Source organism: Vigna unguiculata, chromosome 3 (genome assembly GCF_037176805.1).
Source record: "Vigna unguiculata cultivar grain cowpea cultivar isolate G323 ecotype 2 chromosome 3, ASM3717680v1, whole genome shotgun sequence".
Classification (NCBI taxonomy): Eukaryota; Viridiplantae; Streptophyta; class Magnoliopsida; order Fabales; family Fabaceae; genus Vigna; species Vigna unguiculata.
The window spans coordinates 58,542,140-58,614,228 of NC_140794.1; the positions used below are offsets into that span (position 1 = coordinate 58,542,140).

The 72,089-nt window shown below is 27.9% G+C and overlaps 5 protein-coding genes and 1 pseudogene across 7 annotated transcripts; 4 read left to right on the plus strand and 2 right to left on the minus strand.

Moving 5' to 3' along the window:
• Positions 1-15,163: 15,163 nt before the first annotated feature.
• LOC114176478 (NAP1-related protein 2-like) lies at positions 15,164-18,980 on the minus strand. 2 transcript variants are annotated; one of them, XM_028061526.2, is made up of 10 exons: positions 18,727-18,980; positions 18,327-18,452; positions 18,193-18,243; positions 17,920-17,991; positions 17,609-17,722; positions 17,468-17,526; positions 16,666-16,726; positions 16,501-16,557; positions 16,336-16,377; positions 15,164-15,540 (listed from the first exon to the last, which is right to left on the minus strand). In XM_028061526.2, exons 1-10 carry the CDS (start codon positions 18,841-18,843, stop codon positions 15,481-15,483), a joined length of 759 nt encoding a protein of 252 aa, XP_027917327.1. In that variant the 5' UTR covers positions 18,844-18,980; the 3' UTR covers positions 15,164-15,480. The 2 variants fall into 2 exon arrangements, with proteins under 2 accessions (XP_027917327.1, XP_085526789.1); XM_085670663.1 differs by lacking the exons at positions 15,164-15,540; positions 16,336-16,377; positions 16,501-16,557; positions 16,666-16,726 and adding an exon at positions 17,104-17,337.
• Positions 18,981-23,051: 4,071 nt separating this feature from the next.
• LOC114179946 (transcription regulator/ zinc ion binding protein) lies at positions 23,052-25,605 on the minus strand. The gene is made up of 4 exons (XM_028066460.2): positions 25,323-25,605; positions 24,338-25,015; positions 24,137-24,235; positions 23,052-23,756 (listed from the first exon to the last, which is right to left on the minus strand). Exons 1-4 carry the CDS (start codon positions 25,476-25,478, stop codon positions 23,397-23,399), a joined length of 1,293 nt encoding a protein of 430 aa, XP_027922261.1. The 5' UTR covers positions 25,479-25,605; the 3' UTR covers positions 23,052-23,396.
• A 710-nt stretch (positions 25,606-26,315) lies between these two features.
• Positions 26,316-29,678, plus strand: LOC114175983 (Tetratricopeptide repeat (TPR)-like superfamily protein). Its single transcript, XM_085671197.1, has 2 exons — positions 26,316-28,986; positions 29,456-29,678. The coding sequence occupies exon 1, from the start codon at positions 26,356-26,358 to the stop codon at positions 28,294-28,296; it is 1,941 nt and encodes a 646-aa protein (XP_085527323.1). The 5' UTR covers positions 26,316-26,355; the 3' UTR covers positions 28,297-28,986; positions 29,456-29,678.
• A 3,207-nt stretch (positions 29,679-32,885) lies between these two features.
• Positions 32,886-37,176, plus strand: LOC114175987 (alpha/beta-Hydrolases superfamily protein). The gene is made up of 4 exons (XM_028060860.2): positions 32,886-33,224; positions 33,696-34,011; positions 34,998-35,157; positions 36,405-37,176. Exons 1-4 carry the CDS (start codon positions 33,048-33,050, stop codon positions 36,871-36,873), a joined length of 1,122 nt encoding a protein of 373 aa, XP_027916661.1. The 5' UTR covers positions 32,886-33,047; the 3' UTR covers positions 36,874-37,176.
• Positions 37,177-44,536: 7,360 nt separating this feature from the next.
• Positions 44,537-46,441, plus strand: LOC114175988 (myb-related protein 306-like). The gene is made up of 3 exons (XM_028060861.2): positions 44,537-44,929; positions 45,008-45,137; positions 45,420-46,441. The coding sequence occupies exons 1-3, from the start codon at positions 44,791-44,793 to the stop codon at positions 46,075-46,077; spliced, it is 927 nt and encodes a 308-aa protein (XP_027916662.1). The 5' UTR covers positions 44,537-44,790; the 3' UTR covers positions 46,078-46,441.
• A 23,692-nt stretch (positions 46,442-70,133) lies between these two features.
• Positions 70,134-71,499, plus strand: LOC114175990 (mini zinc finger protein 3 pseudogene; annotated as a pseudogene). Its single transcript, XR_014993833.1, has 2 exons — positions 70,134-71,037; positions 71,362-71,499. The product of XR_014993833.1 is annotated as a mini zinc finger protein 3 pseudogene (transcript).
• The last annotated feature ends 590 nt before the right edge of the window (positions 71,500-72,089 follow it).

Here is a 72,089-nt window from a genome sequence, read left to right on the forward strand (position 1 = left end):
TTATTTACAATTTCAATTCTGATGAAAAAACTTTGATTTGATTCAAGAAATTCAACAAAAAATGACAAAATTGTATCATTTTTTCAACAATCGAAACTAAAAAACACGGAAAGACCATCTTGATATTTTTGAATGAAAATAAGAATCGAAAAAGTAATTCCAATTTTTTTATACAAACCAGTAAAAACATTGTATCTAATTTTTTTTAATAATAAAAAAATAAAACTATAATTCTTGTTATTATTATATTATAAAATTAAATATAAATAATTTTTACAGTTTATAATAATTAATTTTCATTTATAATAATTATTTAAAAAATAATAATCAAATAAAAATAGTTAAATTACAAAAATATCACTAAAAATAATTACTTTTATTTTATAAAAAATTTAAAAGGTAAAATTGAAAATTAAATATAGACAAAAAAAGTATTTATATAGATATAAATATTTAAATTTTGTAAAATATTAAATATATAAAATATATTAAAAATATTTAACTTTTAAAAAATATATTTAAAATTATATAGCATGAGTATAACATTGTCATAATTCCCTGAGTCATTACTATGTTCCGTCATTGACTATAGAGTATAACATTACTGGCGTGCCCTTGCTTTCTTTATTCTGTTCTGCAAATGCATGGACAATTGAAGCTAATCCACATGTTTCTTTATATTTAATAACGACAAATTAATTAATAATATTATATATTTTTAATTCAATATATATTTAAAACTATATTTTGTATTAATTTTAACTAAAAAAATTTATTTTCTATTCATTTTAATTACAAAGCCAAAATAATAATTTTGAATTTTATCTATCAATTAATTTTTTTAATACATCGCATTCATAAAATAATTAAAAAATTTATATAATATTTTTTTGAAATTTCTTCATCTATCTCTTCAAACAAACAACGCTATAATCTCCTATTCATCTTTCAAATTCATCTACTCCTCTTCCTTAGATTATTTTCTCAATCCAAACACATCCTAAAAAAAATTATAGGTTGCCGCCACAAATTCCATCCCCAAAAACCATATTTGGATTGTGCATCAACTATATCAACTGTACTTAAACTGTTAGATAATCCTAGTCGGTGATGACATTACTGTTACCATCTCTATTACAGAACCGTACATGAGATTTTCATCTCATACGGCTCCTTTAAAGCCTTAAAAAAATATAAGAACCCGGCCGATTATTTCTCCCTTGATATATCCCTAAGATAGATAAGATTCTATTTTCTCGGACGGTTCTGAATTAGACCCATGGAATTCTGTCTTTTTAGGACACGCATCAATCTGCTTTCTTCATGACATTTTCCTTCTTATCTCAAATCATACGCAAAGATATCTCCAAACTAAAGTTATTTTGTGATGATATAATCCTAAACCATAAAAAGGAAAATTCTATCAAACTTTTGTGGCTTCACTACGCATACTCGTAAATTACAAATAACATGTACAACTTTTTGCATACAAAGAAATTACTCACGCATACATTCTAATTATAAACTACAATAGAACATCGTCTTAATATCGAAAAAATAAAATAAAAATCCTCTAATATAAACTAAAACCAAATTTTTTATAATTTTAATTAAAAACATCTTAAAAGAATTGAAACGTAAAAATTCTTAAAATAATTCCCCTTGAATTTTCACACCCCCTCCCAATTTAAATAAATTTCCTGAAAAAAAAAAGACATTTGTTTGAACAAAAATTAAAATTGACCTATTTGTATATATTTTTTGTATTTGAAAAATACTTAAGATTATTTTTATATACACATTGGATTTTAAGATGAGGAGTGGGTAGTGAAGTGAAATCACATCACTCTTTATTAGCATTTTGCCTGCCGCTATTGGGCACTTTCATGAAAAGTAGCGCCCAGTGAATCCAATAAAAACAAGGGGCAAATTAGTAAATAAGTTCATATAGTATTTCATAGCATTAAGCCACGTGGCATGCACTCTCATATTATTATTAAGGTATATCCTCCGCATGCTACTCAAAAATTCGTTACAAATAATTTGGATGTCAATCTCATTTCATTTTTCACTCAATCACTCCTCACCCTACCTCCACTATCTTTTTTTTTTTTTTTATCTATATATTTTTAATAAAACTAATTCAATTTTCTTCTTAAATAATATATTTCAAAAGAAAACTGTTTAATTAAATTCTGTCCACTTTATTTACCAAAATTGTCTTCTTTACTTTTTGTCTATTTTCTTAATATTTCTTGTGAAGTTTTATGATATTAAGATCGTGTTCGTTTGCATAGATGATAATGTAGATAAGGATTTGTGAAGACGGATTTTAAAAAATCTCATAGTATGATTTGAAAGGATAAGCGAGTAACGATTTGTGGTTAATCTCTAAAAATTCATTCCTTTATTTTGCAAAGATCTGAGAAGATTAAAAGTCATTTTACTAATATATCTTCTTTAAATTTTATACAAAAAGACATCTATTAATATAATTATTAATTACACTATACTATTATTATAATTTATTTACAATTAATATTTTATTATATATATTAGTAATTATTAATAATTTCAATTATTTATTTATTATTATTATTTTATTAATTATTATAAATATATATATATATATATATATATATATATTATTTATTATTATAATTTATTTTATATATACATATGTAACCGTTACATAACATATATATTACATATATATTACATATATATTGTATAATGTAACCGGTTATATATATATATATATATATATATATATAATAAATTATAATAATAAATAATATATATTTGTATATATATATATATATATATATATATTTAATTAATAATTATTAATAAATAAAACATTATTTAAAATATAATATGTAAGGTCTTATTTTTCTTATGCCTTTAACAAGAAGGGTTGTCCCAAAATCTGATGGGTCTAAGAGCTGGCCCAAAGTATAAGCTAAATCCTAGTTTATCCTAACATTTCTACTTTCACTCTTTTAGAAAAATCAGTTGTCATCTTACCCCTCTCTCACGGGACGCTCTGCTAGGATTTTGCTCTAAGTCTTCTTCGAGCTAATTCACATCAATTCCTACTCCACATAAGTGCCCCTTTTTAGGTTGTGTGGTTTCCATTGATCTTCTTCGTATTTGACAGTTAGGATTTCGTAATAATCTGCCCCTTTGTTCTGTTTACCTTCTGTTTTCAGCTCATTAGCCCGCTCCTAGAGCTGCAGTGCTTGTTGTCGTGCCGCCAAGGCTTCTTTTAACCCCTTCTTCCAGGTACGGGAAGTTAGAGTTCGAGTTTAAGTTGTTTTTTTGCCTGTTCTTGAGCTTGCTAAATGTTCGTATGGATTAATCATTGTTCTTGGTGCGTGGAATGTTTTGTGTGATTGGTTGGGTTGAAAAATACATCTGCTGCAGGTGAGATCAGGGCGAGAACTGATAATCTCGCCTAAGCGAGTCTGGCGGAGGCTCGCACAGACCTTTTGAGCGAGTTGTCGCTTAAGCGGGTGGCCTTGATTTTTGAGCGAGCCACTGCCTCGCTCAAGCAAGGTGAGCTTGCCTAAGCGAGTTGGCGCGTTGGTTTCTGCCAGTGTTATCGCACTCTCGCCTAGGCGAAGGAGAACTCGCTTGAGCGAGACCCCTTGGCCTGAGCGACGAGTTTGGGCGAGGGTACGTGCTGGTTGGGTGTTTACTTCTCTACTCTTTTACGTTTGATGTGCAATTGATGGGGCTATTGTATGATGGTATGTGGGGTATAATATGAATGTGTGAGAGGGTGTATGAGTTTATGAATGACAAACTTGAATAAATCCTTGGCATGAAATGAGCATGATATGGTTGGTATTAAAGAGGCATGATAACGAGATGAGTTGGAAATCCTTTATGCATGGATGGTTTATGATGAGTTGAAATGAGTTGGACCTGGAACATGAAAGGCATTGGTTTTAAAGGTTGGTGTGACGAACGTATACATGCATGGTGAATGTTATTTGGCTGTGTGATTATGTTTGGTTTGTGTCAGTGCGTAATTCCTCGGAGTCTCTAGGTGAGACTTTCAAGGTCGCGCTTCAATGGTCGGGACGTAATTTCATGGCCCCTGTTAGTGAGTTTCCATGGTGGTGCCCCATCGGTATAAGTAGGTAAGGATTCCAGGTAAGGTTGCATCCTGACACTCTAAGGAGTCAGTTAGTCTCACCTAGAGCGGACTGACTCCTGTGGTGAGAGTAACAGGAAGCCTGAAATTCATTAAGGGCTAACCTTGTGGTTAGGGAAATTGATTCATTGTAACACTGGTAACACATAGCTCGGGGGTGAGCAGAGGTATCCACCACAAGTGCAAGCATCCGCTGAATCCGACCACGTTATACGTATCCGAATGAGTCGAGTCGTGTCGTAGTGTATTGCCTGAAAAGTCATAACATGTTTGGTTGATTTGGGTGTATGATTTTGTGAAATTATATATGATTTGATGGATGAAATCCTTTTTACTCTAGCTTACCCTACTTTTATTATTGTGTGTTCTGCTGTGTGGTACTCTCTTTTGCGATGATCATCAACTTGTTGATGTGAGCAGATGCGAGAACACCCACGGGCAACAGGGAGGTGATGGTTCTGCTGCATAATCTGCATGGGCTGGTTTTTAGTTTCGTTATTGGGCTTTTCTTTAGGGCTAAGGCCCATGTACTTATTTGTCCTTGGATCTACATGCTTTCTTTGTAAACTTTTTATCCAGTTTTCTTTTGGTGCCTTGGATTGTAAGGAGTTGAGTTTTAAACTCCACAAATGCGCTATTATGTTATCTCTTTGTAACGCTTCCTTTAATTTCGTATTTTAACTTAAATGGGGTGTTACATAATATTTAATATATTAATATATAATAATTAATAATATATATATATATATAATGATTATTATTAATTAATAAAAGTATACAATAATTAATAATATTTGTAATATTGTTAAAAATTAATAATATATGTAGTTATTATTATTAATTTTAATATATATATATATATATATAATATTAAAATATAATTAAAATATTTTTAAATTTTAATTTTTTTAACTTATTCAATTTTAATTTTATTAATTCTTTATTATGAAGGGTATTTTAGTAAATTTCAGATTTTATCTATTATTACTTTCTTTTAATCTATCATGTGAATCAAATCTTTCACTAACTTTCATAAAAATTATCTCTAAATCCACTCATTTAATCCTCTAAATCCACTAAAAAAAACACAAATATCCATCCACACAAATCTACACAAATCTATATTCACACTCTCCCTCATATCCATCATTACAAAAGGAACACACCGTAAGTGCATTGGTTCACATATATTTTAGGACGGTAAAACGTGCTACCTTCGAGAATAAGCACGAGTCAACTTAAAAATGTTAATTCGTCTCTGTTCTGATTGGAACTGTTTAATATGTCAATTTGATACGAATTAATATGGTTTGATTCGTTGGCCAAATTTTTTAAATTTAAAATTAAAATAAAAATAATGAAAACATTAATTTTTTATAGTATGGTTAGAGGTCTATATCGACTAGAAATAAAACAATTTCATAATATATAAGTGAGGTACAAATCTCATTTTACAAGTCAGTTTTGTAAAGTTGAATTAAACTTAAACTCCACTTCTAATATGGTATTAGAATCATTTTATAATTTAACATATAAATATAATAATTATTTTAATTTATCTAATTACAAAATTAATCAATTAATTAAAAGTTTATAAAATATTTTATATAATTAAATATGTTTTTGATATTCATTTATATTAAATATATAAACAATTTTTATAATTAAAAAATTTAAAAATAAATTAAAAAAAAAGTGATAATCAGCCAAACCTGACACATTAGTCTCTACAAGATGAATTATTATTATTGGTCTATTTTAATTTGATGAACTTTACAAAAATATATCAGTCTTGTCAAATCTATTTTGTCACTCCGTTCATTAATGAATATTTAGAAAATATAACTAATGACATAATTTAAATATATATATATATATATATATATATATATATATATATATATATAACAGAATTAATATGATCCTTCTTTCAAAATTTGTGTTGATATATATAGTTGCATGTATGTGAAATTAATCATTGACATTTGTATTTTTTATTAACATAGTTTATTTTATGTAATTAATGTGTTTTATTGTCTACGACTTTTTTTAGTAGTATTTCGACAAATGCTAGTAGTTTCCGGAAAACATGTAACCAAACACGAGAGGATGGATATCCAAAATTATGGTTTTATAATTATATATCTTCTGAAATCAAGATTGAATAGTTATGATATTGTTTGAGTTTGTTACTTATGAAAACGATTATAGTATAATATTTCTTATCTTTTGGTAATGGTAATGAGCCATAAAATGTTTTATTTTAACTTTAATCATATATGACTTGAATTAAGAAATTTTGACAACTAATTGTAACAATTAATAATTACTACATTAATTGTAAAAGTACCAAAAGTTTATTTTTTTTCTTCTAGAACGAAAATAAATGAATTATAACAAATAATAGGATAAACCTGGGCCATCTTGATTTGATGAAATACAAACAAAAAAGAAATGAAATGAAGATGTGGGTGGCGTCATAAAAACAATAAATCTATTGACAGCACTTGAGTTGTAGTGATGTGCTTCTCAATAATCTTATATTAGTTGTTATTACTTGATTGTTTGTTTGAAAGTAACAAAGGGAAAATAATTCACTGTTTATTTTATTTTATATATGTTAAGAAATTAATAAACTTGCCTATAAAAAAAAGGAATATAATAACTTTTAAGTAGGAATAATAAATGAATATATATGATTATTGTCTAAACTTGTTTGTGAATATTTTTTAATCTATCTCAAAGAGAAAAATTATATATGATTTTTTTAAAAAAAATATTTAATTAATATTTAAAATAGTAAAAATTAAATATGGACGTGAGGAAGAATATCCTCATTTCCTACCAAGACACTAAGATTTTATATTGATCAAATATAAAAATAAGGATAAAAACAATTTTTTAATCTAATAATAAAGATGAGATAATCAAACTCACTTCAGTTCAGTTATTATCCTTACTTTCATAGGAAAAAAAACATATATTTTTTAAATATAAAAAAATTCGAAAAAACTAAACCCAATCTGAAGAACCAACATAACTTTTGACAGATTATATATATATATATATATATATATATATATATATATATATATAAGAAAATTATGAATTATTAGTTATGAATTATTAATTATCCATTGATTTGATACAAATACGCATATAATTGATATACTTATGATTTATTATTCTTTTTGTAATATTTTGTATTAATTATTTGATCTATTATTTATCTCTTTTCTGATTATCATGTTGTATCTATAAATCATATTTTTCCTACTAGTAATAAGAGATAGAAAAATGGTTCCTATTATCTCATTTTCTATTGTTTCTTTTATTTTCTATTATTTTTTTTATTATTCACTTTATTTTATAACAAAGATGTAATAATTATGTCACAAACACGGTTAAAATATTTTATATATTAATAAAATATTTACATATATTTGATTATACTTTTAATATCATTAATTACATCATAAATATTTTCTCATATATTTGCATATATAATTAATTACATTACAAGAGATAATCAGTTATATTTACACAAATATAATAAAATAGTTATATTTTTCTTAAACAGATGATTAAGCAGTTTAATTATTATCCTTACTTCCATAGAAAAAAAACATTTTTTTAAAATATGAAAAATAAAACCCAAACCGAGCAAAACCAGCGTCACTTTGAACATGATTTTCCAAATATATCTAAAAAGAAGTAAAGACATAATAATTATGTCATAAATACTATTAAAATATTTCAAATATTAATGAAATATTGACTATATACTTGATTATTCTTTTAATATCATTAATTATATCATAAATATCTTCTCATATATTTGCATATATAATTAGTTACGTTGCAAGATAATCAGTTATATTTACATAAATATAATAAAATATTTATATTTTTCTTAAACTAATAGATGATTCAAATAAAAGTATTATAATATTAAATAAAATAATTTAATTTAATTTAATTTAAATTTAAGTACTTTATAAATTTGATTATTTTAATATTTAGTAAATAATGTTATGAGAATTTTTAAATTAATAAATAAAGAAGTATACATAATTTATTATTAACTATTTAAACACATTAACTTTTAAATTGTAATTAATTTTACAATATTTAAAATTTTTCAAAATAATTATTTTATAATTAATTATTAATTGTAATTAGATAATTTATACTTAATTATTTAAACAAATTAAATTTTAAAATTTAACTAATTTTTACAATAAATTTTACAAAATAATTATTTTATAATTAATTATTAATTTTAATTCATACTCCTTCTTATTAAAATTTAGTTAAAGATATTATGATAATTTATTATATTACTCAATTAATTTAATTTGTTTTTCTATAATATCAATCAAATAAACTACTAATTTTCCTTCACTTTCTACATTTTTCTCTCAATGTAAAGAACCTTATTTTTTACTTTTTTTCTTTTATTATTTCCTTTTTCACTCTCTCATCTATACAAAATATTAAAGAAAAAAAAAGAAAATAAGTAAAAGCATATATTTTTTATACTATTGATTGATAGATTAGAGCCTTTAATTAGTAACTTGTGCATGAATATTATTGAATACCTGTTTTTTTTTTTTTTTTTTTTTATATATACAACTGAACGATTCAATCCAAGTTTTAGTTTAACACTTTCATAACTTATTCAAATAGAATAAAATTAGTTATTTAAATATTATCATATTCTTATATGAAAGATGAGTGTGCAAGAGAATAACTTAAAAGTATTTTGTGATATAAATAGGTAAACACGCAGGTTATGAGTAACACAATGTTTAACATTCATTTTAAATCTTAAACTCAACTTCAATGTAAAATTAAAATTTATTTTTGTTTCAAATTTTCAGAGTTTAATTTTAAAATTTTAAAATAGATCAAGATAACTTTTCTAATTCAATTGCGTAAAATTTTTTGAAATGTTAAACAATATTTTAGACAAATATTTAAATTATTTATATAATTTGATACATTATAACTCAAATGTTAACATAAAACATAGTTTAACGTATAAAAAAAAAGTTAACATTATTAATTAAAAGGACAATATCTATTTATTTTTTAAATTTAAAGATAAAAATATATCAAAATTTAAAATAAAAATAAATTCTAAAGATTAAAAATATATTTAATCCTATTAAATAAACTCTAACGATTAAACAAACTATCTTTTCAAAGTGTGTTTATATATCAAGGAATAAAACTCTATTTAGTTTCTTCCTGGTTTATATATATATATATATATATATATATATATATATATATATATATAATTTTGGTCCAAGTTACGTCTCTTATGTATTTGGCTATGAAGTGCATTGGAATAAGAATAAGAATACTAATAAAAGAAACTTTGACTTGAAAGTCAATTATGAGTTATTTATAATAAACATAAATAATATCTAAAATGCTGTTGCAAGTAATTGTTGTTTTACTTCATAAAAGAAGTATAAATTTAGTTGTCGTAGTGGATTGATCGCTTTACTCAACAAGATATTGTTCTAAAACAAGATAAATAATAAATTATTAGACTAATTATCTCTCACCCTTTTAGAAATAATAAATAAGTTAGTATATATTTATAATAAATAATAATAATAATAATAATTATTATTAATGAATATTTTATATCTATTAGAGATAAATTAAATTTAAAGTATATATAAGTGAATGTAAACCTCATTTTAGTCGATAGTATAATATTTGAGATATTGCCTACAACATCTTGTAGTTTAGACCACACTAAATTAGACAACGACTAAATAAATGTGACCTAAATGTATAATAAACCATATTTTTATAAATGTTGTATAAATATCATGAAAACTCATGATTATATAATTGTTGCTTTAAACTATGTGGACAAAACCAATAAAAATGTAGTCTAAAATTATAGGTGAGGTTTAAAATCAACTTGAAAAATTGTTGTCTAATGTAAAGATTTTAAACAACAGTTTTAAAAGTATTGTCGTACTAAAAACCGTTGTTTATTACTTATAGTTACCCTATCTATACCATCCCTCAAAAATTATGGTCTAATCTTTAGACACAATTTTATATTATTGTCTAAAGTAATTTTTGTTTTAATACAGAATAATTTATTTCTATTTATTTCAAGTCATTGGAAAACTGCAATACAGCGCTTTTATTGAAGGTAGCTTTATATTTCTAATGATCAATTCATGTTATAATTGCTTATAAATTTGTAGATGTATAAAATAATGCCACATATTAATAATTGATTTAAAGTCAACTTATAAATAATTATTTGCTTTGGATGATTCTTTCACACACAACTTCGAACAATCATACTACTTTGAATCCTTCTGTAGAAGGTAAATTGTTTTGGTATCCATCCAACATTTGATATTTAATGACAATTTATTTATAACTTCTATGAAAAAAAAATCTATTGAATGATAACTACTTCTTTCATTACCATATATCATATATGTTTAATTTTGACGAGGCGAAATAATAAAATTTTCTTATTCTTATCTAATTAAAAGAAAATAACATAATTGGTGAGATTTTCCTTCGACATCCCTCAAACTTAAAAACAATAGTTCTTATACACTTTTTAAGTTGTTAAAGATTATAAAATTAGAGAGAACAATTATTAAATTTCCAAAACCCCATGTAATATCACAGGAAGCTCACTAAAATGGAACCAAATAAACTCCATAATGATGAACTGTTTGGAAATGCTAATTAAAGGACGAGAGTGTCCATATCTATGTTCATCGAATCATATCTTAGAGAATTAATGAGATTAAGATTGTTTACGCTATAATCCAAATGATTGAGATGAGTGATTAAAGTAGAAATCAATGCTTTAGAAATATAAAACGTTGTTTCATGCGAAAAAAAATATATAATATTAAAATGAGTGTTAGTATGAGATGGCATGCTAAATTGACTGGTGGACAGTAACATGATATAACATGCAAAGGAAGTGATTGTAGTTTTGGTAAAATAGGAAGAGTAACATAGTATTTATTCCACCGAGAGTGGAAAAAAAAGATTCATGAAAATCTGTGCTTTCTACGTGCCACTTTTTCAGTGCACAAATATGGGATTTTGTCATGGCTTGTCACTTTATTCTCCAAAAAGATGAATTCTGAATTGACCTTTTACTGTTTGTGTTACAGAATAATTTTCAGCACAGCATAGGGCAAAAGGAAAATGATATTTTAACTTACTTTTTTTTATTCATTTTTAACCCATTGTTTTAATCATCATTAGATCATCTTTTTTTATTTTTAGTGATGTGATGTGATGTGATGATCTAATGATAATTAAAGTGGTGGATTAAAAGTGAGTCAAAAAAGATGGGTTAAAGTATCATTCTCCTAAAACCCTAATCTCTCTCTGTAATTTTTTAATCAGAAAACAATTATGTGTGGTTTTTCATATTATAATAGTTTTGCTGTCTCCAACAATAATTTGAAGATGCCATGCATGTTGTGTCCTCTCGTGTGCCACAAAATTAAATGCCAAAACCCTCTGTTACTATTTTGTTTGTGCTGTCTGAAAAAGCTGCATCAGTTTCTAAATCCTCAAGGCTGAAAATAACACGTCATTCAAAATATTTCTCTCTTTTCTGGACAACAATGCTTGAGAGATTCATCATTGATTCATCCACCTACAGAGGGAACTCAAACACATGCTACAAATTTTGTAGGGTCGTGTGGATATTAGAACTGCAGAGAGAGAGAGAGAAGAATGAAACCAGTGGATGGCTATTAGCCTCACAAATATCTCATTGTCTTTGCTGAGATTTTATTTTAGAACATTGTGAAAGTATAGATATTACATATGTTATAAATGTTATGTGAGATTATAATGCATGTGCATCATTGTTGTGATTACTTTATACACAATTATTGGATTTTGGCTCAAGTGTCATCATCATCCAGTGAAATTTTCATACTAGCATGTTTCTTCACAGTTTCAATCACATTTTACATATATATCTGCAGCTCAAAAACAGATATTTTTCTTGGGCAGAAGAAGAAAGTCATGAAGAGTAGTTGTAAATTATAATATCTACATTAAATCAATGCCAGCCATATAAAAAGTGAGGAATTTCTATAGATATGATATGTTTTAAAATATGGAGCATTGAAGTAATCTCCTTTTTATATATGTAGATAAGTATCTTCTGAAAAAGGCTATGCAGTTTCAATTTTATTTAATTCAGTTTGATTAAATCTTTTGACTTTAATTTTCAGTAAAATGGACTCATTTTCTGAAAAGGAAACAAAAAAGGCTAGACTATTTTTTCTTTCTGTTTCATAAATGAACATTTGAACAGGTCATACTTTTTTGTCTCATTATCTCACCAGATGAAATCAAAACATAACTATAACAGTGGATGGTGTATTAATGAAACCTGGATCTAGCACAAGTGGCAAAGATTCAAATTTTGGCTCGCAAGATTTTATATTTAATGTCCAACAGTATATCATCATTTTTTGTACAACAAATTCGCAGAACTGTGAAGTTATTTTTTTTTTCTCTTCAACAAAGGAAAAGACATAGGAATGAAATGGAATAGGAATAGTTACTGAATCAGGGAAGAACAAAAATAAATAAATAAATAAATAATTGTGGCAAAGTTGGCAACACTGATGTTGACTTGAAGTTTAACCCATTATATACTTTTACCTTGCATACAAGGTCGTGGTCAATTCTTAAATGACACCAACAAAACTCCACGATTTGATTTGATGTGTGGAGGTTTGTGGTCCATGTTAGAAAGCCAGCAAAAAACACGTGGGTCTTCAATGTTCCAATCCTCTGAATCATGTCTTTCCATGCTTCAATGTGTCTCTGTGATGATATCTAGAATGAAAGTGAAGCAATTTTACTGGAAGCAACATTGCTGGGTATCAGACTGAAGAGGAGCGAATATCTGATCTTGTTCCAGTGGGCATTGCATCATGAATACCAAACATTCTTCTAAAGCACCCACCAACAAAAAAGGTTAAAAGTCCTTTGATTATTGTGTTATGGTGTGCAGTACAATTGAGGTGGTGACTTCACTCACTACTCCATTCATCAACCTTGTGAAACAATTGGTAACCAAGTACAGTGTCTAAATCTGGGGCCACTAAGTCAATCTTCTCACTTTGTCATCACATAACCACACACATCTCTTCTTCTTTATTATGTTCATAATAACACCTACCTCAACATTTTCATCTTACATTGGATCAAGTTAAACAACATATATCTGCAATTCACATTCAAACTAAAACTAATTTTAAGACCGAACACGTGTGTCTCCGAATTCATTGTTTCTATTGTCAAGTTGCAACTTGAGGTTAGAGTTGAGAGAATGTTTTGTAGTTTGGTCCAAGATATAAGTGGGGCTTTGTCACAGCATGGTTCAGCCCAATTAGATGTTCTGTTTGGACCAAAATTTTTGTATAGGGTGCAGAGAGTTGGACCAAAATCTGTATTACTTTAATAAACATTAAATTACTATCAATCCAAAAAGAGAGCAGTTATGGTACGCGTGCAAGATTTGATGAATAGAATCTAAACAAAATGTGAGAAACTAAAACAAAATTAAAGAACTGATTTAAAAAAAAAAAAAAAGATGAGAAGTTAAAATAGTTAAGCCAAAAAACAGAGAATACGGTAAAATTCTCCTTGTAAATTAATAAAAATGATTTTTCTTGCATGTATATTTAAAATTATGTTAAGTTTGTTGTTTACCTCAGTTTTCCTCCTTAATTTAAATCAAAGCAACAAAAACAAATTAGGATATATTTAATATTTTATAAATTTTAACCAAAATGATACTTGGTTTACCTAAAAAGTAGTTGAACTTCTTAGATATAAAAGCAACGTGTTCCGTTGTGAACAATGTTTAGGTTCCATCATTTCGGTTTATTTTTCATTTCTTACCTTCGGTGACAATGATCATTAGATTTGTATACTTTGGGTCAACATCTCCAGGTGCTTCCATTCAGCATGGAGTAATTTAAAAATTTTAAAGGTGTAAAATTTGAACTGTTTTGAATTAATTTTTAATTTATAAATATTGTTTGGATTTTAAATTTCATTAGAATAATTTATTTTTCACTTATAAAAAAAAACTAAATATATAATTAAAGTTCAAATTATCAATATTAAGTTTTTTGAAGATAATATAAATAATGTTATTTTGAAGTTAGTAAAGAGAAGAGAAAAAAAAGAAGAAAATGGATGCTGACAAATAGAAAATAGAGAGAAAATAAGAAGAGTGAGATTAACAAAAAATGAAAAAAATAATAATAATAAAAAGATAAAAATATGAGATAATAAAAAGGTTAAAATAATAAGATAGAAAAACAAATAGAAGTAAAGTAGAGAGAAGAGATGGTGTAGACAAAGAGAGAAAATGAGATGAAAGGGAGAGAGGGACAAAAGCATAGGAAGGAAAGGGACAGAGTATGGATACAAAGGAGAGGAACAGATATAAGAAACAAAAAAATACAGAGGAAAGAGAAAAAAAAAAGCAAATACAAAAGAAAATAAAATAAAAGAGAGATAAAAAAACCGACTAGAAGGAAAGTTATTTAAATTATTACTTTTCATAACAAAATTTTATAATTTTAACTAATCAAAATATTTCCATAATATTTTGTAATTTCAATTTTTTAAGATGTGTCACTCAAATAATACACTACTTCAAAAAATTGTAATAAAAGCAAATTACTCTTTTAAAAGTTTTCATTGTTTATTTAGAAATCCTTCTCCAGCCTTATTATAACACATTGAGTTGTTATATACATGTTCGGTTGTGAGAAAGGTATTAATGTGAATTTCATATTGATATGATCAGTTATAACAGTAAATTGTGTGGGTTGATAATAATTGGTTAATAACATATTATCAATAAATAAATAGAAAAGGAAAAGAAAGACCAAACCAACTTGGAAAAACAGATGGCAAACCATTTGAAATGGTGGAATATCTTGGCAAGATTCCTGAATAGTAATTTTATGATAACAGATCCAAATATACAATAAATACTGTAACTTTACTATGTAATTCCACAACAAAGAACAGTTGAGAGAACTAGTATACCAGTAGTAACAACCCAAAAAAAGTGCCGGCAAAACAACTTCACAGAATAATTAATAAATTATGGTCAGAGAACTACTAACTTTCTAGATAGTTCCACCTGTTAAAAACCTTGAAAAAATGGCAATGGCCACCATGCCCAAAAACCTACATACTCAACCAGAGAAAAATAAATACGAAAAATAAACACCACCATAAGGCATTTTTCAAATGTCATTGCTTTCCTCCTCATCATCATCATCCTCTTGGTCATCCTCATCCTTTTCCTGTCAATGATAATTATACTTTCTAAGAAAATATTTCTATCCACTATATTTTGGAAGTCCTAATGACATTTAGAATTTAAAACACATCTTAAAATGCTATTATTAAGTAAAGTAGCAATAACTTGTATCAAACATCTTAAAATGCATTCATATTTTTTGTTGTTTACAGATCATGAATGATTACAACTTTCAGGATTTTGATGTATCTTCACAAAAACCGTTTTTGTTATTGTTGAATTGAAATCATACACCTCCAGATATATTAAGGAGTAATAAAGAAAAAAGAAGATGAAACACTGAATTGATATTAACTTAGATGTATACAAAAGTATTGACATATTCATAAAACCTGTGGTACTAACCCATCTTTATAATCTAATCCTAACTAACTCAGGAACTAAAGCCTGATAAAATAAATCCCAATGAATAAGAAAAATAAACTAACCCTCAAGAAATTATGATATGATAAAATATTTTTCCATATATTCAATTATTAAATAGAATTCACATCACATTGGTGTTTCTTGTATTCGTTTTCTTTATGTTAACATCTATATAACCAAAAATTAAAGCATTCAGTTAAACCTGAGTTCAAAATACGACTGCTATAAGTGACTTGTACATGTTCAGCATTAAACTTTGAGTCAATTCTGATTTAGGTTTAGTATCCATTGACTGAATTTGGGACGAATTAAAGCACGGACCCAGCAAGATTCCACAAAACATAAACAACAATACTCCAATCATATTTGTCAATTATCTATTCTTTTCTAAGTAAATTCGAACTTCAATTACCTCATCATCACCTTCATCATCAAAATCCTCTTCGTCAAACTCCTGTTCCCAAGTCAATTACCATTAGAAACACCATGGGAGAAATTAGCAAAGTAGGATGAGTAATTAAGTGTGAGTTTTGAAAATACAATACACAGAAGACAAAAAGGTTAAAATTTAACTTACATTGTTGAAATAAGTAAGTGGATTTGGCCATAAATCTTCTTTGATCAATTCTGCAACCTGCATTTAGTGTGATTAATGTTTTGGGACCAAAGTGAAAAACAAAACAGAAAATCACTAAAGAACTTCCATCTGGAAAGAATCTTATAAGGCTAGACAAAAATATACCTCATCATGAATTTCATCCGCATCTTCTTTCTGTTCAGAGTCACTAAACCAAGTAAAGAAACTGCATTTATTGACACAAGAAAATTTAAATACTGGCCATTGAGTCCATCATGGCAGGAGATTTATTAACATTTCCTTCAAATATATTAACTAACAATGATTAACACCAAAAGCTTTTGTTGACACATGGGAAAGAAGTTTTATTAAAATTACCCAGTTATTCTGACTTGCTTAAAATTATCCAGTTAAAACATTTGGTCAGGGCATCAAATATTTGCATGCTATCATCCTTGTTCCGATTTCAAAACAAAACTGGAGATTTCCAACTAGTACGAATAGATTATTTCTACCAACTCTGCATAGGTCAATGCTCTTCACACTTTAAATAGTTATTCTAGTGTAGAAAAGTATACTACTACATAGAAAGTGCCACTAATATTTCAAATAGTTATTCTTGTATAGAAAAGTATAATACAACATAGAAAAAGTGTCACAGGGAAACACATTGAAAAATACAGCCATGTCTTCTGAATCAAAGTGGAATATGACATAACGAAAGCAAACATCACAAACTAGGTATATTTTCTTGATCTGTCAATTGATCAATTTGAATGCCAGAAAACTGCAGCCTCCAACAGTAGTTTCTCTTTTTCTTTTTCCAAAAGAAAAGGCCTGGCCAAGAAAACGAGAGGTCTAGTTTCCAAAAACGACAATGGGTGCATAACCATGGCTATCTTTGTTTATAATATTACTGTGCTCAGAAACTAAAAAAGAGCATAAAAATAAAAGTTTAGGTATCAACCTGATATCAATACGACCCCGCTTCCCATTCTTGTCAAGATTGACTCCGTTGGGTAATCCCTATATAATCAAGGATTATGTTTCAAAGTAAAAACTGTAGGTGCTGATGGGATGGTGAGAATAAATGAATTCATGGCCTTACCTTGCCTTCTTTCCATTTAATGGGGGTAGCAGTTATCTTTGTTGATCCTTCTTCAAAGAAGGTAAAAGTCTTTGTAAGCTTTGTATTCTCAAAATATGGATTGGGATTGAAATTCTGGAAAAAAAGAATTAAAAACTAGTCAATTTTTGTCTGTAGAGAATTAACATCTGGCTAGCCTTAAAGGTGATTATCAACTGGTCCTTGTATGTAGACACTTTTAAATCACTGCTATAAAGGATAGCACCACTTAAGTAAATACAAGGTGTTTTTCTGGGCGTGAGAGAGTGCGAAAAAGAGCAAGAATAACTTACAAAGGTGATTGAGTAACCAGATTTGACATCTTTATTATCTTCAACCTCGAGAGAACCCAAATACTTAAATATCTACAAACAAAGGGTACGGAAAATGATTCAAACTTCATCAACAGGTTTATCAATAATCAACGGAACAAAGCATTGAAAGCACTCTCATGTAAACCTCACAAAGTGGCAAAACACCCCAAGTAAATAAATAGATTGAATCGATCACGAAGGACAATTAACATAATTGCAAAACTTCACCACGTATGAGGATAGAAGTCAAACCTTTTGATCCTCTAAATTCAGAAGTTCACAAAGGGCAGGGTGACTCATAAACTGCACAAGCCAAACAAATCGAACAAAATATTTCAAATTCGTATCCATCAGAACAATAATCAAATCAACAAAATGAAACTCACAGCAGTAAACCAGAAATCAGGAATAGATTTGACGATGATCTCATTTCGCTTATCGTAAACTGGCTTCCTTATCTCGTTAAACTTCTGCTCTACTTCGAGGACCTTATCACTCGCCTCCTCATTGATCTACAACGACATCAAAATAGAAATTCAAATTCAAATTGAAATTCAAAATCAATGCACAATAGCAAAATTTTTTAATTCATCGTCAATGCACTAATAGCATAAATAACATTCACAATTCATAAAATCCAATTTAGTTACGTTAATTAAAGGAATCCTAGAAATTTGGGACAGTTTAAAACGGAGAATGAAAACCTAAAAACCTGAAAAATATGAATTCAATCTATGAGTGAGAATTTAGCGTAGAAAGATGAGGTGGAATGGGAAACGATGAAACCTTGTCGAGTTCATCTTGGACCTCTTGCAACTTCTCAATGGAGAGGATGAGTTTTTCGTCGATGGTATCTTCCAAATTCTCAGCAATTTTCAACTTCTTCGTCTTGTCGCCAACCATCTTCGCCTGAAACGCGCGTTTTCAAAAGCGAGGGGTTTGTTTGGTGTGGCAGAGGAAGCCAAGTGAAAAGTGTGGGAAATATGGTTAGGGTTTTGCGGGTTTAGGCTCGAAATTCTCGCTGACTAATATAAATAGACTATCCCAGGACAAGTGTACATCGAATGTGTTATTGACATTTTGCCTAAGGAGGTGACGTGGATACATGAATCATCAACATTCAACTATAAATGGATAATTAGAGTTCCCTTCTCATAAAAGGAAAAGTTAGGATACACAAATTCTATATTAATGTTTAAAATTTGATATAGATATTTATCTCATTCCGTTTTTATATGTTAAAACATATTATAATATTTTTAATTTATTAGATAATTTAAAAAATCTTATGAATATTTGTTTGAATCTTTACATTAGTAACTTAATATATATTTTTTAATAGTTAAATATAATCTTGTATTATAATATAATTATTTTTTATCATAAATCTATATTCAGTATTAGTTTTAAATATAATGCAATTTAGATATTTAAAAATATTTATGTAGTATAAATGTTAGTTACGTAACTGTTTAATAAATATCTAACGTATGCATTGTTGTTCAGGCTACTATACTACTCCCACACTACAAATTCATATCATTCCTTCGTTTCTTCATAGAAATTGAAATTTAATATACTAACAGTAATGATGAGTTTTAATTCAAATTAATATATTAACATAACTTCCTCTCATATATAAAATTCCATGCATCTAATTTACATTTATCTAAAGTAAAATATTTAGTACTAACAATGCAAGTATTTTATTGTTTTTAAATTTTCATTTATAATTTTCATTTGAATTAAAAAAATCGAACAATGCAAAATTTTTCTTAGTTTATATTTTCAAATTTAATTTTCGTGTATTGTAATTTTTTTTTATTTTTTTAATATATTTGTAGTATTATTTCAATATTAAAAACACAACTAATTACTATTAAAATAATATTTTTAATAGGATTATGTTTAATGTTACAAAAGTTTAATTTCACTAACTATTTATTTTTTAACATTTTAACAAATAGTTAATTATGTTTAATTTTATTAATATTTTATATTTTTTATTATTTGTAATCTTATTTTAATAAATAATATATTTTTAATATTGAAAACACAATTAATTGTTATAATATTTTTAATATTTATTGGAACATGTTTAACATTATAAAAGTTAATTTCAATAACTATTTTATATTGGATTATGTTTAACTTTTATTATTATTGTTTTATATTTTAATATATGTTGTACTTGTAAGGTCTCCTTTTTCTATTTTAAACTCTATCCTAAAGAGGAATTGAGTCTAGCCTTTTCAAAGGTCCAAGTTCAACACACTTTAGACCCCAAAACTTCCTCACAATCACTTACTTCTCATCCTGCCACTTCTTACAGAAAACAGTTTTTCCCTTGTAGTGTTGCAAGAGCTCTACTACCAGCTTTTGCCCCTTGAGCTAGTGAATTGTCCTTTTTCGAAGCTGCCTGAGCTCATATCACCTTGTAAGTTACATTAAAACCCCGTTTTCTTTCCACTTGTCTTTGTTCCTAAACTATGGTCTCACGTAGTCTTTGTCAATGTCTCATTTTCATACTTGTACGTCCTCTTATTCAGCTTCTTATACTACTGTTGAGTTGTAGTGAGCCTTGTTAGAGCTTTCTTACACTACAGTCCTCTTATTCCAGATAAGGGAAGTTAGATAAAGGAAATGTCTAGATAAAGGAATGTATCCTGAACTCTAATAATCGTTCACGCTCACATAGAGCATAATTATTTATGTGGTGAGAGTGACAGGAGGTTCCTGTCTTGGAACATATTGGGCCCAAGACATTAGAGGATTAACTCTGTGTGTGGTTGGGTGATAACTACTTGTCTCTAGACTTTGCAGAGTTTAGAAACCAACATAGACACATACTTCCTTTAGAATTCTATATCAAGAATATAATACAGTAATTGAGTCATAGGGTCCTGCATTTGTTTGCTATCACATGAATTGGGTACTTATTGCTTTGTATGTTTATAACCTGATTTAACATTTACTTGCTTAATAACATGTTGAAAATTATTTTTACTTTAGCTTACCCCTTTCTTTTTGTGTTTGTTCTCTTCTTTGACTTTTCCTTTTTGTAATGATCACCCATTTTCCTTTTTACGATGATCACCAAATCTTTGGTGTGAGCAGATATGAAAACTCTTGGTGGTCGTGATGTTAGCAAGGAGGTTGCGATGTAATTAGGCTTCCTAACATTGTGTGTCTTTGAGTTTCCATTCTAGTATAACTTAGGATAATTGAAAAAGGTTAATTCTAAATATACTTTATGTTGGTGCCCTATTTTATACTATAAACATGCAGCTTTCTATTTATTTGAATTATTCAACTAAATTGGGACGTTACAATACTATTTGTAATCTTATTTTAATAAATAATATATTTTTAATATATCACTTATTTAATATTAAAAACATAATTAATTACTATAATACTTTTGATAGTTGTTAGTGTTTTATATTTTAACAAATATTGAATTACGTTCAACTTTTGTTATTACTTTATATATCAAATGAGTTAATATAGTCAAACAATATATATTAGACAAATATAATAATATACATTTGATGAGTCTATTCATAAACTAAAGTTTATTCCTACACTAGTTAGGCAAGTTTAGCCATATAAATTAAATGAATTTTTCCATGCACATGTAAGACGATTCTATTAATATACACTAAACGAATATGTCTATAAAGGTTAAACGAGTATATTAATACACATTAGACGAATTTGTCTATTCACTAATTAAAATAGTCTAACCATATATATTAGATGAGTATGTTTATACACATGTTAGATGAGTCTATTAATACATATTAGATGATGTCCTTTCACTTATTGGATGAGTCTAGCAACATATATTAGTAAAATCTATTCATACACTGATTTGATGAGCCTAACAATATATTTTAGACAAGTTTGCTGATACATGAATTAAATGAGTATATTAATACACATTAGATAAGTATGTTCATTGACTAATTAGATGAGTTTTACAATATACATTAGATAAATTTGTTCATACACATATTAGACGAGTCTATTAATACATATTAGACAAACTTATTCGTTTATTGATTAAACGAGTTTTGCAATATATATTACACAAGTTTGTCAATACATTGATTAGATGAGTTTAATAATATGTTTTAAACGAATTTGTCCATATACATATTAGATGAGTTTAATAATATGTTTTAAACGAATTTGTCCATATACATATTAGATGAGTCTATCAATACATATTAGATATCTATTTCCATTAACTAATTAGTCGAATATAACAAAAACCATTATAGGAATCATTCCACATATTAATTAAATGAGTTTAAAAATATACATTATACAACTTTCTCCATCCAATTATTAGATGAGTCTAATAATATATATTAGACAACATTGTTCGTACATTGACCAAACAATCCTAACAATGTATATTAGATGAGTTTGTCATATGCTGATTAGACGAATCTAACAATATATATTTGACAAGTCTATCCATATACAGGTTAGACAAGCCTATTAATATACACTATCTAAATTTGTCTATACACAGGTTACATAAGTCTATTAATACACATCAAATGATTTTGTCCATTGCCTTATTAGACTAATCTAATAATATATATTAGACAAGTCTATTTATACATTGATTAAAGGTGTCTAACAATATATTTTAGAGAATCTATCTATACACAAATTATATGACCGTATTAATACACATTAAACGAAAATGTCCATTGATTGCTTAAATAAATTTTGCAATACACATTAGTCGAGTTTGTTCATATACAAATTAGACGAGTTTATTAATATAATTAGACAAGTCTATTCATTTATTGATTAGACAAAAACTAAAGAAGATTGGTTTAATTCAAAAGTTCTTCATCACTAAAGGATACTATTATCAGACTTTGACATTTCTTCATTTTGGAATATCTTTTTCTAAATATAAAGAGATGTTTTAGTAAATGATTAGTTGCCAAGTCTTTGTAACCAGGATACAATTATCAGACTTTGACATTTCTTCATTTTGGAATATCTTTCTCTAAATATAAAGAGATGTATTAATAAATGATTAGTTGCCAAGTCTTTGTGACCACTTATGCCTAAAAAATGACGTGTTTGTAACCAAATGATCATTTGCTGGGTCCAATCTCAGTGATTATAATGGTTGTCTCCAACAAGGCATCTCTAAAGAATTAGACACCATCCCTTTATCAATAGTTCGTTATAGGGAGGTAATGTCTAGCCGGTCAAGGGGAAACATGAAGATACACTAAGACAGTCACCGTAACACATAATATCTGAACATTGTACAAATAAAAATAACGTTGCCTAAAATTCTTCTTTCTGAAAAAAGGTGATTGGGACCATTAATTTCATGGCTTATACGAGCAAATAAAAAACAAAATGGAAGAAAACAGATGAAAGTGTACCTATAATCAGTAAAAGCTGGACAAGGCACTTTATTTACCATAGTTCTGTAAACATTCACCATCATCTTCCATGTGCAGTCCATTTCCCGAAGATACATGCCAAACATTTTCATTTGAAGCTGTTGCCAATTGGTTTTCCATCACAAAATACTTATGGTCATTACTATCATGCTGCACTCTTCCAGTGATCTCTAAGCACAAGCCCTTGCTTATACCTTTATGTGATTGCTTATCTTTAGCAGACTTCCTACTAAAGCCCAGGTCCACAAAAACCGGTTGAAACTTAAGAGTTGGGTTTGGTTTGATACGGTTGGCTTCCCTATCATCCCGTGGACGTAATATTCTATTTTCAGACTGTAATTCTGAAACTTCGTCTTTATTCACAAGGACCTGCAAGACATAATTCAGGGTCAAAAATGGAAAACAGGCGCTCTGCAGAATAGAAGGATTAAAAAGCATACAAAGGCTATTTATTATACATACAAGCAACAACAACGGGAAAAAAGGTGAAGGCATGTAAGACAATGGATAGTATATCACTGAAAGGACTTTCGCTTGACACATTCAAGATTTCCATTCTATACAAACCGAAACATGCAATATGCAATACCATCAAAATAATGAATGGAAGCATGATAACTTGATATACATCTGTAGATACCAGGAAATAATCACACAAGAAAAAGACGTTTGTTTCAAATTCTACACATTCATGGTGCAGCAAATCCAACTAGTAACTTTAGGTAAAACCACATGGTTAAAATATAAACCTTGCGGCCAACAAGATCAAAAGTCACTACAACTCTATTCCGTTTGGCTCGTTCAGCTTCTTCCATCTCCTCTTGCTTCTTCTTCAATAGTTCTTTTTCCTAAAGAAGGAAGACAAAAAAGAAATTCTCAAATGCATCATAACTCATTATACAACTATCACATGTGAGCAACAATTACAAGTGGTAATCAGAGTAGAATACCTCCTTTGACAACCAACTGTTTCCATCAATCTCATAGTAGTCACTTTGGTCATCAATAACTGTTGTACGCGCTGCAGAGTTCCTATCATATTCCACAAGCCTTTTTGCATAAGCTTCAGCAGCAGCCTCAGCATCTGACAAGGGAGGCAAACCTTCTTCCAGACCGGCATAGGAGCTTCCCTCTCTCAACACAAGTGCACCACAAAAATGACAAGGCCCTTCTCCTTCTTGTTCACAAACTATTTTGCCACAGGACAAGCAATTGCTGACCAGCCTGTGTCGACGTGCTTGACAAGAGCATGGCCTTCCCTGCTGGAACACAATTGACCCTTTGGCAGCCTCAGCAAGGGAAACAACTTTCCCAGCTTTCTTCTTTTTGGAATTCACTTGGTTTCCCTTTTGTGACGTTCTCGATTCACTTCCACCAGTTGGAGTCTGATTTTCCTGATTGCTGCTAATCACATTCTTGCTGGGTTCTGCTTGATGGCTGCGGCCTGAACCTTTTGATGCTCTAACTGATTTCTTAGTTCCACCAGCTGATGTCTCAACAGATGGCGGTTTGACATACGCATGTAATTTGGTAGTTGGAACATCTGAGTTGGCACTGAACTCTGAATAACCTCTTCGCCGTAAATACTCTGCAATCACGGTTTTCCCTGCTTCCTGACCAATTATATTCTGCAAAGCAAAATAAGATAAAGATAAACCTAATCAGAAATAAAAATGAATGCATTGTAAGGATATTCAAAACGATTAATCCTTAAACTTCAATTATAAGTGATTAATTTAATAATAATTACAATCCGAGCACATTGAACCCTAATATCCTAAATTTCCAGAGAGTGAAAAGATCTGTGATTTGGATCACTTGCAGAACAAGTTTTAAAATAACAAATAAAATAATTACGGATTCGAAGCAATAGGAACCAAAATTTCATAAAATAAAATAAAAATGGTTATCCTTGGCAAAGTAGAATAAAATTACGTCAAGGTACTCTTTGGCATCTTGTGGCTGGGCAAGGTCGCAATAAGAAACGAGGCCTTTGATGATCTCTTCATCCAAACCTAAACCTAAACCAGTTTCAATCTTGGAGCACAACTCCACCAGCGCCTTCTCTAGCCACTCCCCCGCCGACTCCATCTCTTCTCTCCGCCGCGACTCCGGTACGGTACGGGATTGATCTTTATTCTTAGGTGCCGTTTTTTCTTCCAAATCTTCACTCCCGAGCTAGTCCCAAAATTTTAGAACACAGTAAAACAAATATCACATATTCACATTCCTTTTAGGTGCACACACTAGACACCTATTTTTTCTTTTTTAAAAATAACATTAAAATTACAAAAAAGAAAGGGGTTTCATGTAAATATAAGGCTAAAATAGTTTTTTTTTTTATCCCTATTTTCATTAATTTTTTTTTAATTCGTCATAATTTTATTTAAATAACTTTCAAATTTTGTCCATTTTATTTTTTTATCGATATCTTTTAAATCATTAAAAGTTATTCTTTAATTTTTTTTATTTTATTAAATTTTTAGGACTTTTAAATATTTTTAAATATTTATATCAAGTTAGCCGTAAAATAATATTATATATATATATATATATATATATATTATTTTTATTCTTAATTTTATTTAAATTTAAACAATTTTATCTTCATTTTTAATTTAATTCTTAAAATTTTTATTCTAATTTTGAATTAGTTATAATCTTAAACGATAATATTTAATAAAAATATTAATTTTAATATAAAAATTAAAGTTGATCTCAAATTAAAAATAAATATAATTATTTATATCAAAAATTAAATTTAAATTTAAATTTAATAAAAATAATAAATATAAAGATATTGAATATAAAACATTTTAAAAAGATTAAACAAAAGAATTAAAAGAAAAAACCAGAAAAATCATACATAAGGAATTATCTTTTAATTACTTATTTTAAGTATACATGTTATATATCAAATTTATATAGATTATATTCAATAACATGCAGTGGAGCTTTAGTAGCTTGAATGATGGGGGAGGGAATGGAAGAAGGATGGGTTGTTTGTCTGCTTAGAAAGTGCAGAAACCTGAAACCCACGAAGCAAATCCACGGTCACATCGTGAAAACCGGTCTTCACGCAGATCCCTTCGTGTTTGGCAAACTCCTCCTTCACTGTGCCGTTTCCATCTCCGATGCTCTTCACTACTCTCTCAGCCTCTTCCGCCATTTCCCCAACCCCGACACCTTCATGCACAACACCCTCATACGCGGACTCTCACTCTCCCAAACCCCTCTCCTTTCTCTCCACCCATTCATCCAACTGCGTCGCCAACCTACCCTCTACCCCGACAGCTTCTCTTTCGCCTTTGTCCTCAAAGGGGTTGCCAACTCTCGCCAACTCAGACCCGGCATTCAGCTGCATTCTCAAGCTTTTCACCACGGCTTTGACACCCATATCTTCGTTGGGACAACGTTGATCAGCATGTACGCTGAATGCGGGGACTCCCTCTCCGCGCGACGAGTGTTCGATGAAATGTCTGAACCAAACGTCGTCGCATGGAACGCTGCTGTCACTGCGGCTTTCAGATGTGGTGACGTGGAAGGAGCGGGGAACGTGTTTGGGCGAATGCCTGTTCGGAATTTGACCTCGTGGAATGCCATGCTTGCTGGTTATGCCAAGGCAGGTGAGCTTGGGTTGGCGAGGAGAGTTTTTTGTGATATGCCTCTTAGAGATGAGGTTTCTTGGAGCACTATGATTATTGGGTTTGCTCATAATGGTTGTTTTGACGAGGCTTTTGGGTTTTTCAGGGAGTTGCTGCGCGAGGGAATTGGGACAAATGAAGTGAGCCTCACTGGGGTGCTGTCTGCTTGTGCACAGGCTGGGGCGTTTGAGTTTGGGAAGATTTTACATGGGTTTCTGGAGAAAGCTGGGTTTCTTTATGTTGGTTCTGTGAATAATGCTCTCATAGATACCTACTCCAAGTGTGGGAATGTGGCTATGGCTAGGTTGGTTTTTCAGAATATGCCGGTGGCAAGGAGCATTGTTTCTTGGACATCGATAATAGCAGGGCTTGCTATGCATGGTTATGGAGAAGAGGCAATACAGCTTTTTCATGAGATGGAAGAGTCTGGAGTTAGGCCAGATGGTATTACTTTTATATCGCTACTGTATGCTTGTAGCCATAGTGGCTTGGTTGAGGAAGGGTATAGTTTTTTTTCTAAGATGAAGAATGTGTACGGTATCGAACCTGCCATTGAGCATTATGGTTGCATGGTTGATCTGTATGGTCGAGCTGCTAGGTTGCATAAGGCCTATGAATTTGTATGTGAAATGCCAGTTTCTCCTAATGCTATCATTTGGAGGACACTCCTTGGGGCTTGTAGCATTCATGGTAATATTGAATTGGCAGAGCTTGTGAAAGCAAGGCTGGCTGAAATGGACCCAGACAACTCTGGTGACCATGTACTACTCTCAAATGTTTATGCCGTTGCAGGGAAATGGAAGGATGTTGCCAACATCAGAAGAACCATGACTGAGCATAGCATGAAAAAAACTCCTGGTTGGAGCATGATAGAAATTGACAAGGTCATCTATCGTTTTGTGGCAGGTGAAAAGCCTAATGAGGTCACAAAAGAGGCTCATGAAAAACTGAGGGAAATAATGTTGAGACTCAGAGTAGAAGCAGGTTATGCGCCACAGCTAAGGAGTGTTCTGCATGATATTGAAGAGGAAGAAAAAGAAGATTCAGTTTCTAAGCACAGTGAGAAGCTTGCTGCAGCTTTTGGAATAGCAAAACTTCCCAAAGGAAGGATTTTAAGAATTGTGAAGAATCTTAGGGTTTGTGGGGACTGCCATACCGTGATGAAGCTGATTTCTAAAATTTATCAAGTAGAAATCGTAGTGAGAGATAGAAGCCGCTTCCACTCGTTCAAAGATGGATGCTGTTCTTGCAGAGATTACTGGTGACAGGTGATTGATCCAGTAGCTTATCTTGACTGCCTTTGTTTGTAAGGAATATACACAATTGTTTCTTGATTTTCTCCAAATTGGCGATCTAGATAGCTCCATCCTGCGACATGACAGCAATTTGGCATATGTGAGGCATGTTGGTCTAATATAATGGCTACTAGAGAAGCATCTAGTTGTTCTGTCTAGTGGTTTTTCCGCCCTTACTGGAGAAGTATGGTGAAATGGTTAATGCCCTTTAAATGAGAAGAAAGCCAATAACTACTGTTTTTTCTACCATCATTCCTCTAGAGTACAAGACACGTTGGAAGACAAAAAGAGACAAGTGAAAAGGATGGACCAACAAAGCCATACAAACTAGTGAGGAGCAGCGCTTGATTGAGTTATTCAGAATACAGCGATTACGGTCACAACAAAAATAATTGTCAAAACATCACTTTACCCTCACGGAGACAAATAAACATGGAATGTTTCAATCCGCTGATGAACAAGCTGCTTAAGGCCTCCCAAATACCATGCCACTTAGATTTTCCGGCAACATCAATTCTTTGGTAGTAACTTTTTCAATGGAAAGATGTTGGCTCAGTTCATTGCATCGGCTTAGTGAATATAGTTCCATTCCATGGCACCCTTAATGCATCAAATGCAAGAAGACAAGATAACAAGAGTGTTCCTCTCCATATGAATTTGGTAAAATTCTTTTTAATGATTGATCATTATGCTTAATATCTTTTTTGCCCTTTTGGTTGGCGCTTATGGTTGTATTGACATAATAGAATCTTCCATTACCAACAAAGTTTGACAGAGTTGGTAAATAGTTGGGTTTTTAAAAATGCTGATTGGGTTTGATTATTCCTCTGTATGAAAAATCTTTTGTTGCAAGAAGACAAACCTGTTTCGATTATCTTTATACTATATGGTTTTTCTTCTTCAAAAGAAAATTGTGGAGAAGAAAGTGCCAGACACAATATATATCATTACTTCACTCACAAGTTATGCCAGCAGCCTCTGCATTCTACATTTACAAACCAATTAGCCAGACTGAGCAAATATAATGCTTATGCTACATTAAGAATCTTTCTTTTTGCTTCATAACTCGCATTCTTTTGTACTTATTTTCTTTTCTTCTTACTATTTTCTGATTTCAAATATGGTGCAGGTGACATGGACCAGCACAAACTTAAACTGCAAATAATAATGGTCAAGTTTGGGTAAATAATTTAGATAAGCGTTTTACAAATGGAAGAGTTTATAAGAAATTAAACTTATGTTATCTTTTTCTACATAAACTAAACTTTTTTTTTTTATTAAAGTAGCTTGTGATCTCCATAAGCATTTTTAGTTCATCTTAACACGATTCGCAGCGAACTTGTAAACAAATTCCCCGGTAATATAAGATATTAACTTATTGAAGTACTTAAATGTATGATTTATCCAAATACAGATTAATTGAATAAAGCAAATAAGTTTAAGTTTGCGTGCAAAATTTATTAAAATAAGTTCAAATATATTTTAATAAGTTTTTCCATAAAATGTATTTACTTTTTATAATCTATCCGAAAACATTCAACCAGTTCATTTTCATTAACATGAACTCTCTAATTCTTTGTGGTGATATTTTAATAATCTATTAATCTTCACTTATAATAATTAAGTCTTTGTGGAGACGGGAGGAAGAAGAAAGTGTTCATATAAGAAAAATAAATAAATAAATATAAAACATAAAAGTTGTTTGGTTTGTTGAAAAATAAATATTTAGATAAACTGCTTAGTTGAAAAGAATAAAAAAAAGGAAAATAAGTTTTTTCTTAAATCACTGAATTGAAAAAAAAAATGAACTTTCTATTTTTAAATTATTTATGTATTATAATCAATTATGTATAACATCATGCAACATCATTAATTGATTTTAATCCTCCATAAACTTAGCATGATCAATTATGTTTTAAATATAATGTATTATGTTAGGTATATGAGCCTCAAACTTTGAAAGTTGAATGAATTATAATGTAATATTATTAATATAATGTTAGTTTTTAGACAGGAGGTTGTACATAGTCTTTCATGAAAGAAATATAAAACTCATTGAGCTATATATTTTCCTAATAGTACATGAAATCGATTTGATGAAATGTTAATAAATTATAATGTTTAAAATCCATGACAACAATGCAAGGCCCTCGGTAAGATATAAACAAACTTAGGAGAACACAAACAAAGATGCTTAGGAGAAGGGTACTTTAGGAGAAAGGTTTTACACGGTGGTGACCGGTTGCAATTTCTTTGCATTTTCATGCATTCAACTGGGTAGAAAGAAAAATCATGATATCCACTTTATTTTTACCATCATTTTCACTCATTTAAACTATGGGTGATCTGGATTGGATTTTTAATGATCTAATCCATATCCATTTTAGATCCAAATAATTGGATCATTTTTTTATCCAAATCTATTTTTTCAGTAAAACTAATTTGGATTTTTTAAAATTCAAATCCAAATATTTGGATAGAGATTAAATTCAGATCCAAATATTTAGATATAGTTCAAAATTCATAATTTATTTTTTATAAAAAAATTAAATTAAATTTTCTAAAACTTGTGTTCTTGGGACCGACTCGGTCGAATTTCGATCGAGGATGACTCAACTGAGTTCAACTAAATTTCGGTTGGTGTCAAGTTGGCTGACTACTGCAAAATTTCGACTATGACTGGCTCAATCGGAAGGGCCAAATTTTTCCTTGGATTGACTTGGCCATATACTTCCAAATTCGGGTCAGAGTTGACTTCGCCAAATTTTCATCATGGCCGACTCGACTAAATTTGACCGAATTTCGATCGAAGCCAATTAGGCTGAATACGACAAAATTTTGGACGCGGCAGACTCAGCCAAATACGACCAAATTTCGCTTGGGACCAACTTAGCCTAATGCAGTCAAATTTGGGTCGGGGTTGACATGACTGAATACAGCCAAATTTGGTCGAGGTGGATTGGGCCAAATTTTAGTTGGGGTCAACTCAAGTGAATTTGGCCGAGTACAGCCAAATTTTGTACAGGATTGACTCAGCCGTATACGGCCAAATTTGAGCTAGACCATCTCGACCTTCAGTCTAGCCCAAATAAAAATTTATATTGAAAATTTTGATTGAATTTTTTAGATTATCCATTTTTGAAAATCCAGATTCAGATAATGGATATTCAATCCATAAAATATATAAAATGTAAATCAAATTGAAATCAAGATCCAATAAAATAAATTTTAAATAGATCGGATTTTTAATAAAATGGATCTTAAATGAATTGGATAAAAAAATTGGATTTTTTCCCACCCTAAACCATTCTAAACAATTTAAAATTATACTTTACCCATTACAAATTACAAAATGTGAGTTAGGTAGGCAAATCAAAGCAGCTTGAAATGTGTAACTCGTGCTACCATTTTAATGGTGGACCTGCGTTGCCAACCCCAAATTTCAAATACCAACATCTTTATATTACCACAATTCTTCAATTCATTATAATTATTTTCTTAAGTTATTACACTTAAACTTAAACATGAACGGTACTCATTAATATGATTTTTCTTATTCGATGATTAATGATGACAAAGATTTGTTTAATTGAATTTTGGATGATAATGTACTTCTTCAAAAAGTTGTTACAGATAATAAATTTAAGAATCATACGAATGATATATTTTATTTTTTTGGAGTTAAAATTTTTTAATATTCAAATTAAAAAGGGTAAAATAATTTTATTTATAAACGAAATATGACAAGTTATACTAATTGCCTTATGATGAATAATGATGGTACGATTAAGTACTGTACTTGTTTAATTACATATGCGGGGTATTCTTAGAAATATTTGTAATGAATATGTATATAATTTTTCATCTTTTTTATACTTCTATTTATATAGATTTTGATTTGATATGTGACACTTATATTTTAGAGTATGGTTAAAGGAAGTGGTGTCTTAGAATCTTAAAGACAATAATATTGGTGTTTGTATCTTTGTAAATATATATAGTTCAAAGCTTTTTCACTTGTTTTTTGAAAAAAAATCATTTTGCTAATAAATTGATTAATTTTTTACTTTTATTTATACAAAACATTATAAACAGTTTAATATTTTTACCTTTATATATTTATTTAGATTCTTTTATTAGTTTATCTCTATTTAATGAGGTGTGTAAGTTTTATCATAAAAGGGTTAGTGTAGTCTCTCATTATTTATATTCTTTTTTCTTTTCTATTTTAATAATATTTTATGTAATGACAATTAAATGATAAATCAACTTTAAAATATTTATTTAACTGAAATATCAAACTTCATAAAAATATTTTATCTAAGTTTATTTAAAGAACAACTATGTATACACGTGGATATTAGAAGAATAATATTGAGATAAATTAAAAAATATAAAATCATGTTGTTTTTAAAAAGTTTTAATGTTGTTATATACTATTTTAATAAATTTTGTAATTTTAAAAATACACCGTAATAATATTATTATTTTACAAAATATGTGGAGATCGATTTTTTTCACATCTTTTTCCTTACCGGTATGAACATCTAGTTGACACAACTCGAGGAAGCATAGTTTTTGATTTTTGATTTTACCATCACCTACCAAAAATCTCAACGACTCCTAGGTCAGCATTTTCTGCTGGGTCATTAAATTTTAGGTCTTCAATTTTTCAGTTTAAGCTTCCACCACTATCCATCGAAGCTCTGCTGCATTCTCCAATGGCTCTCTACGCAACATTTATGCCTTCCTCATCTCCCAAATTTAACCTTTACGCCAAAATTGGGGCACCCTTTTACCCTCACTCTGTCAGATTCCTTAGCCCCTTAAAAATTCGGGCTTCAACTACTCTCGATTATTCTAATGTCTCTGCCAACGACAAATCCTCCCCTTTGAAGGTTAGAATAACTTCCAGCTCTAACTGTTAATGACTTTATTTCATTTCACTAGTTTTGTTCTCCAAATTACTTTCTCGGTTTTGTTAAATTATTGTACTGAATTCGTGGATGCGTGGATGATCATTTTCACCCATTTAACTACACACACTTTCAGTATTTAGAAGGTTAAAGTGAGAAACTATAGTGATAATATTACTTTAAATGTTGTTTGGGTCTAGTGTTTTACTAAGATTTCAGAAAGAAGACTTCACTATATCAGAAATTCAGAAGTCCATTATGTCGTTAGTGTAATAAACATTCTATTGGTTTTTCTTCGTTGGCTTATAGAGGCAATTATCTTTTCATTGGATATTTAAAATTGAAACTCGGAATTTGGATGCTTTTTTAATTGAGAGAAAATATCAAAGCCTTGTCAGAATTTGCAATCATTTCTGTTGCCTTACACATAATGGTTTTTTCTTTTTCCATCAGACTAGTAATTGGCAATGGAAATTCAAGGACAATGTTATAAATATTTATTATGAGGAGCATGTAAAGGAGAGCCCGGAGCCTTCCCAAAATATCTTGATGATGCCAACTATTTCTGACGTAAGCACTGTTGAGGAATGGAGATCAGTGGCCGGAGACATTGTTCAGCGTAATGGCAATGCCAATTGGCGGGCAACAATTGTTGATTGGCCGGGCCTGGGTTATTCTGATCGGCCAAAGATGGATTACAATGCTGATGTCTTAGAAAAATTTCTGGTTGATTTTATCAATTCACCAAATAGTCCCATAAAACAACCAGGTACTTGTTGAGGGGCACTCTATTTTGTAATAACTTTCAGTTGACAGTTAACTTAGATTAATCTTTCCAGTTTTGAAATCTGGGCTTGCAATTATTATTCATCTCTTTTTAAGAATATTTTCTTATAATTAATTTTACGATTGACTTTGTTTTGGGCAGTTTCAGTTTGTTTTTTATGCATAATTTTTTAATTCAGTGTAGAGAATAAATTTAATTATCAAATTTACTGCATTGGATTATGTGTTTGAGGAACTTTGTTAAGCTATTCTTTTATTTTTCCTTTAAGATGTAATTTCTGACCTACTTGGCTTTTGTTCTTTTTTTTCTCTTATTCCCCCTTTAATTGTTGGATATGAGAAATCTACTATCAGCGCATTGGATTATATATTTGTTAAGTTATTCATGTTGATTTTTCAAGATATAATTCCTTACCAGCTTGCTGCTTCTGAGGGTTTTGGTTTTCTTTTTATTCTTTTTGTATTGGCGAATTTGGAATATTAAGGCTGCTGAGAGTATTTGTTTCATTCTTTCTGCTTTATGAGAACAAGAAGCTTTTTCCTCTGGAGCTAGGAAATATTTTTTCCATTAAGTAGATACTCTTGTGGTACCAAGTTTCTTCTTTTGTTATATCTAGTATCTGCTATGATGCATTTGTGAACTGTGAGGTCAAGTATATCTTTGTTTACCCATTAATTGTGTTAGATATATTAGATTATTCGATATTTTATCTTTATCTTTTATCTTCAGTTTCTTTGTTATTATTCTTTATTTGTATTTTATTTCCTTTATTATAAATGCAGTACCCTATGTGTATTTTCTACACAAGGGATATTAAACTCAAACCTATTTTCACTACAATCAATAAATTGTCTTCTGTTGAAATGATTTTTTCTAGAATGTGTATCTGTTTGTATGAGCAGTTGAATATGACCTCCCTTTGTATTATTGAATAATGTTCTTGACTAACATAATTAATGTTAAACTAGAAAATGATCTGATAATTTTCGGAGGAGGGCATGCTGCATCTATAGTGGCTCGTGCTGCAAAAAAGGGTTTGGTGAAGCCCAAAGCAATAGCAGCTGTTGCACCAACTTGGGCTGGCCCTCTTCCTATTGTGTTTGGTCGAGATTCCAGCATGGAAACAAGGTACTTTGATGCTCTCTTTTTCCTTGCTGCTTACTTTCACATTGCTTTCTGATTTCTACTGGGAGGAAAACAAATTTAAGTCACCGAGCTCAAACATTGCTTTCTGATTTCTTGCAATTGTTGAGGTAGTAGAAGGATACAGTTCTGGTTTTTATTATATCTGTTTGTATCAAATTTAGTTTTGAATTGTCAAGCTAATTTTTGAACCTTCAGTTGTAAATTGTATTGAAATGTATGATTCATCAACATAGTAAAAATAGCTTGAAATGCACTGTGTAAATGGTGTATGGTGCATTGGTGCTCAGTGTAATAATCTTAAATTGGGAATTGAGTAAACAATTTGTATTGTAACCATAGATCTCACAAGTCATAACCAAGTCCCACTATCAACTGATAGAAACTGATACATAAAAATACCCACAACACATTGCTATAGCATTGTACCCAATTACACTCACAAGTTTTTTCGTAATTATTTGTATGTTTCCAATAAATGGTAGCTCTTCCCAAGAACAGTAGCGCACATTGTTTATAAGAGACATTCAACTGATTAGTGTGGTGTGTTTGTCTATTGACAAAAACAGTACAATGTTCTTCCCCGTCTTTGCCTTACTAACCACAGCCGATATTTCTGAACAATGAAACAAAGCAACGATATAACCTAATAAGGTTTATATAGAATAAGTGACTCTGAGGCCTCTGTTCTAGAAGAACAGAAATTGAGAAATAGAGGGAAGGATGACCTTTTCAGAGAAAAAGCAATGGAATAATCAAATAAGGTGTATTCAGTGGTGTGTTCCTTTAGTTCTTTTTCATACGATAATTTATACTTAAACAACTTCTCACATTTATTTTTTGTTGAGAATCGGAGAAAACATAAGCAGCAGTAATAAATACCTGTAGAATCGTATGATTCATATGGGTGATAATATTAAGTCACACAGGTTCGTGCACATATTTCAAGATTCAAACCTCAACCTCACGATAAGAACTGTTAGCCTTTAGAATCTTTTGGATTTAAGTTATTCAAATTGTAAATCCTACGACTCTAACAACCGTGGTGAAAATAACTCCACACTCTTGGCAACAATGTAATATTCTGTGGCTCTTACAAGATCTTCTATTTTTTCCTCTGCCAATTTCGTTTGATTTCTATATAATTCTCACTGATATATATTCAAAGAGCCTTGTCTTATAACATAAATAACTGATGTGTATTTTTTGACTCTTCCTCGTGAACCTGACAGGTATGGTTTTCTAAGGGGGACCTTAAAGGCTCCTGCAGTTGGGTGGATGATGTATAACATGCTGGTGAGCAACGAGAATGCAATCCAATCACAGTACAAATCTCATGTATATGCCAATCCTGAAAATGTAACTCCAGGCATTGTAGAAAGCAGATATGCATTGACAAAACGAAAAGGAGCGAGATACTTGCCGGCGGCGTTTCTGACCGGTGAGTTAGATCCGGTGACATCCCGGGAGGAGTTCCTGGAACTCTTTGCAGCTCTGGAGGGAAAGACACCGGTGCTGGTTGTATCAACCAAAGGATCTCCTAAGAGATCCAAGGCTGAGATGGAAGCTCTTAAGGGAGCTAAAGGGGTGAGCAAGTTTGTGGAAGTAGCAGGTGCTCTTCTTCCACAAGAGGAATATCCTGCTTTGGTCGCAGAAGAGCTTTATCAGTTCTTGCAAGAATATTTTGGCTCTGTTGCTTAGACTTTATAGATATTTAATTTCTTTTGATGATTTATGTATCAACCGGAGAATATCAATATCATTGATGTTCTGCAACTCTTCCCCTTCAGTAATGTTGGTGCATCTTTTGGAGGTACAAATATTAATTGTTGAGGGTGTATACAACTATACATGTTTTTTTATGTAGTGTGTTTTTTGTTTGGTTTGTAAAGAAACCCTAGTGTATAAGAAGCATACACTTATCATTTGTTTTAGCAATGCTCTTTTTGGACATTTCACATGTTATCACTGGGATTAAAGTTGATATTGTTTTATCTGGTTAAAGTTGATACTGCTTTATCTAGTTTCTTGATTAAGGACATTATGTTTAATTTAACTCCTTTCAGGAATTTTAAATTTTTAAGTTTTTCAGTAGTGGAACTCATTATAATAAGAACCTTAAATTCTGAATGTTGTTTGGAAAAAAACCAAAATCTTGTTATACCAAATGCGATATTAATTGGTCTTACAAAATATTTGGACCGTATAAAAACATAACTATGCTCATTTCTATAATCTCATGAACACTATTGTATTTAATATAGAACTACTGTGTCATGTTAAGTGGCTACGATTAAAATATTTTTTAGGCATCTTTTAATCTTTAAATTAGTTAGACCTGTTGATGGGTAATTAATTTGAATTTACTTTTGTAGACACCACAATTATTTGTTAATTGATTCACATGCTCAATAGTCAATATATTTATGTCTTTAATAATAAATCAAACAGGTACTTAAATTAGTTTAATTTAAATTCTACGCTAAAACATGTAATAAAAATATAAAATCAGTGATTATAATTGGATTAGTAACAAGGGACATGATTAGAAGTTTGTATCAATTGTCATATACCTAAACTTCATTGTTACAATTATATCAAAAAATAAAAACTATTGAATATTCTTTAATTATCTTAAGAAATTTGTTCGGTAAACTGAGACGGGTATACTTTATTTACATTAAAACATATATATATATATATATATATATATATATATATATATATATATATATATATATATATATATATATATATATATATATATCAAGAGTGGCTTTGACAAATCACACCATTATCCTATAAGTTGACCAAAATCTGTTTTACAAACTTATTTCAGTACTTCTCAACTAAATTTCAGCAAATCCGTATTTCAATTTTTTTTTTCATCTTTATTTATCTTGAATTTTTTAATCTAATTCAATTTAATTCTGATTTCTTAAAACTTATTCAATTTGGTATATGTCGTTAGTTTTTCAAATCGATATTAAAGTTACTATCATGTGTCAATTTGCGGATTTTTTTTATATTTTTTTTGATTTTTTTATATATGTGACTTCACAATTGTGTCATATGGCATAGTTAGTATGACGTGACAGTAGCAGTGTGATGTAACAGTGCCATGTCAACATAGTCGTCCCTACATTTAATTTTTGTAAAAATAGAAAACCATATTGTTCCTCTTCAAATTGAGACTCAATTTATTTTTTTATAAATCTTATGTTGATATTTTTACTAAAATTGACATTTTTATTAAAAAAAAATTGAACTATTTTTAAACTAACTTTAAAATCTATATAAATTTATTTAAAATCATGTTAGTTAGAATTTGGATGTGATTATTAAATCTATTGTGAAACCAAACGCAAATCCTTCAACCAAAAAATACATGAACAAATTAAAATTAATAAGTTGAGTAGTATACTTTATTAAGATTCAAGTATTAACTCCATATCAATTCATCCATGTAACTTGTCCTAAATATTTTATAGATTTTAAAGAGAATTTAAAAATATTTATGGAAATATTTAATAAAATTTCCAATTTTAATAAAAATATCAACATAAGATATATACAAAAAATAAATTTTGTCTCAATTTAAAGAGAGACAATATTACTCGATTCTTACCAAAATTGAGACTAAATTGAATCTAAAAAACAAATATAGGAACCAAATCCAGATTATTTCCACGTGACACTGACACATTACTTTGCTACTGTCACGTCACATTAACAATGTCACAATACTGTGAAGTGAAATATGTAAAAAAATAAAAATAAAAAACTTTCAAAAATATTTATGAAAAATCATAAACTAACACGTTACACTAACTTTACCACCATTTGTGAAATACTAATAATAAAAATTAAATTGAATCAGTTTAAAGAAAATGAAAACCAAATTAAATCAAATTAAAAAAGTTGAGACAAATTGAGACAAAACAAATATGAAAAATCGACATGACATTTTTCAACGAAAACAAAAGGGAAATAATTAAACCTACAATTTTTTAAAACAATCAATTTAATTTATTCGAAATCTTCTTTTAGTTATTTTTAAAGCTATTTTTCCTCTCATGTGCTACTTAAAGTGTTGAAGAATAAATGAAACATAGTACCAGAAATGGCGCAACGCAATGTGCAAACACAAATTGGTGTTATTATGGTTTGATTAATTTGCATGATGACATAATATTTATATGCTCAAAAAAATCAAGATTACGTAATCAAAGATGACCTTATAGTTGCAATTATTGAGAGTGACAACAACGTAAATTTGTAAGAGAGATCCACGTAAAAGAAGCAATAATATTGTTAACTTGTTATGGGAAGCTAGACACTTTAATTTAACAACAAAAAAATTGAAAGAAAAAACAACACTCTTGCCATGTTCAATATGGTTCTAAAATAAATTTAAGCTGTGTTTATCACAATCAACATGGAATACAGTTCTATTCATGTATTATTTCAATGAACAGTCTGACACTATTTTTCTTTTCTTTTTTTTTTCTGTATAATCATAGCATCATAAAGAAATTGAGTACAAAGTAAAAAATAAAATAATTCATTAATAAGCTGAATAACCTAGTATTACATGTATGAAAGATAAGGAGCATGAAGAGAAGGCTAACAGAAAAATAGGCCCCGCTTGTTGCCACGTAACTATCAGCTACTATCCAAAACACGACACCCACATAAAACAAAATACCTTAATCTAGAACAAAATCTTTTTAAATCAATTATATTTATAATAATACAGTATTAGAACACCATAATCACTGTATATGATAAAACCAAAATGGTTGAACAATTATATCCTGTGACATGTCTCCATTACAACATAGTGTCGTGACCAAATTGCACATTTAGAGCATATGAAGTCCAATTTTTGGTTAATCCACCATAGATATGAATGATTTTGTAAGATTTAGAATTTTCCATTGACAACATCGTATGATTAATATTAATAGGAATATAATCTTAAAAAGATTAACTAAATAATAATAATAAAATACCAGAATAAACAAGATACATGTAACCAACTTAAAGAATTAAAGTATACCCATTTAAAAAAAATTAAAAATATCTCACTGAGATGTAATTAATATTGAATAAATTAACACAAAAAAAATATAAATCCATACTTCTTATAAAACATTAACACTATTTTTAATTCAAAATTTTAAAATAATATATTTATGAATTTTTATTATTTTTATTTTTACTTAATATAAAACTTAAACTCGTACTTCAATTTTTTACGATTTAGGAATGTCGTATTCATATTTTTGTGATGATGAAGATCGAAGATTTTAACTATTATAAGTATGTTATAAATTCATAAGTCAAAATCAATTTTCTTATCACCTTTCAAAAAGTTAAGCTTCTTAGTTTTACATGACATCCCAATCCATGGTATGATTACAAAGTTTGTAAGTTTTATATAAAATTTTATTTTTTAAGTGATTCGATACTTTTTTATCAAATTAAAGTTATAATAAGAGGAAATTTTAATCAATATTTATCAGCAAAAAAGCATAAAATAAAAATATTTATTTTTTTAAAGAATATGCTTAATGGACCGACTAATAAATAATTTATAAAGTTATACTAATAAAGTAAATTTTAGTTAGGTTTCATTTCAAGAAACTACAAAATTAAAAAAAAAAGACGTTTTAAGTTTTAAAAACATCATTAAAAATAACATTAGGTGTAGTATCTAATAAATTTATTGTCAAGTTTATTGAGATTTTTAATGTTTTACAAAATAATTCATTGTCGGATTTAAAAAAATTTAAGATCTAATGTAAGATCATTTACTAAAAAAATAAATAAATCAAACTTTAATATAAACCATTTCAAATCATTAATGATCAAAATGTATCAAGCAAATTACTATCATTGTCAAAATTATATCATAATTTTGATCCTTTAAATTCATATATAAATTTTTACTCACTAAGATATTTTTTTTAATCAAAGTAATATAATAATTACAAAATAAAAGTATCAAATATCACAATCTTTTGTATGGTCACTATCTTCTTTTTCATTTTCATTCGTGTGTAGAGATGATCATAGTGGATGGGAAGATTATCTTAAATGTTGCATTACACTTACTACTTGTTTTGTAGTCTTTATTAATTGTTTTCTCATTTCTAGTCATGTGTTTGTTGTCTTGCAACTTTTGTTTCATTTCTACATTTTGTTGTTCTTATCTTTTTAATAATTCATTTAATGCTTGAACTTGACATCTTCATAGCAAACCTCAAACCTCAGTGTTTGATATTGAACAGAAAATAATGCTAAAGTCACAATATTAAGAAGGGATCGAGAGATTGAATTCAAAATGATATCATGTTTACTTGTATTTCCGGTAGGGAAACTTTCACAAATTCCTAAAAATATGAAAAATTTACTAGTAAAATTTAACATGGATATGAAATATTTTCTACTAAAAGTATTTTATACGAGAATTTTTGTGCCTAAAAATTCTCATAAAAAAAACGCAGGTAATAAAGTATTTTTCTAACAGTATATATAGTATCTTTCTGAAATCAGCAACCTTAATCTGAAATTATTGAAATATCCAACTTTCCTGTCTACTTAGGTAGCTTCTGAAAGATATATGTAAAGTGATTTTGATTATTCAAACACAATTTAATATTTATACTTATCACGTGACTTCATTTTCACCATTATCAGATATTCTTAGTATAGAGAGCAACTTCTCAATATCGCTATACAGACATTACTACCAAAAGTAGTGGTCACCGTTGCTTTTGTCATCATCTCTTCACAAAATATGCAATCGCTTACTGCACATAACTCACGAATCACTTCATTTGAACCATCACCCATTAATTGAAGACATTATTTTGTATCACGTAGAAAGATAAAAAAAATGCATTTAATAACCCTAGTTTGAATTCACAGCTACGTGATGCAAAATCATATTTTCACGTAATTTGCTTAATAATTTAAAAAAGGTTAGAGGTTTGAAGTAGGGTTGTGAGATATTATACCTTGTAGGATATTATAAAGAAGATGAATTGTTGGATTTGCCCAAACCAATTGTTTTTGGGTGATAAAAATAGTGATGTGATAGAGAAAAAAAAGGCAATGAATACACCATTAATTAAAACCAACGTGGGGATTGGGTTATGGTATAGTATGAGAGACACCATGCAAGAGACAAAGTGCATGAGCTGTTTGCTGGTATCGTTCTCTTAAAATCGGTCCCCAACACTAACTATCATATATATTAAAAATTTATTCCATCAAAATTTCTAGAAAGTTGAAGTTTCTACCTCAGTTCATTCCCACCATTGAAAGAGCTATTTCGTTAATGCTGGCTTCTCAAAAAGGAAAGGAAGCTTTAAATCAAAAAATATCTTAACTACTCTCTTGTGTGTTTGTTTAAAGTTACCCCAACAAAACTTATGTTTTTCAGCATTATCCTTATTCAGTTTCCAGCACGAATTTTACTTCAAATTTTGTTAGTCACCTATCATGGCAAATTATGGAAGGTGGTCAGTCTTTTTCAACCATTTTGGTATATTTGGATAATGAATAGAACAGGAAACAAATGAGTTGTATTGCAAAATGTACTCAATTCACGAAAAGGTGAAATAGTCTTTTTTTCTTTTTTTAAGTAAAAAATAATGAAAGGTAGTGTGAAATAGATGTAAAAAAAAATTAATTGTCAAAATACATTGTCTTTTTTCATAAAAATCAGTTTATTTTTGATATCAAATGTTAAAAGAAAAAATACTTGATAAAGTATATTTAAAATAAATTAACATGAATTAATAAAATATATTCTTAAATCGAAATTAGTATAATTAAATACTGCTAATTAACACATATTATTACTCTTCCCCTCTTTTAACCGGTTAAAATTCTTTTGAAAGGTAAATTTAACTTTAGCGGATTGAAACAAAATTTAAACTAGTGACAAAAATATATTATAATATAAATTATTGTCTTAAACATAAATATAATTTATATATTCAAAAGTGTTTATACAAATTTTAATTGTAATATAAGTTATATGTTTAGAATTTTTATTTATTATGATTAATTATTTATCTGAAATAAATATTTATTTTATAGAATATAAAAGCTCAAGTACTAAGTAACATTCATGAACAGTGATTTTCAAAATAAGTTGTAGATAATCTATTTTCAGGTAATTTGACTATTTGCCCCAAGATGACTTTCGAGCCGCATCATTATCAATCATACATCCAGGTCAATCGTTAATTTACATCGAAAGCTACTTTTTCTATATTTAAACAAATTATTAGAGACCATAAATCGACTGGTCTATTTTAAGGGGGAAATTTAAAATAAAAAAAAATTATGAATTAATTGAAATTGGTTCTCGATACGAGAGGGGAAATTTGTTGGGTTTTTTTTATACTGACAGTTGTTCAAGTAAATTATTTTTTGAAAAGGAGTAACTTACTATTAGTAACTATTAAAGGAAATAAATTAATTATAGTTAAAGATTGTCAACTATAAGTTTAAGTTACTTAAATGATTTTTTTTTTCTAAAATAAGGTGTCGCATTAATTTTTACCTAAGTCATACTTACATTAATAATATTGACCATAATTCGAAAAATAATTGTCAATAATTAATAATATTGACCATAATTTGATACCATATATACTCATAAAAATGATGGCATATATTACTAATTGATGGTTAGAATATGTTTAAATTTAAAAAAATCATATGAAGTAAAAAAATTAAAAAGCTAAAAATTAAATTTTATCGAAATCCATCGCTTATTACATCCAACTTATTTGTTGGTATCATAGAAACATCCGAAAATACAGCAATAAAAAATTTCTTTTTTCTTTGTGCCAAATGTGTGCTTCCACACTCTTACCATTTAATACAGCAGCATGTACTAATTAAGAGAGAGATGGAGAAGTATATAAATTCTTACCCAGACAATCAAACCAATATATTTGTCATACATCGTACAAAAATTGTCATATTGTACATGTATACACAGAGAAGTTATACATACATATATATATATATATATATATATATATATATATATATATATATATATATATATATATATATATATATATATATATATATATATATATATATATATATATATATATATATATATATATATATATACACGTCGGTTATGGAGAAAAAGATGTACTATAAAAATATTGTGTACCTATATATATATATATATATATATATATATATATATATATATTAAGCATTAATTATATCTTGCTACTATATCTTAAGCATTGATTAGACCTTACTACTATATCTTAAGCATTAATTTGAAAGGTTACCCAGCTCTTAAGAAATTTGGCAGCCATTGATATAGCTGGCTTTCTTGTCCCTCTCTATATATACGTACCTGTCAAAGCAATCCCAGTTTGCATACTAACTCTTGTTTCGCATTCACTTCTAAGGAGGAATTGAGCAAGACCGTGTACAATCTATAAAGCATGCTATCTTTCTCTTAGATCAATCTTTGGATTTCATGAACAAGAAAAACCCAGAGAAAGATCAGTGTTATTTGTTAGCTAGGTAGATTAATTGTTTTCTGTGATTTCATATATATATATGAACATGGGGAGGCCACCTTGCTGTGAAAAAATTGGAGTTAAGAAAGGACCTTGGACTCCAGAGGAAGATATCATGTTGGTGTCTTACATTCAAGAACATGGACCAGGAAATTGGAGATCAGTTCCCACTAACACAGGTAATTTTCAGTATCAACTCCTTTCTCTTCATTTATTTTCCCTACTTTATATTAAATTCATTCATCATTTTTTTTAAGGTTTGATGAGATGCAGCAAGAGCTGCAGGCTTAGATGGACTAATTATCTTCGACCTGGTATCAAACGAGGGAATTTCACCGAGCATGAGGAGAAGATCATAATCCACCTTCAAGCCCTTTTGGGAAACAGGTAATATAGTAGTACTATACCCACTTCTAACCCTCATCTTCCTACCTACTTATATTAACTTTGCTTTGCTTTCATCAATTATTGTTTCTCCTCTTTAATTAAGCGACAATCACGAGGTTCAAAAATCCCAACAATTTGATCACGAAACCAAGAAAAAAGAAAAGAAAAGTCAAAAAGGATCGAGCTTGAATATACTTGTCTGGATCTTTCCTTAAATAAATCAACATTTTTGGTTGTTTTTTTATGAGCTCATTGTATGTGAATTATATGATATGGTTTCAGATGGGCTGCTATAGCTTCGTATCTTCCAGAAAGGACAGACAATGACATAAAAAATTATTGGAATACCCATCTGAAGAAGAAGATGAAACCAAGTGATCAAAACGAAGAGGGCATGGAACAAGAGGGACATTCTTCTTCTTCTTCACATCCAAAGGGTCAGTGGGAGAGAAGATTACAAACAGATATACAAACGGCAAAACAAGCCTTGTGTGATGCTTTGTCCCTCCACACGACACCACCAACACATGTTGTTCCTGAGACAAAGCCTTCAACTTCTCATCAACCCTACAGCCATGCCTCATCTTCATACGCATCAAGCTATGAAAACATCTCCCGGTTGATGGAAAACTGGATGAAAACCCCAAACTCACACGACACAAATTCGGTAGGGGATTATTCCTTCAACAACATGGTCAATATTAATACACCGAGATCCAGTTCTAGTGAGGGAGCACATAGCACCACTAATACCACGTGTGCACAAGATCATGTTTTTGACTTGTTCACCTTCAACTCCTCCACAAACTATGGTGCTCCCTCTCAGACCCAAGCGCCTCTTACGATGATAGAGGATTGGCTTTTCGAGGACGGGGCTTCTCAGTCTCACGAAGATCTGATGAGCATGTCGCTGGAAGAAAGTACTTCGGGTTTGTTTTAGAATTTGTTGCTGCTACGCACTAAGGTCCTGCCTTTTTCTTCATTAGGGTAAGTAAGTCCTCTTCCGAATTCTTGAGCTCTTGAAAATGGAAATTTTTTTCTAAAGCTGTTTTCGTACGAGAAGGTGATCAATACCCTCTCTCTCTCTCTCTCTCCACAAACAAGAATTGTACATTACTATTGTACGTCTGTATCCTTTCTCAATTTGCAACGTGCGTACCAATTTATTATATGTAAGAGTTTAATGTCTGTATTTTGGACCTTCGTTTACTGTCTGGAATTCATCTAGGGTTACAAATGAATTTCAGCATTGTCACCTATCATTATCTATCAATGAAAACCACTCAGATGACTGAAATTTATCCAATTTAATTAATGCTTCGGTACGAATCTCAGTCCAGCTTAAAAAGGTTAGGTATGCTTTGACTAGCTTACTTTTCTAATAAAAACATCTTTACTTCAGTTTTACTGAAGAATAACAAGTTGTTTCACCCTAAAGATTAATGTAATCCAAACCAGTACTGCGTTGACATCAGAATAAAATCCACTGAATTTGCTTAGTGACTTTACCAAACAATGAATGAATAAACTAGAAGTTATATCTGATGCAATGCATGAATGTGGGATTATTGCTAAATTTTCATTTAACTCGAAGCTATTACGCAGGGGGCTATAGTTCAGTGCTAGGCTTCTTAAGCCAACCATACTTAAACGTTGTTCAAAAATAAAAGTTAAGGAGCTAGCATTAATACTTTAAAAAATTGATGTACTTTTGTAATCTTAACCTTTTAAAGATAATTTAACGGTCTATGTACATTCATGATTTTGGTTCTGCAAACAAGGGTACAAGGTGGTAGTTAAAACTTTTGTAGTGTAGAACACACTAAATTAAATAACGACTAAATAAATGTGTCTTAAACATATAATAAACAACATTTTTATAAATGTTATATAAATATCATAAAAGTCCGTGATTATACAGCTGTTGTTTTAAACTATGTGGACAAAATCAGTAAAAATGTGGTCTAAAAATATAAGTGAGGTCTAAAATCAACTTGAAAAACTGTTGTCTATTGTAAGGATTTTAAGCAACGGTTTCAAAAACATTATCGTACTAAAAACCGTTGTCTATTACCTATAACCACACTCACCTATACCACACCTAAAAAAATGTGGTCTAATCTTTAGACCATAGTTTTTATAATTTATATCATAATTTTATGTTGTTGTCTAAAGTAATTTTTGTTGTAGTGTGAATAAATGATCTTTTTTTAGTTGTTGAAGATTAGTGTAGGATCGCATGGGAAAGTAAACTGTTTCTCTTTATTTCTCATAATAAAAATGTTTGCAATGATGTAATTTTAGCACGTTGAGTTTGAGAAACGGTGTTGGTGACGACTGAAGTTTTTAATTCATCACATGCATAAATTTTATCCATGTATCTTTATCTGACATATGTATTAAAGAGATAAAGAGCATGAGAGAGAGATATTTTTGGGTCGACCAACTATTCTCCTAATATTTAAAAAAAATGATATAATTTAATAACTTTTTTAGTAAAAAGTACAAATATATTTTAAAGTTTTAGTTCATTTTAGTTACTTTATTATGATAAAATGTTTTTCCGGTGATTGATATTACATATTTTTACATATAAAGTTGACAGTCCATTAGAGACGTTTAACTGTTAACTTAATCTAGTTTATTAAAAGAATAATAATTTAAAATTTAAGTGTTAACATTAATAATTTTACAAATAAATAAATTAAACAAAAATTATTCAAACAACATTTTAATATTTAAAAAATAAATTGTCAACTTACATTATTAGAAGTAATAAATAATTATAATAAAAAAAGGTATGCAAAACAAATGACAGGTAGCATTTTAATATGGTTAAGAACTATTAAATTACTCATTAATGTCTAGTCTCACACATAGAATATATATACAAAATTAATTTACAAGATGAGGTTTGTACTTTTATTTATTTATTTATTTATTTATATATATATATATATATATATATATATATATATATATATATATATATATATATATATATATATATATATATATATATATATATATATATATATATATATATATATATATATATATATATATACTATTTAGTCTGTGAGACTTCGTAAGTCAATTGACTCATTGAAATTCATTTTTACACCTGTATTATAAATGCTTTTAAATTTTAAAAAATATGCTATCTATTTTATTATGTTGAGAAATCAAATATTTAAAAATATGAAAAAAAGAAAAGTATATTAAAACAAACACTTTTTTCTGAGTAATAATATTTTAGCGTGTCTTATTTTTCATACCACTCGTACACGTATATGAAGGGAGAATCACTTGGTTAATTTTATTTAAAAATATGATAAAAGAAATTATCGGAAAAAGTAGCTAAGAAAAGATGGAGTGTGGTTATAAGATAGGGTATTAAATGATGAGAAGGAAAAGAAAAGTTGAAAGGAAAAATGTTCTTTATATCATTTCAGGATCATTTGATAATTTGTATAAAAATAAAATAATTTTAACAAAAATTAATTTTTATATTTTTAGAAGAAAAAAAAAGAATAAATAATTACGAGAGACAGTATCAAATGGTAATAAATAAAAAAATGGTGTTAAAATATGGGTGTCCAAGTTGAGACGAGGGGTGTTATCAGAAAATTGATTTAACTGGGTCTGGTCGTACTTTAGAGGCCTCGCTGTTCTTGCTTCCACCACTCTTGAGAATAGTTAAAGAAGCAGCAACAATACCTTTCATCTTCATTCTTGTACCGTTCCCACCTCAACCCCACCACCACTACCGACAACTCACAATCTTGTTCACTTCACCCAGAACCTCCCAGTTAACTCACTATCCTTCGCGTTTAGTTCAATAGTCTTCATGTCCACAAATCATATTAAGATATTTTACTTTATATCAAAAATCTTATAAATGTTTCAGTATTGGTTCATACATCTTAGCAAAATTCAGTCTCACTTTTTAAGGTTCTAAGTTGCCTCCTGTTTATGAACTTACAATAAATTCAATCTTCATTTGCATATCATGACGTGTACGTGCAAATTTACTAACATCACATTTATTTCAACAATTATAATATGCTATCTTAATTTACTTTAATGGTTTTGTTTTCTCATATCAAGATCACCTTGTAACTTCTATTACAATGAAAATATTTTATAACACTCACACGTACTAATGTTTTATGCAATGGTTGATGATTTGAAATAACTTTTTTTTTAATTCTATTATAATTCAAGGTCTTATTAAATTTTATATTATGTCATCATATTTTCATGAAGAAGTCTTATAAAAGTAGGTTAAATTATATCTTTCATCTTTATTTTTTAGAAAAAAATTAAATAGGTCTCTTTACTTTTATGTGTCACAAATGAGTTTCTATTCGGGGAAATTACAACATTAAAGTTGTCACAAGTCAATTGTGTTTTTTTTCTTTAATTTAATTTATAATAAATAAAAAATTGTCTCGTATCAATTTTGTGTCACATGACAGTGTCATTGGTAACGACAGTGTCACTGTCACGCTAAGTGTCACTGTTTTAATCTCAATTTGATCATTACATTTGTTATTTTAATTTAATTAAGTCTCATTTTTTTTGTTTTAAAATAGAGCAATTTTGCCTATTTCCAAATCAACAGCAAATTTAATTTTTATAGAAATGTTATGCCGATATTTTTATTAAAATTGATATTTTCATTAAATATTTTTTACAAGATTAAATTTATTTAAATTTATATTTTATATTGAACTTTATTTTGTCTTGATATTTTATTACAACATACTTTAATAATAAATTTTTATTCAAATTTATATTTCAAATAATTGTATATTTTTAAATGTGTAAAATTCAATAATTTCTATACATATGTTAGAGTTGGTTTAAAAATAACAATTTTATAAATTCAAATGTAAAATTTTTAAACAATTTTATAACAATTTAAAGCAAATAAATTTTAAATTTTAAATAAAGTTCAATGTAAGATATAAATTTAAATAAATTTAATCTTGTTAAAAATATTTAATAAAAAAATCAGTATAACATTTATATAAAAATTAAATTTGGTCTCAATTTGGATAAGAGTCAAATTGGAAAATTAAAAAAAAAATGAAACTTAATTAAATGAAAACGAAAAATTCATGGATCAAATTGAGATAAAGATAATGAAACTTAATGTGATAGTGACACATGACATTGGCACATCACACTACCACTGCCTTGTGACACGACACTAACTTGACATGTGACAAATTTTATTTAAAAAATATTTTAAAAAAATCAATAAAAAAATCACAAGCTCACACACATGGCACAACTGGAACGCTGTTAGTGCAATAATAACGAAAATGGTCTGATCGCATTAAATCTTTCAAAATAGGAACAAAATTGAGACACATACAAATATTAAGGTCCTTTTTGAGATTTTCATATTAAGATGGGGACGAAAAACATAATTTAACCTATCTTAAACTTATAATTCTATGTAGGATCCCCTATAGTTCACTGTCCTTAAGAGACTCACTCTTAGTTGTTTAACAGTGCAACCTTTATGCTTAATTGTTAGACAATGGTATATGATTAAAAAAATGTCCTACAAGATTTTTTGGAACATTTATACATAAAAATTTAAATTATTTTTAAATATAATTAAAGCAATAGGTTTATAAGTCTTTATCTTTATATTGTGCTTAACTTTCTTATTTTTATTCAATGTGAGATTTAGACTTAACTTAGTATTCCCACCAATCTCCTCCTCAACTGTGAGTTTAAGTTTCACATTGAGAAAAAATAATAAAGTTAAACATCATATAAGGATGAAGAATCATATATCCATTGTTTTAAGGTTTTTGGGTTGGAGATGTTGTGAATCACTTATGTAGGTTAGAATCTTGTATCTGATGTTATGTTTCCCTGGTGATTATTCCTTGAAATAATTTTATAATCAATGATATGAGAGTCATATGAAGAGATAGTACTTGTGATTAGTTTAAGGAAAAATTACCAATGTGAAGGGACTCATATTATAAAAATCCATAAACTGATTGTCTTAATATTTTCAAAATAATGTGAATATATTATTTGTGGGTTGAGTTAATATTTTATAACTATAATGCAATGTTTTTCATGTTTAGTTGCTATAAGGAAAATAAAATAATAAATATAAAAATCAAGAAATATAAATAAAGAAAATTCATGCATAAATAAATATAATTACATAGAGATAAATATAAATAATTAAATATATGGATAAATATAAATAATTAACTATAAAATCAATGTGTAACTAAACATAAATAAAAATAATTAAAAATAAAGTTAAATAAAATAAGAGTGTATAATAAAAAATAAATATATTTAATTAAATAAATAAACAGATAAATAGAGACAAATATACTTAATTAAATGAATCAGTATTACAAAAATAGATCATAGTTAAATTAGAATAAAAATACCGATTTGTTTTTTTTATTATTTTAATTTAATTTATATTTTAAGAAATTTGATGCGATAAGATTTACTTCATTGATAATGTAATAACAACGTTGGAGTGATGTCATGTAGTTTTTTTTATTTTTTTATTTTATTCACTTTCTCTTTTGAATTTTATTTATTTATCTTTATCTGTTATAATAGTTTTTGTGTATATAAACAAAGAAACGGAATGAATATTATTTATCATCACCTCAAATAGGGCTAGTGTATGGTTCTGAATATCTGAGGAGTGGGAACAAATAAATAATAGGATTATTGTACTTTGACAATTTTTTTTTATAAAGTTTGACAAATTTTGTTTTTTAACATACACCAAACATTTATCTTATCTTATCTTTTCAAATCTTTTCAACTCGCTTCAAATTTTTCTTTTATCCATTAAGGTATTGTCATGTGTGATTGTCAAAAGTTTGTCAGCAAAACTTTGTTAAAAAATAATTTTCCTAAATAATAAACACGAAAAGAATGAACATGAAATTTTTTTATTGGTTAAAAATAAATTCAGAAGTGAAAAAAAAAATTAATGGAAATAATAATGAAGAAATAAATTTCTAAAATTTTAATTTGAATCGTCGAAAAAAAATAATGAAAGAAAATTATTTGATAACATTATAAAGGAATTAATGAAAAATTGAACTTCTTTTACCGATAATAAACCGTAAGAGCATATATGTTTTTTCTTCGATAACTTTATCGATAAAAAAAAGGAATGATGAGAAAATTTTTGAGATAACACGGTTAAAAACTTGAACATGGTTGAAAAACAAAATATCAAAGGCAAATTTTTCATACTCTAATTGGTATTTATGTCTAAAATCATGTATTTAATATGTTTAACATTAGTTCATAAATAAAATAAAAACAAGGGTTTCATATGCTATAATATTGTTATTATCTTTTATTCTAATCCCTTATTGTCATCACATATGTTATGTGTTGTTTTGTTGTTAAGGATTTTTTTGGTAAACTTATTGCAAATGAGATAACTATCTATTGGAATTACAAAAACAAACTACTCTGAAAAGAAATTATTTCTTGCTGACTCCGGTGGGAATATTTATTTACAAGAGTGTGTTGGTCCTCAATTTTTTTGCAAATTTATTTTATGTTATATATAGATTGTTAAATCTATTTTTGTGAAAGATAACCCTACGTTACAATTGTATACATATATTCTTTGTAATATTTTGGGTCTATAAAGATGATAATATATATCTCATTTGTATTTTGTCATGTGGTGGGTTTAGATGTTGCTTAAGGGTTTGTATCTTTCAAAGGAGATTTAGTATTATAGGTTCATTGCAACATCCCATTTTAGTAGTATAAAACTAATAATTTTATACTACTAAAATGGGATGTTACATTCATTTTCTCATTTCCTTTTTATTGATATTGGTTTTGTACATGGATTGATGCATTTCTAATGTCTCATTCTTTTATTTATATATCAGTGATAGTTGATAAAAGAAATGTTTATTGACTTAGAACAATTCAACTGTACAAAAATATAGTATTGAAAAAATTTTATATTAGTTTCCTTACTTTCATACAAAGCCTCTCGAAAGAAAATGGACCTTTCAAAGTAAAAATATAAGTTCTCAAATAAAATTAAATACTACTTCGAAAGAATTATCCTAATTTTCACACAAATATTACTTTAAATTTATATTATATTAATTAATAATGTCCCAAACATAGTGAGGGTATATAAATACGCATATTAATGTTGGTCATTCATACGATCACATAAGATCCTAACTTTACCTTTCATTTACTTATAGAATTATGAGTAAGAGCTAATCCTAAAAAGAATGAGACTTTAGACAACTTGTTATTCAAAAGTTTTCTAAAATATTGGTCTCCTAGAAACAAAGAATTTTTTCTTTGTTGAAAGACTTTGTTAAATCAACTAAGTGTTGGCTTTACTAAGGTCATGTTCTTTTAAAGGGATTTACTGTTCAAGAAGATTGGAGAGGAAGACATGGACGGTGATCATCTTTTTTTTTTTTTTTTGGTAATGCAAGGGAATGATAGGGATGGAATAGAGGGATGACTAAAAAATTTCATCCCTCTACTTTTGAAGAGATTAGAAGGTGATGGATATAAAATTACCATTTTATCCTCATTATTTTTAATTTTTTACATGTGTTTAAATTAATTTGTATGTTTAAATTAATTTTACAATTTATTCTAATCGTGTTTAATATATCAAAAACTATCTGTATGTTTAATTTTGTAATTTGTCCATAAATTAATCTTTTAATCTTAAATTATTTTGTTAATAAATTTTCCAATAAAATTTTGTTTTTAATTATTTGTTAATCATTTAATGAAATAGTAAAAAATAATTTTTATTTATTTTAGTCTTTCAGTTTTGATATATTTTTTTCTACGTGTAATGTAAAAATATTATTTATTTTAAAAATTTTAGATTACTAATTTATTAATATTTATCGATTTTAACTTTTAACAAATAAATATATATAATTTTAGTTTTAATTTATTAATAAAAATAAATAAAATCATATTATTAACAAACATCTAAATATCCACAAGTTAAAAATATATAAACAATATATAATTCTATAAAATTTGAAAAGAAAAGAAAGAAAAAATTATTAAAAAATGTTACCTATATTATTAACAAACATAATTAAATTAAAAAATATGTTCATATCAAATAAATTAAAAATTTATATTTCAAAGACTTAAAAACAAAAAATATATATAACATAAATAAATTATTTTTCATGTAAACATTAAATTGATAAATGTAAAATTTAATTTCATACCAAATAAATTTGATTATTCATTTTTTTATAAATATACTTTTATTATTTCACACAATTAATATAAATTAAATAAATCATTCTAAATGATTTATATAGCATTTTATATTACTTTTAACATTAAGGATATTTTGGTAATCTTATTTTTTTATCTATTAATTTTTTTAATATGTCACATCACTCAATTCAATCACAAACTTTCACGAATTTTACTCTCTAATCTACTCTAAAATCACCTCATAATCTCTTAAAAAGAATAACATCAACTTCATCCTGTAATTCTTCTCATCTCTTCCTCTTCCTCTTCCTCTCCTTCTAATCCTTCCTCTGAAAAGAAGAGAGCCTAACTCTTTTTCATTTCTCTTCTTTCAAGATACCTAGTAAAGTGACCGATGAGTCTACAAAAAATTTTTTATGGAAGAGTAAGGGAAAACACACAAAAGGAATAATAAGAATGTAAATTTGTTAAATGAATTTTTTCTAGTAATTTGGAGATGGAATTTAATGCAAATTCTTGAGATTATATCCAACTATAAGAAATGGGAAAACGTGTTCGAAACATATAATATGGTAAAGTCCTCCATTTAGTGGAAAGATCGACAAAATGTAATTGGATAAATAACCTAAATGCTAACTTAATGAATAGAACAGTGGGAAATGAAACACAAATAATGTTTTAGTTTGATACATAGATGAGAAGGAAAACTTTGCTAATAAATATAACATTAGTTTTTATCGCTAGCAAGTGTAACACATTCTTTTGAAGACTTTGTCTTTATATTCATACAAGTTTTTATATATAACACCTTTACGAGAAATTTTCTTTTATATTTATTATTTCGTAATCCTTGTAAGGTAATTCTTGAGATTTATTATGTGAACTTTTATTTAGTATTTCTCTTTCCTTGCTACCTTATTATAAAAGAGTTGCAATATAAAAATGTAATTTATTAATTCCTTATATATATATATATATATATATATATATATATATATTACTCTTTCAATATGAATGAATAAATATTTACAAATATAAATAAAAAAAATCCTGACAATGACATAAAACTATACAATTGCGATACACCATTGAGAGTCAAATATTTTTGTTGAAAAATAAATAAATAAAAATATTAAAAATGAATAATAATCAAATTTGAAACATAAAACTATTTGTGTGTGTTTTTCCAGAAAGAAAACGGTGCACACATTGATATTCAAGTCAATTATTTCTATATTAGATAATATAAACATCATTAAAATAATTACACTTTCTACAAATAATTAAATTAAGTACACCCTGTACTTGAATTGATTTGATTATTTTTCATACATATGGCTTATTGTATATATGTTTCATTTTATGTAGAGAAATGTTTTAAAGTTGTAATTTATTAATCTATTAGTCTATTAGTTTATAAACTATTACCATTTAGTATTAATTTTTCTTATCAATGTCCTATTAAATCACACGAGAAAACATAATTATCTAAGTAGTATCATTTTATAATTACTATATAATTAGTAATATAAAAATATAAAATAATTAATTATATTTATTATCATTTACATTTTTCTTAATTGGACACCACGATTATTATTTTATAAAATTCTTATTGAGCTTAAATTAATTAATTATATATATATATATATATATATATATATATATATATATATGTATATATATATATATATATATATATATATATTTAAAAATGGTTATTGTAAAGTTGATAAATTAATCACTACTAGAAATTCTCATATTATATGGAATTTTTTTTGGTTGTAGTATTTTTCTAGTTGCAGATGTCAACAATATTCTGACAATCAAATCATTGAAGTCAGGAAAGATTGATGTTTTTATCTCATTAGTAAATGTTTATAGGTTAGTTGTATAATTCCTTATATAACAAAATAGGGAAGGTTAGGAACAATGTTTTGTCTAAAGTGTTTTGGCCCCACAGTCTAGCAAAAATGGAACATGATGGATGAGTACTACAAATATTAGTTTTTTTGCTAATTTCTTTCATGTAATATTATACTTTTTTAAAAATATATAAACATCATTAAGTTTTTTGTGTAACTATGTAAGAATTTCAATGTCCTTTCATTTCAGTTTTGCTTGATTTCAAGTTCGAAGTCTTTATACAGGCATGTGAGTCGAAGAATAGAATGAACAAAAAATTAAATAAATTATAATAAAAAATAATCAAACCAATACACATAGCTTGTTTTGAACAAGCGCTATCTACTAATGAATTGAAAAAGTTCTACCTATTGATGAAAAACTACTCTCATAGACAACGCTTACTTAGTCAAGTGTTGTTTATGAGAGCTTTGATAGACAACGCTTATTCAGTCAAGTGTTGTCTATGAGAGCTTTGATAGACAACATTTTCTAAAGAAAGTGCTATCTATTAAAAAATATATAGATAATGTTTGTTTAGACAAGTGCTATCTATCAAGTGTCATTAGACAACGTTTTTTTACAAGTGCTGTCTATTAATAGATACCGCTCCAATAGATAGCGCTATCTATTAAGGGAAAAAAACGTTATCTATTACCAAATTTGGCGTAGTGACGTAGTTTTTTTTTTATTTTATTCACTTTCTTTTTTAAATTTTTTTTATTTATATTTATCTGTTATAACATATTTTGTTTATATAAACAAAGAAATAGAGTGAATATTGTTTATCATTACTCAAATAAGGCTAGTGTATGGTTCTGAAGGAGTAGGAACAAATAAATAATAGGATTATTGTACTTTGACAATTTCTTTTTATAAAGTTTGGCAAATTTTGTTTTTTAACATACACCAAACATTTATCTTATCTTATCTTTTCAAATTTTTCAAGTCGCTTCAATTTTTTTTATTTTTATCCATTAAGGTGTTGTCACGTGTGATTGTTAAAAGTTTTGTCAGCAAAACTTTGTTAAAAAATAATTTTCCTATATAATAAACACAGAAAGAATGAACACGAGAAATTTTTTATTGGTTAAAAATAAATTCAGAAGTGAAAAAAAAAGAATTAACGGAAATAATAATGAAGAAATAAATTTCTAAAATTTTAATTTGAATCGTCGAAAGAAAATAATAAAATAAAATCATTTGATAACATTATAAAGGAATTAATGAAAATTGAACTTTTTTTTACCGATAATAAACCGTAAGAGTATATATGCTTTTTCTTCAATAACTTTATCGGCAAAAGGGATGGTGAGAAAATTTTTGGAGTATAACACAGTTAAAAACTTGAACATGGTTGAGAAACAAAATATCAAAGGTAAATTTTTCATACTCTAATTGGTATTTATGTCTAAAATCATGTATTTAATATGTCCTACATTAGTTCATAAATAGGATAAAAACAAGGGTTTCCTATGCTATAATGTTATTATCTTTTATTCTAATCCTTTATTGTCATCACATATGTTGTGTTGTTTTTTTGGTAAACTTATTGCAGAGTAGATAACTATCTTTTGGAATTACAGAAACAAACAATTCTGAAAAGAAATTATTTCTTGCTGACTCCGGTGGAAAGGTTTATTTACAAGAATGTGTTGGACCTCAATTTTTTTGCAAATTTATTTTATGTTATATATAGACTGTTAGATATCTTTGTGGGAGATGACTACGTTACAATTGTATACATATATTCTTTGTAATATTTTGAGTCTATAAAGATGATAATATGTATCTCATTTGTGTTTTGTCATGTGGTGAGTTTAGGTGTTATCTAAGGGTTTGTATGTTGAAAACGATATTTAGTATTATATGTTCATTTTCTCATCCCTCTGCTTTTATTGATATTGGTTTTGTATATGGGTTGATGCATTCTTAATGCCTCATTCTTTTATTTATATATTAGTCTAATGTCTCATTCTTTTATTTATATATTAGTGATTATATATTAGTCTAATGTCTCACTCTTTTATTTATATATTAGTGATTGTTGATAAAAAAAAATGTTTATTGACTTTGAACAATTCAACCGTACAAAAATATAGTATTGAAACAAATTTATATTAGTTTCCTTACTTTCAGATAAAGCCTCTCGAAAGAAAATGAACCTTTCAAAGTAAAAATAAAAGTTCTCAAATAAAATTAAATACTACTTCGAAAGAATTATCCTAAATTTCACACATATATTACTTTAAATTTATATTGTATTAATTAATAATGTCCCAAACATAGTGAGGGTATATAAATACGTATATTCATGTTGGTCATTCATAGGGTCACATAAGATCCTAACTTTACCTTTCGTTTACTTATAGAATTATGTGTAAGAGCTAATCCTAAAAATAATGAGACCTTGTTATTCAAAAGTTTTCCAAAATATTGGTCTCCTAGAAATAAAGATTTGTTGAAAGACTTTGTTTAATCAACTAAGTGTTGGCTTTACTAACTCTTTTTCGTTTCCCTTTTTTCAAGATACCTAGTAGAGTGACCCATGACTCTACTAAACATTTTTTAAGGAAAAACACACAAAAAGGAATGGTGAGAATGTAAATTTGTTTAATGAATTTTTTCTAGTAATTTGGAGATGGAATTTAATGCAAATTCTTGAGATTATATCCAAGTATAAGAAATGGGAAAACATGTTCGAAAAATATAATATGGTAAAGTCCTCCATTTAGTGGAAAGATCGACAAAATGTAATTGGATAAATAACCTAAATGCTAACTTAATGAATAGAAAAGTGGGAAATGAAACACAAATAATGTTTTAGTTTGACACATTCTTTTTATCGCTAGCAAGTGTAACACATTCTTTTGATTACTTTGTCTTTATATTCATACAAGGTTTTATATACAATACTTTATGAGAAATTTTCTTTTATATTTATTATTTCGTAATCCTTGTAAGGTAATTCTTGAGATTTATTATGTTAACTTTTATTTGGTATTTCTCTTTCCTTGCTACCTAATTATAAAAGAGTTACAATATAAAAATGTAATTATGAATGAATAAATATTTAAAAATATTAAAAAAAATCCCGACAATGACATAAAACTATACAATTGCGATACACCATTGAGAGTCAAATATTTTTGTTGAAAAATAAATAAATAAAAATATTAAAAATGAATAATAATCAGATTTGAAACATAAAACTATTTGTGTGTTTTTCCAGAAAGAAAACGGTGCACACATTGATATTCAAGTCAATTATTTCTATATTAGATGATATAAACATCATTAAAATAATTACACTTTCTACATATAATTAAATTAAGTACACCCTGTACTTGAATTGATTTGATTATTTTTCATACATATGACTTATTGAATATGTTTCATTTTATGTAGAGAAATGTTTTAAAGTTGTAATTTATTAATCTATTAGTCTATTAGTTTATAAACTACTACCATTTAGTATTAATTTTTCTTATCAATGTCCTATTAAATCACACGAGAAAACATAATTATCTAAGTAGTATCATTGTATAATTACTATATAATTAGTAATATAAAAATATAAAATAATTAATTATATTTATTATCATTTACATTTTTCTTAATTGGACACCACGATTATTATTTTATAAAATTCTTATTGAGCTTAAATTAATTAATTATATATATATATATATATATATATATATATATATATATATATATATTTAAAAATGGTTATTGTATAATTGATAAATTAATCACTACTAGAAATTCTCATATTATATGGAATTTTTTTTGCAAATTTGTTAAAAAAAATTGTAAGAAAAAACCTTTTAATGCTACTTTTTCTAAGAATTTTAATTGATAGATAATTCTTTCATGGATAATCATTCTCTACAAAATTATAAAATTTGTAAGATTTCATGCAAAATTTGTTGTGAAAAGTGTTTTATACAAAATATTTTGCAAGAAAATTAGTAGCAATTTCTTGCAAATGTTTTTTCACAACAAAATTTACAAGTATTTCCTAAAAGAAATTTTAAAACAAAATTGACAACTTAGTTAATGAATTATACAACTTATAATTAAATTCACATTTTTTCCTTATATAGGACAAGAAAATTGGCAAAATTGTTTCGGACCACATGACTTTTATATATATGGTGTTCAGGTGGATTCACATGGGATTAAAAGATGCATTAACTACCCTTAATAAATGTGAACCAGCCTTTGAGGACCTCGTTAACCAAATCTTATACTTTGAAAAGGAAGTATGAAACTATTTTTAATTAAACATTTAACATTATTTTCTTAACCAATATAACTTTTCATGTAAATTGACGGTTAGTAATATTAATAATTTGAAAGGTTTTAATAGTCTTGAATAAGTGTTATTTTGTAAGACTTTTAAATCAATGGTTGTAGATTAAAGTATGGAATAATAATAATAAAAAAAAAAGTTGTAAAGAATAAAATTAATATTAAATACATATTTTCATGCATTGATATAGAATTGTCCTGAAAGGGCAATCTCTCAGCTACCATTGGCAATGAGGCCAAGCTTTAATGGAAAATTATTATAAGATGAGAAGGTACAAATGTATGTGATATATAATAGAGGTATTAGAGAAGTAAAGTTGTGTGAGAAAGATGGCAGTGTATTAAGTAAAACATGTGGCACAGAAAGGTGGTGCAAAATAAAGGATGGCCTTGTCCAGATGGGAGAGGGACCCTATAAGGACCCTAAACTTTTTAAGTCCTCGCTCCCTCACCCTCAATTTTCGCAACCAATTTCACTTTCATTTATATTTTAGCAATAAATTTAAATAAATGGTCTACATTACATTTCTCATTCATGGTTGATTATCACCCAAGTCAAGAGAAGAGATGGACAATAACTATAGAGTGGTCACGGATTACATTTTCTAAATTCCAATTCAAATTAATCTAAGTTATGTTTATATTTCTTTTTCTTTTTAAATTGGTTTGAATTTTTAGGTTTAATGGTTTGGTTAAGTTTTTCTAAAAGATTTTGTGTAATTTTTTCTTTAAGAAAATGTTTATATATTAATTGATAGATGAAAAAAAAAATATAAAATAAAAGTATGAAATGTTTTATTATTTTGTTATTTTAGCATTAAATAAATAAATAAATAAGTTTATCTTGTGATATTATGTAAAAAAGTAAGCACATAGAGTGATATAAAAGTGTAATATCAATGAGACATGAATTGAGTGCAACCCACATATAAAGGATTGACATCACCTTTACCCAAAACATTAAGTCAATGAATTTATGGGCATTTCATTTTTATATGGTGCTTAACTTTTTCAGTTTTACTCCATATGAGACTTAGACTCATACTTAAGTTTTCAACAATCTTTCCGTCAAGTATGAGTTCGCATTAACACTCATCCCCTAATATTGGTGTCCATCGTAACAATATACTGTTGAAAGTCCTACATTAATTAGAGATAAAACTAATTCACAATATATAAGTGGGTGTAATTAAATATATAATTAAATTATAATATATAAATGAGGTATAAATCTTTGTAAGCAAATTTTATTGAGATCAAATTAGAGATAAATTTATTAATTAAGAATATCTATGTTTTTTTATCTTGATATTACTAATAATTATCAAGGTGAATGGACGAAATCATTCGGTATAAAATCATATTTTTTTTTATAAATAAATGTGTTTATTTATTTATGTATTTGATTTTAATATAAAAATATTTGATATTAAAGATTATTATTATTATTTATTTGTTATATCATATTAATTATTATTATTATGTTGAATAAAGACTACTTTTCACTAAATAAAATATATTTATTATTATTGACTTTAAATTATTATTTTATTAACTATCAATTTTGGAAAAAATAAATTTCAAAATCAACATTAAACCGATTTATAGATATTCAAACTATTTTCGTTTAGAAAAATTATTGATTTACATTTATAAAAATTCAAATATATTTTTTAAAATAATATGCCATTCACTAGGCATGCATAAATGAATGTTAGGTCCCATGGGACATCTAGGAGGGTTATATGTTTATTTATTTTCTTTTTTATTTATTTTACAAATATGTTATTTTGTACAGTATAGAGAATAAATGTTTACTTTATGTAACTAAAAATTGTAATAAATGCGTTTATATATATATATATATATATATATATATATATATATATATATATTTGCTAAATTATGTGTGAATTATATTTTAAAATATTTTAATTGAAGCTCCTAAAAAGAATTCTACTTAAAAATAGTTATTTTAAAATACTTAACTTTTGATATCTATTATCTTTTTGTTGATACTTAAAAATAGAAGATTAGAGGATTAGTTTTATATCTACTAACCCACGTGGGGTCCACACACTCGTCCATTTTATATCTATAATCTCTTTGCCATTTTATATCAAGTATTGTTTTGTTCAAAATTTATATTGAGGGGAAATACACTATTTTTTCACAGTACAATGAATTAAGAAACCATTTTTTTTATTGAGAAAAGTGTTTATACACAGTGTTTAACCCAGAAAAACTACGTTTAAAAGAAGATGTAAAAGATGCTAAATATTTTGTAAGGTTTATTGCAAATATATATGTCATTTACGAATTTTGTAACTTTTAAAAAAAGATATAATCCTTTCCACTTTTAACAAAAAATATAATCCCATCCGTCTCAACTACATTTTTAAATTGATTTCTAAAATAAACTTATAAATAATAAGAAGAATATTGACAAATAAACTGAAAATAATAAAAGACACTTTACATATTGAATTTAACGTCTTAAAAAAGTGAAGAATACTTACTTTTGGCTTCTAATGGTAGATGAATACTTGATATTTAATAAATGGATAATGATATTTTGATTACTAAATTTTGATAATTTTTTTTTTATTACATGATGTGTTATCTTTTTAGTGATTTTGGAATATTGAGAATGAGAAAATGAAGAAATGAATAATCATTTAGAAAATACCACCTAAGATTGTAAGAGAAAATTGTCAATTTAGTAGTTAAAAAATATTTTTTTTTTAATAAATACAGCTGAAATAATTTGCATGCATGATAAATTTGAAATTCATTAAAATGAGTGACCGACAATACTTTCAGTTCTAATAAAAAGAAGATGAAATTAACAAAAATTAACCCATGGCAAGAAACTTTAATCGAAAATTAAATTGAGGTCATGACATTCAACATCAATAATATCTTCTCATCATATAAATTTGTTTTAAAGCATGCAATTATTTTAGAAAAACTTTAAAAATCTTGCTTAATTGTTGTTATAATATTAGGATAATATGTAATACTATTGCTTTGATGATTCAAAATTTCAAATAAAAAATATTGAATATAAAAGTTCTTAAATTAATTTAATCAAGTATATTGTTTTTGAATGTAGAATGACTTTTTCTTCTCTTTTACAAAATTTCATATATTAGTAATTGAAGATTCTATATCAATTAAAAATAATATAAATATTTACAATATATAAGTAAGTAAAATTTTATTTTAAAATTTAAATTTAAATTCATTTATTTATTTACAATGTATAAGTAAGTAAAATTTTATTTTAAAAGTTAAATTTAAATTCATTTCTTTATAGTAATTTCCTAAACTTGAGTAAAGATGAATATTACTCTATTTAATATGTTCTCTTATACAGCTTTCAATGGCTACCATCCTACATCCTATCTTCACATCACCACATAACTTATATCATTGATACTTTTGGTGATTTTTTTTTTTTTTACTTGTTTATTAATGTGTCGAGTTAGGTTAACTTGTTTCCTACAAGTTAATATGTTGATATATTTTTATTTGTTCCACATTTTTATCTTATCTATTATTTCTGAATGTATATAACTATTTAATTTATTTGAGACAGATAAATTTGTTTTTAATTCCTCAAATTTAAAATTATAACTTTTAGTTCTTGAATTTTGAAAATTGTTTGTTTATTTTTATTTCTTCCATTTTGAATATTGTTAAAAATTTCACCTAATATTGATTATAATTACAGGTCTATAATAATTTTATTTCTATTTTACATTCTTATCATTGAATATTTAATATCATGATTATTAGCCTTTTTAAAGTATTTATTTTAACGCTTAAATATACAATTTTTGAACTGAGGGATTAAAGAATATATTTTCTCCTATTTCAGATACTAGAAGATCAATTTTAAATTTGAAGAACAAAAAATAACTTGACCCAAATTTAAGAGATTAAGAATATATTTAAGTTTAATAAAAATATTAAAAATTTGAGGAATGCAAAGATTCAAAGGGACGTGCGAAAGAGTTCCCGGAAATTAATTATGGGCCTTGGTGTTCATATCTCAAAAAATAAAGCCCATGGTTGAAAGTATAATGTTGATCTGCATCTACGCACAAAGGCACGTAGATCTTACATTCACACCCTCCTTTTATGTTCTTCACTCCCTTTTTTCTAGCTAACTTTTTTTTTTTTTTTTTATTTCTGAAGTTCTGTATTTTCTATCATAGGATGATAAATAATTCTGAACGCGCATATATCATAGTACCTATCTTAAGTTTAATTTTCTCTTCTTTTTTTTTTTCACAAAACAGTATTTCGCGTAAAGTTTATTTTATGTTATAAAAATTAGTTCTCATAGTGTATTTATTTTATACACCACAGAAGTTAATTTGTGTAATGAAATAAATATATTACACAATTTTTTTTTCACGATATATTTGATAACGTTGAGTTTCACTTTTCAAAATTAGCTTACAAAAACATTATTTCCTTATTGAAATTTGAATATTCTGGGCCAAAGGATTAATGAGGATAGACCTCTACGTTTTATGAGTTAAATCGTAGATTTTAATGAGAGAAACCGTCATAGTTATACACCACAGTTGCTCATCTCACTCTATCAACCAAATTAGGACATAAAAGAGGATTTGAATTATCTGTTGGATTTTTTTAAAACTATTTTTCTATTATGTATTCAAAATATATTTATGATCATTAATTTTAATGTTTCAAAATATATTAAAAAAATATTTTTAATGCCCAGTGAAGACAATGTCAATAAATCCAATACTAGAGAATTTGGACTCTAATGGACATAGAAATAATAATAAAATCAAGCATATCTTTAAACATGTCCGTAGTGAAAATGTCCAGGTTCTCATAAGTATACCCATTCCTGTACTTACAAAAGATAATTAAATTATTAAGCTTTATTCAAACTAATTATCAACTAATTTTAGTATCATTAATTCTTAATATCCCAATCATATACTGAGTTGATTATACTACTTTTGTAATAAAATTACATATATAAAATATAGAAGTGTAGGAAAATGATATGATATTCATAAAAACTGACCCAATATATATTCTGCGATTTTTTTTTCTTTGTTATTGAATTTTTTCATTTTCATTTCATATGAAACTCAAATTCATATTTGAGTTTTGCAATACTTAGTTAATCGGTAGCAGGTCATGCATAGTATTTAAAATTTTGAATATTTGATGATGGGTATGTCACGCATATGCATGTCTTGATTAAGAAGTTAACATGGAGAAAGAGACGCCCTAACTCAGAGAAAGAGACTTTGAGTTAAATATGGATGCTGATGGAACGAAAGTTGCTTTAATATGCCGGGTGCTTCACCGTTCTTATTGATGTTACACTTCCATTCTTCATCAATAATCTTCTACATCTATGATTGAATAAGATATTTCAAAAGGATTATTCATCGTCTTTGTTCCTCGCAATCATGGTGTTTGGTTTTAAGCGCAGTATGAAAAATTTGCAGACATGGAGTTTGATTAGGGATTAGTGCTGAACAGTTTTTCGTTACAAACAACGTTTTGCTTTTAATAATATTTTCGTCTGTCATAAAACATGCTTACAATTTATAAATGTTGAAATAATTTATTGATTTACGTATGGTGTGAATTTCTTAGAATAATTCTGACATAAAGGTATATCAGAAGAATATGACATAGCTTTCCTCCAGAAAATGGGTACGGTTGTTAAGAAGCAAAGGACATCACCAGGTTCACTGTTTATCTCTTGTGACAATCATTTGTTCTATGCAATTATTAGTATATTTATGTCTTCTTCTTCTTCTTTTATCTTAAAATGTGATTTTTAGTATCATGATAATATTCATTAAGAGTATGTTTCATTAAATTTGTAATCTTAATTTTGATTGAAATTCATACTTCTCTATTTTTGAAGAGCTATTTTTGAAGAGTTAGTAGGTGTTGTGTGAATGTATAAAAAGAAGGGTTGAGTAGAAGTGTTTTACGTGAGATAAGTGAAATTATTCTGAGGTAAGAAAATATTGTTTTGACGAAGAACGTTGAATTACCTAAGCATGACAGAAGAAATGACATTCATTTATGCAAGCCAGAATTTGAAACATCAAGCTCAACTCACTATTCACCCGATTCAATATTCACTTTAATGAAAGTGTTCAAGATATAAAACATAATTCATATTCTTATGTCATTACAGATTATTTCATATAATTAATTTATAAATTTCTGATAGTGTTTTTAAAGTTATATCACAGATTCTCAGTTAAAAAAAGTTTTTGCACTCATATTATACAAAATTTAAACTCTTATATTACTCAATTGTTAATTAATCATGTAGATGTGATTTCAAATATTTATTAAGACATTTTTTTCGTATTCATTATTATTCGATGACATATGGAATAAAATTCCCTATGAAAAACAGCAAAGAGATTTGTCTTTGTTAATTTTATATGAGTTTTAAAATTAAGTTGAAAGGTTAGCTCGTAAATAATATGAGAGATGTCCCCAATTTTATTTATAATATATATATATATATATATATATATATATATATATATATATATATATATATATATGTGTGTGTGTGTGTGTGTGTGTGTGTGTGTGTGTTATTTTGACATTATTTTCAATTAATATAAGCAATGTGAAATTAAATATTTTTATGTGGATGGTTTAGTACGTAAAATAAGATTTACAATAATAATTAGAATAAACTCTAATATCATTATTTTTAAATATATTTAGATATATTTGAGTTATAAAACTAAATTATAAAATGAAAATTATCTTTTATTTGTATTTTTTTTCAAGCTTTATTTCAATTTCATATGAAATTTATAAACCTTTTTTTTTTTTTGTAAATCTTATATAGTCTACATGGATGGACTTAGTACATGGTGGGTAGACATAAATTGATCAATAATATATAATATTAGGAATATAAGTTTTAAACTTATTTAACAGATGTAAAAAGCGAACTCATTTAGGAATAATTTTTCTTCCTCATTTATATGCTATATGTTAACATGATATTTTTCCTCATTTATTTTTGAAAACAAAAATAATTTGATTAAAGATGTTTTCTGATTTTCAATTTTTGGATTACGTGAATGAACTCATTCCTGTTTTCATACGGCATTACGTGATACTTTTTTTTTATCTCATACTTTTATAATTTCATATCAATTAATTATTATGTTTATATACTTTTCTTTCTAGTGATCTTATCTGGTTTGAACGCTATTGCTTTTCATAGAAAAAATTTGTGATTTATATAAAGAAAATAATTTTCTTTCTTTCTCTATCTAAATGTCAATTAACATTAAAGTGACCACCAATCTCTTTCTTTATCACATATCTTTATCTCTCCAGCTAAATAATATGCTCAACTGAAAAGGATCTATGTTAAATATGCTCAACTGAAAAGGATCTATGTTGACACACTTTTAGTACATTCAATTATCCCCCACTAATCAAAAGTTTTTGCACTCTTTCCTTCTGTTATATACCGTTAATAAACCGACACTATATGTAACAAATATGCGTACAAAAATTAATGACAATTCGCCATGAACAAGTCCACCCATATGCAAGGCGATATCATCACAACACTTTTCTTTTAAGTAATTCATGACATTATTATGAAAAAAAAAAAAGAAGTCTTTTTTGTATAGTTCAAAATAGACTATATATATAATATAATAACGGTTAAAAAAGCAATATATAGGTAATCCATATCAAGACATGATTTTGACTCATTGTAATTAATAGGTCGTTTTCCCACATATTAATAATACTTAATCTCTTTAGTAATGTATTTAAAATCGTGGAAAAATACAGGTCAAAAGCTAAATATAAGTGATTATCACTCAGAAAAAGACAACTCATGAGTGTGGTTTGTAAACTTAGTTTTGGAAATTTCACTATATAGAATAATTTAAAAGAAAAGTATTTTCCAGTTTAAATTTGGTCTAAAATCACATTTGACCTCATGTTTCCGATTTGAAACGAAGGCCAGAAGTTTTTACTTGCAAACGTGATCTGAAATAGTAAAATGGCATTGAATGTTCCAAAGGGATGTTTGGTTGTGTGTGGCAAAAGCAGCACCAAACATATATATACTGATAAGTGTCTTATATTGCATTACCACATGAAGGGCTTTTTGTATATGATTAATTGCAAAATTTAGACATAGTAGAAAATTAGAATTTTGCATTGGTAGATAACGAAATTTTGGCTTCTGCAGGAACATGAAGATATGGGTAATGGTGGATGTGTGAGTGAGAAGAATATGGGAGGAGTGCCCCCTACACGTATAGTCTTCAATGGAACTAAAGAGCCACACACACTTCTATCAGTACTTGACGTTAGCCAAAAGGACAGATTACTATACAGCCAGGCATCACAGCACATTGTTTCAACGCCTTCATAAATTCTGCTACTAGAAAGTTATACACAATTCACATCTCAACGCTGGCAAACTTATGCCATTGTCTTCAAAAACCATAAACACAATGCCTCAAGCTATCTCATATTTCATACTAGTTTTACTTTATAGTCCAAAGATATGATTAATTAGAGGGTTATTGTTTAAGGAGGAGAAGAAATTTGAATTGATGATGTTTTTGAATTGTGGTGTAATTAATGTAAACGAGTTAGGTCGATGTCTGATTGACAAGCACGAGTCCTTGTCCTTTGTCATGTTCTCAAATGTGCACATGTTACTGACCCATTGTGGGCTTGTCCTTTCTAGTTCTTTACTTTGAGATGGTGTTGGTGGAGGCTCCTCATGCCTGCTTGAACATGTATTACTCATGGATTAATTGAAGAATCCATGCCTTTCAACGTCAAACATGTCTATGGTTTCGTATTCTTTCCCATACAATCCTACCACAATAAGAATATTTCAAAATCCTCAATACGCAGATCTTGTGGAAGCGGCCGGTTCTTCGCTTCTCTTTTCTCTTCCTTCTTCTACACTTTCTACGTGTTTCAGTTCCTCCTATATTTGCAAACAAACCCATGCGTAGGATATCTTCAATAACAACAACAATAACAGAAAGATGGAAGAAATTGTTTAGGTTTGATGATGGCAGATGGGTATTGTTGGAGAGCATAGATAGAAAAGTGAAATTTAGGAAAAATTATGACGTTGTCCTTGATTTGATCCAAAGGAGAGAAGATAAGGGTCCACACTTGGTATATGAGAGAGTGGGGGAATGGTCTTATAATTATTAGAATCTTACAAGAGTTGTTGTCACAGTAGCAAGGGCCAGCAATCTGCCTTTTTAGTATCAAATTGGACCCACTGCAGATATAAAATTAGCGGCTGAGTCTACTTATGTAGTTTAATCTCTGAGGTTTTGGCCAAAACCAATTTACTCTCATCTGATTCATAAATTGGTGCCAAATTTTGACATGCAGCTAAGTGTGTTGTTTTGTTTTGTTTTGTTTTGGAAGAGTGATAGGTGAGCTATCAATTGTGGAAGACAAGTCCAGGGTTGTATGGGATAGTGTGAGGACAAGCATTCCCTTCTTGAGCTCCCCCATTTTAAGTTTTGTCCTCTTCTGAATCAGAGGGCGCCACCTCCAAAACACAAACACTTGAACCCTTTCTCTTGCGTTGTAGCCAATTAAAACACCCACCGCTCCCTCTTCATCATGTGTTGTTCCTTCATTGGCTCATACACCAATAATCATTAATGCTTTCCTCCTCCTTTTTTGCCTGTCCTTATACATACCATACCATACCCCTCTTCAAATTTTATTTTATTTACACCACCAAAAACTTTCCCTGCTCAATTCCGAATCACTTATGATCTCATTTTCCATCTCTTCATCCTACCTATAGCCCCCTCGCCCCTACGCCCTGCCATTTATAAATCTACACGCTAGGGTTAGGGTTAACCACCAACTATATATTAATTGTATATAGACACAGCTACCTAGGGCGCTATATATTATATTATATATATACATACACCTGTCTCTATATCCTTCCTGCTTTCTGCTTCCTTTTCGATCAAATCATGAACTGAAAGGATCCTTCCGTCCATCTCCGACTGACTTTTCTGCTCTGTGCTGTGCGGAATCAAGAGGCGGTTAGGGTTTTTTCAAGATGAAAAAGAGGCAGGTGGTGGTGAAGAGAGAATACGCCGCATCTTCTGCGGTGGGGAATATTCGATACGGAGAGTGCCAGAAGAATCATGCAGCCAACACCGGAGGTTACGCGGTCGATGGTTGCAGGGAATTCATGGCCAGTGCCGGTGAGGGAACCAGTGCGGCGCTTACCTGTGCGGCTTGCGGCTGCCACAGGAACTTTCACAAGAAGGAAGTACTGCACGGCGTCAACTGAACCGGACCAACCTGGGTCTCGCTCTGTGATTCATGAGTGAGTTCAATACCTTCTTTCTGATTCTCCTACCCCATTCCAACCATCCACAATCAGAAACCAAAAAAATAGAGAAACACAAAATATATATATTGAAGAGTTTGTGTATCAAATTACCTTTTTTTCTTCCTTCTTGCTTCCTTTGGTGTTTGCAATTAAGTGTTGATTGCTGATACAATAGACATTGATTCATGTGAAAGAAAATATTGAACTTATGGACTTTGTGTTCTTGGAATATTTCTCGATTGTTCTCTTTTCCATCTTTTGCTCTTCCTCTAGTCTTCTCCCTCATTTGTTTAGTCTTCTTTCTCCTTTGTTTATTAGGGTTAATCTTGGAAGGGACGCTAAAATGGGGGAGAAGATAAAGCGATCCACCCCTCCTGCTTTGAATTTTACTTTTAACCATGTTGGAAACTTAACTCATTCATTTCTTAAGCCAATTACGCTCCTTTGTCATCTTCTTCTTAACCTTTTCTCAATCACCAAAAAATAGATGGAATCTTGGACAATGGACAATGAAGTTAGTGGAGATTACGCGTTAAGGACTAGAAATAAAGAAGAACATCACCTTGAGTATTTTATCATATATAAATTATAATTAGTTGGTGTTTATATAAATAACTATAATTATAATACTTGTTTTAATTTTGTCCAAATTATCATAAAATACTTCATCGATAGAATTACAACTTTTAATACATTATAATTCTTTTTTTATTTAAAGATTTTCATTTTAATACTTGATGGGCATTAACTGTTGCTCTTTTAGTTTTTTGTTCTTGTCTTTTTCTACTAAAAAGAACAAAATCTAACTATTATATATGCAAACGTTAAAATATTCTTAAAATTATAATAATCATCATCCATACCTTTTAAAATAAAAGTTTAACGTTTATGTATGGCTACGGACATATAATGAAATGTAAGAAAATAAATATTAAATTGACAATATGTTGACTATTTATTACTTACTTTTTAAGTGATTTATTAATAAAATATATTTAATATATACAAACGAGTACCAGATAAAATAAATTTAATAATTAACTAGC

What these genes read in the sequence shown, in the direction of transcription:
- LOC114176478 (XM_028061526.2), bottom strand. Translation starts at nt 18,843, where the DNA reads ATGGTTGGCGACAAGACGAAGAAGTTGAAAATTGCTGAGAATTTGGAA. An exon ending in TGAATTTAGAGGATCAAAAG is followed by an intron (nt 17,992 to 18,192) that starts GTTTGACTTCTA and finishes CTTTGTTTGTAG; the next exon opens with ATATTTAAGTATTTGGGTTC. An exon ending in CGGGGTCGTATTGATATCAG is followed by an intron (nt 16,727 to 17,467) that starts GTTGATACCTAA and finishes CAATAAATGCAG; the next exon opens with TTTCTTTACTTGGTTTAGTG.
- LOC114179946 (XM_028066460.2), bottom strand. Translation starts at nt 25,478, where the DNA reads ATGGAGTCGGCGGGGGAGTGGCTAGAGAAGGCGCTGGTGGAGTTGTGC. An exon ending in ATGCCAAAGAGTACCTTGAC is followed by an intron (nt 25,016 to 25,322) that starts GTAATTTTATTC and finishes TTTGCTTTGCAG; the next exon opens with AATATAATTGGTCAGGAAGC. An exon ending in ACAGTTGGTTGTCAAAGGAG is followed by an intron (nt 24,236 to 24,337) that starts GTATTCTACTCT and finishes TTCCTTCTTTAG; the next exon opens with GAAAAAGAACTATTGAAGAA.
- LOC114175983 (XM_085671197.1), top strand. Translation starts at nt 26,356, where the DNA reads ATGATGGGGGAGGGAATGGAAGAAGGATGGGTTGTTTGTCTGCTTAGA.
- LOC114175987 (XM_028060860.2), top strand. Translation starts at nt 33,048, where the DNA reads ATGGCTCTCTACGCAACATTTATGCCTTCCTCATCTCCCAAATTTAAC. An exon ending in ACAAATCCTCCCCTTTGAAG is followed by an intron (nt 33,225 to 33,695) that starts GTTAGAATAACT and finishes TTTTTCCATCAG; the next exon opens with ACTAGTAATTGGCAATGGAA. An exon ending in TAGTCCCATAAAACAACCAG is followed by an intron (nt 34,012 to 34,997) that starts GTACTTGTTGAG and finishes ATGTTAAACTAG; the next exon opens with AAAATGATCTGATAATTTTC.
- LOC114175988 (XM_028060861.2), top strand. Translation starts at nt 44,791, where the DNA reads ATGAACATGGGGAGGCCACCTTGCTGTGAAAAAATTGGAGTTAAGAAA. An exon ending in ATCAGTTCCCACTAACACAG is followed by an intron (nt 44,930 to 45,007) that starts GTAATTTTCAGT and finishes ATTTTTTTTAAG; the next exon opens with GTTTGATGAGATGCAGCAAG. An exon ending in CAAGCCCTTTTGGGAAACAG is followed by an intron (nt 45,138 to 45,419) that starts GTAATATAGTAG and finishes ATATGGTTTCAG; the next exon opens with ATGGGCTGCTATAGCTTCGT.